The sequence below is a fragment of the Melopsittacus undulatus genome, chromosome 1 (assembly GCF_012275295.1).
Source record: "Melopsittacus undulatus isolate bMelUnd1 chromosome 1, bMelUnd1.mat.Z, whole genome shotgun sequence".
In the NCBI taxonomy this organism is placed as follows: Eukaryota; Metazoa; Chordata; class Aves; order Psittaciformes; family Psittaculidae; genus Melopsittacus; species Melopsittacus undulatus.
This window is the reverse complement of record NC_047527.1, coordinates 87,704,670-87,776,758: the sequence shown is the minus strand read 5'-3', so window position 1 is coordinate 87,776,758 and position 72,089 is coordinate 87,704,670. Positions and strand designations below refer to the sequence as shown.

At 42.9% G+C, this 72,089-nt stretch overlaps 2 protein-coding genes across 2 annotated transcripts; one reads left to right on the top strand and one right to left on the bottom strand.

Moving 5' to 3' along the window:
* Positions 1-33,625: 33,625 nt before the first annotated feature.
* Positions 33,626-49,965, bottom strand: RIOK1 (RIO kinase 1). Its single transcript, XM_005149908.3, has 17 exons — positions 49,838-49,965; positions 48,517-48,712; positions 47,697-47,787; positions 46,910-46,979; positions 46,161-46,203; positions 44,879-44,971; positions 43,775-43,887; positions 43,560-43,640; positions 42,934-43,020; positions 42,266-42,403; positions 41,522-41,625; positions 39,621-39,727; positions 38,449-38,514; positions 36,684-36,803; positions 36,429-36,482; positions 35,304-35,444; positions 33,626-33,809 (listed from the first exon to the last, which is right to left on the bottom strand). The coding sequence occupies exons 1-17, from the start codon at positions 49,906-49,908 to the stop codon at positions 33,699-33,701; spliced, it is 1,686 nt and encodes a 561-aa protein (XP_005149965.1). The 5' UTR covers positions 49,909-49,965; the 3' UTR covers positions 33,626-33,698.
* A 3,293-nt stretch (positions 49,966-53,258) lies between these two features.
* Positions 53,259-62,772, top strand: SSR1 (signal sequence receptor subunit 1). Its single transcript, XM_005149910.4, has 8 exons — positions 53,259-53,491; positions 55,645-55,763; positions 56,617-56,704; positions 56,881-57,143; positions 57,777-57,853; positions 58,724-58,802; positions 59,799-59,892; positions 62,501-62,772. Exons 1-8 carry the CDS (start codon positions 53,407-53,409, stop codon positions 62,566-62,568), a joined length of 873 nt encoding a protein of 290 aa, XP_005149967.1. The 5' UTR covers positions 53,259-53,406; the 3' UTR covers positions 62,569-62,772.
* Positions 62,773-72,089: the final 9,317 nt, after the last annotated feature.

The following is a 72,089-nucleotide window of genomic DNA, read 5'->3' as shown; positions in this document are numbered from 1 at the left end:
CAAACAGAGATCAAATCATCCAGGTAAAACAAGCATGTGACTTCTGCGTGCCTTACTCCTACAGTTTTGGGCAGTAGGAACAAATTTGCACATGCAATCCACTAATCTGGCTACGTGTCTTTGTAAAGTGATGCACCACGACTTCTGTGCAAGGGCTGCCTGGGAAGCAACAGCTTAGGCATAGTGGCAGCATTCACATAGTCCGAGTTTATTCCAACATGAAGGTCAGTCCTAGGAATTTCCACTTCCTACTTTACTCAGTCTGAACTCTGCTCAGAAAATTTCAGTTAGCACCCCTGAGTCCACAGTCTGAGCTCTTCTCTGTATGGGAAGAGAGGCTTACCAGCTGGTACCAGTAGCAACACCTCCATAGCGACTGCAGAGATGGTCTGAAATGTCATTAATAACAAACCAAGAGGGCTCAGACAACTTATTCAAATATATCCCTGTCATGAGGAAGATATATCTTAAATATACTCAGTTGGTGCCCGATTATGGGCAGATTTACAGTGCCCTGCAGCACAATCCATTTTAAAAGGTAATTATGCCCCAGCAAGTGTTTGGACGGGTTGAGGAGGGCAGGGAATGACTGGCACAAGGTGCTCAGTGCAAGCCTATGACTAGCCAAACCCAGGACTGCCTGCCAAGAGCTGTCATTCCCAGGTCTCTGAACAGCCACTGTGCTCCTTTTAAACAGTCCCTGGGATATTATGCTACCAGTTTCTGGTAGGGTTAAGGAGAAAAATGTCTTTGAATTTAGTGGGAGGGAATGCCTCTTAGGACTGCACAATTTCTTCTGTACCATGCAAAAGCAGAGGGTGTGGTAAGGGATGTGTCAGCCTTGTCAAACCCGACTGACGACTCAGACAAAAAGTTTCAGGATGCCTTGCTGTTTTGCTTCAGGTGGAGGAAGCCAACACGTGACATCCTTTTCCCACCATGGCTCCACCATGACTGACAGCGTGCACCCAACATTCCTGTACAGCTCTTCATTCCATGAGATGCACGCAGAAGACCCCAGCATTGACAGTACAAGGTCAATTACTTAATTTTATGCTATTTCTGCTCCTTTAGAAGCTCTCTTCACAATTCTGTGTCAGCAACACCTGGTGACATTTGCTGGCGCTTGAGTAGTTAATATATAGGAATATACTTCATAGTGCTGAGAGCAATACAAGGCTATTTCTGACTAGCTGTTGTTTAGCAGTGGGACAAAAGTCTTTTCAGCTACATTACATGCATGCAAAATGTATTAATTTGTGAGGATGAATTATATTAATAAATCACGAACTTTTGGCAAGGTGCATCCCCCCCTCATTATTCAGACAGTTTCATAATCAGTGCTAGATACTACAGTGCAGCTTGGGCACATGCAATACATGATGAGAAGAGTAACAGTGGAAACTCTCAAAGGACCTTTACACTTGCTTCACACTGGGGCTACTCTAATTTACACCCAGGTAGTTGCAAGGCCAAAGGGATAAGGAGCACGGTGATTTTATTGACACCCATCTCTTTCGTATGCTTCTGCCTTCATTCTTGGAAATGGGAGTGAAGGGTCAAATGGAAACTGCTACAGAAGACACCTAGGTTTCCCACTCATTAGCATGACTTCCATTAGCAAGGTTGAACACTGTAACAGATGCCTGTCATCCCAATGTGTCAAATAACTGGGTTATGGCATTAGCCCTAGGGAACTGATAGCCTTATTAAAATGTTACCACCATAATTAAAAATACCTTGTATCTTGTAAGAGGGAACATCATATCAGAGCAGTTAGAAAGGTCCCAAGTATCTTTACTAATTTAATGGAGAGGAGTAAGACTATTAAAACAGATTTTCATGCACATCTCCCCTGTGCTGAACTTCTGTGGAATTCAGTGGCTGCAGGCTGTGGAGGACAATGGAGAACTGGATCTAATATGTACAAAAGAATGCCAATTAACTCACTTTGCATTAGTTTTTGCAAGTAGACCTGTTGTTTCATGTTCAATTTGTGGGTCATACCACAACTATTTTGATAACAACCAGGGAAAATAAAGATTCCATTCTTTACAGTGCCAGAAGCTCTGCTTCTCACAGCTGAGGAGTGAAGTGTCATCCTTATCCCAAGTTCTCCAAAAGCCCAAGGCTATGGAGGGCAATTTATCTCGTGGTAGAACTGGAACCTCCTTACCAAGATACCTCTCTACAAACTCCAAGTGTTATCAGAGTGTTGTATGTTCCAGCTGTGCTTGCTTGCACACCCAGCCAGCAAGAGCTCCTCACACCAAAGGGACCTCAGCCTAAATGGTAAAGGCAATGTTAAGAATTGCTCTGTGCCGAAAAGCCTTTTCAAATGTGCAAAACTTGATTTAATAAAGTTTCCTATGAGTCTTCTTTATTCCAGTCACTTGACAGGGAATTTTGGTAACATAAAGTTTACAATACAAATGAGAAAAGGAAGGGGAAAAAAGCGTCAGCCTCCTCTCTCACACACATAATTCTCTGAAGTAAAAAGTTGAAGTTAGTCTTTCTCCTTCCTCCAGCTGAGACATGTTGAACAAAAAATGGGAGCTCTTTTATTACAACTGTATTCTCCTCCATTACAAAAGCACAAGCATCACTATATCTCATTTAAAGCTTGAGTGGTTGTCATCAGTGGGGCCAGAATACTAGGAGGCAGCCACTGGGAATCATGAAACATCTGTGATTACCACAGCTTTCAAGATGTGACAATGTAAATGTGGAAGTGTTCTCCTGTCTAGACCAAATTCCAGTGCTGCCTAGGTTTTATTAGACTTGCAATGGAATATTCTCCTCCTCAGCCCTCAATTATTACTATAATGTTGCTGCTCAGCATTCAAGGGCTGGTATGCTTTGCTTCCTTCCCCCAAACACCTACATGAACCTTGTAGTTCAAGTAGCAGAATCAATTGCATTTGGTTTTCTACCTTCTCATTCTCTGTTCCATGTAATTATAAAAGTCTGATAAAGAGACCAGAGGATTAGAGCCCTAATATGATATGAGATGCTAAAGAGGCTACTTTGCATTAATGCTTTCTTCCCAGCTCCCCATCTGATTTGGATGTGTCTGTGGGTATCTACAATATCTTCTCTAGGTAAGTAGGTCTGAGTCAGACATGTAGGGAAAAAAAATCACTTTATTTCCTCTTTTTCTGTTCAGATCCTCTTTTCTCTTAGGAGGATTTAACTTCCTCTAGGACACAGTCAACTGTTTCCATTAAAATACTAATCTTTTCAGCATTAAGAACCAGCAAGGCTAACATCAATAAAAGACTTTGTTGGGAAACAGGGAAGAAACAGGATTGCTTCATTTTAAGCTTGTTGGCACACCTCTGAGCTCTTGTGCCAGTGCTGAGGGATTGACAAGCTCTCCTTAGCTATATTTTCTGTGCGGGTTCCTAGAAACCACCTCCAAATGGCATTGTAGGAAAAGATATCAACTTCCTGTAAAAACGCCTCCTTGTGCCATGTCTCAGTGAACCAAGTGTGCTCAAGTTGTCTGTAAGCACCTGTGAATAGTTACTGGAAGACCACTCTATGTGGAACACTACGCAATACATTGTATATGTGGTTTCCTTCAGCGCAAGCAGAAATCTCACTTGTCCATTCTTCTCTGTTAGACGTAGTATGACTTTAAATTAAAGATAATTTCAGTCCTGTTAGCTGCATGACAGGTACGGTCTCATCTCCAGGACAGACTCTAGCCACATCCTTGAAAAAATGATGGTTTTGTCTGCAATAAAGCAATAAAATGATAATTATGAACTGGGCTACTGTTTACAGCACTGTGCTTTCTTGTGCTCTGTTGACACAGACAAGAACGAGAGGAACCACAACCTGGCTCTTCTTCCCAGGAGAGGCAGAAGCACTCAAGGCTCACTCCATCTGCCTCTGAGATGGGAAAAGGGTGTATGGGAACCAGCGTGGGCCACTGTGCCCAAGGACAGCTCCTATGCAACAGTGCTGGGCAGGAGGAAGAAGGGACTCTCATGTATGTTGGATATGTTTTGCTATAAAGTTTTACCCAACGCATCTCATCAGGCCATAAGTTTTTCTGGACTTTTGTTGGTGAGCTTTGACTAGTACTGGAAAGTTCCTGGTATCACTAGGACAACACCAGGGCTTCTGGGTACTGAATGACTTAAATGATAAAGTCTCTCTTCCCGGTTTTAACAAGAAATCACAGAATGGTTTGGGTTGGAAGGGATGTCAGGAGGCCTGTAGTTTTAACTTCTGACTCAAAGTCCTTTAGCCATGAGAACAAAGTTACCTGGGGCTTCATCCAGCAATGTCTTGAAAGCTTCCACTGATGGTGCATGCACAACACCTCACTGTTCCACCACTTGTCCTCATGGGGAAAAGTTAATCTTCATTCGCACTTGGACCTTCTCATTTTTCAATTTATGCCTACTGTCTGCTGCCCTCTCACCAGGCACCACTGTGAAGAGCTTTGGTGGCTCATAGCTACTGACAGACTGCCTTTAGGTTCCCCTGAAGATGTCTCATCCCTGGGCTGGACAAGGCGTGGGCCCTCAGCCTCTCCTCACAGGGCTGGTCTCCAAACCCCAGCCACCTTGGTGGCTTAGTAACAATCACCCAGTGTGGAAATCTGGATGCAGTACTCTAGATGGATCTAATGACTCCTGCATATAGGAGGATAATCATTCCCCTCCACCCAGGGGCTGTGCTCCTGTTGATACAGCTCAGGCTGCATCAGGCTCTTGGCCCTCCCTGCTGCCAGAGCACACTGCTGGCTGATGTTTAGCCTGCTGCTCAGCAGCACCCTCATGTCCTTTCCTGTAGAACTCACCAGTGGCTTGTACTGTTGCACGGAGCTAGTTCATCCCAGGACTTTGCACTTGTCCTTGTCCAGTGTTGAAAGGTTCCTCTGGTCCCTTCCTCTAGCTGCACAGGTCCCTCTGAGCAGCAGCCCTGCCCTGGAGTGTGTCATTTGCTCTCCCCAGTTTGGTATCAGCTGCAAACGTGGTAAGGGTGCATACTGTCTCCAGTTTCACATCACTGACAAAGATGCTAAATTGCCAGAGTAGATCCCTGAACAACTTTGCCTGTAAAGACCTCTAGGTAGAATATGAACCCTTTAAACTCAAGCCAGTTTTTCACCCATCTACTAATCTGTCCGTGCAGACCACAATGTTCCAGCTTAGATACAAATGTGCTGTGGGAGATCATGTCTAACATTAAGTTAAAGTCAAGGTAGATAACAACCACTGCTCTTCCGTTGTCATACAGGGCAATCAGGTTGGTCAAGCGGTGAAATTCCCACTCAGTATTAGGGAAAATAGATTTACCATGAGGGTAAACACTGGAGCAGGTGTCCAGAGGGGCTGTGGAGTCTCTGCCCCGGAGATACTCAACATCCATCTGGCAAGGCCCTGAGCAACCTGCCCTACCTGGACCTGCTTTGGGCAGGGGTGGGATGAGAGAGCTGTAGAGGTCCCACAAAGCCTACGTGATCTGATAATCTGACCATAGCAGATCCATGCCGGCTGTTCCCAATCACCTTCTTATTCATGTAACAAAGCTTTCACATTCACCACTGTCCTTCAAAAACAATTGATAGTGACATGAATACACTGTATCTTCCCTGGAATGTCCTTATTCCAAAATAAATCACTTCCTTTGTCATTCAGTAACATTCACACAAGTCCTAGCAGACTCAGCAGAGACCCTGATGCTTCTATCATCTGGGTGGATGAAGACAATACTTTCCCTAGGGGATATTTCTTTTAATTTCTATTTAGTTCCTCTTGCTGGATGATAGCTTTTAAGGGAAGGTAGAGCTGTCAGCACTGGTTTTTATAATGAAAGAATAAGGGATACAGATGTGTCCAAGTGTTAAGTGGTATCCATTCAAGCTTGTTAAAACACTAGAGCTGGGCATAATTTCCCCAGTAACAATACTAACAAAATACTTTCCAGAAACCTCCCTTGTACTTTGGCATCTCTGAGAGATGCCAAATAAGCCACCAGAATGAAAAGAGACAACATAATGGCTATGCTAATATTAGAAATGTAACAAGCAGAAAACAATGCAAAATTCTTATGAATAAATGGAAAACAAACTGATTTGCAGCTTAAGATTAATTTTCATTGCTTACAACAATATGTTGTAAAACTATCAAGAATCATCCTTAGGACACATCTACACTATCATTGTGGTTTGCTCCCTGTTTCACTCCTGGGCCCCTGATTGTCCACAACCACTTACATGCTGGTTTGTCCCCAGGCTCTCACATTGAGAAAATCAACTCTCTCCCTCCCAGAGGGCACAAAATTCCCAAGTCCCAGCTCCAAGGACACAAGACACTCCACAGCTTGATAGGTCAGACTTTTCTTCCTGGGGCGGTCAGGGTTTCCTTCCTAGCCAGACCACGGGTTGTGTAGGCTCACTTGTAGCCTCTTGCCATACTAAGATATTCATTTGGCTGTGTTGCTTCATCTGGAGCAGATGAGCAGTTTTCTCCAGGGCTGCTGGAAGGCAGTGGAGAAGCCGCAGGAACAGCTGGAGGAGGTGCAGCACTGAACGGCTGAAATCAAAGATTCCTCAGAATGGGGGGAAGCATTACTACAAGGAGCTGATTAGAGAAGCCTGCTGTTGTACCATGACTGTGCAGTATTTTTCAGGGAGAACATATAGAATCATAAAATCATAGGATAGTTAGGGTTGGAAAGGACCTTAACATCATCTAGTTCCAACTCCCTGCCATGGGCAGGGACACCTCACACTAAAGCGTGCCACACAAGGCTTTGTCCAATCTGGCCTTGAAGATTGCCAGGGATGGAGTATTCACAACCTCCCTGGGCAACCCATTCCAGTGCCTCATCACTCGAACAGGAAAGAATTTCTTCCTTATATCCAGTCTAAACCTCTGCTGTTTAAGTTTCAACCCATTACCCCTTGTCCTGTCACTACAGTCCATAATGAATAGTCCCTCCCCAGCATCCCTATAGCCCCCCTTCAAATACTGGAAGGCTGCTATGAGCTCTCCTTGCAACCTTCTCTTCTCCAGGCTGAACAGCCCCAGCTTTCTCAGCCTGTCTTCATATGGGAGGTGCTCCAGTCCCCTGATCATCCTCATGGCCCTCCTCTGGACTTGTTCTAACACTTCCATGACCTTTTCGTGTTGAGGACACCAGAACTGCACACAATACTCCAAGTGAGGTCTCAAAAGAGCAGAATAGAGGGGAGGGTCACCTCCTTTGACCTGCTGGTCATGCTCCTCTTGGTGCATCCCAGGATACAGTTGGCTTTCTGGGCTGCAAGCGCACACTGAAGCCAGCTCATGTTCATTTTCTCATTGACCAACACCCCCAAGTCCTTCTCTGCAGGGCTGCTCTGAATTTCTTCCCTACCCAACCTGTAGCTGTGCCTGGGATTGCTCTGACCCAGGTGTAGGACCTTGCACTTGGCATGGTTAAACTTCATGAGGTTGGCATCAGCCCACCTCACAAGTGTGTCAAGGTCCCTCTGAATGGCATTCCTTCCCTTCAGCGTATCAACAGAACCACACAGCTTGGTGTCATCAGCAAACTTGCTGAGGGCACACTCAATCTCACTGTTCATGTCACTGACAAAGATGTTGAACAAGACCAGTCCCAACACTGATCCCTGAGGGACACCACTCATTACTGGTCTCCAGCTGGACATTGAACCGTTGACCACAGCTCTTTGTGTGCAGCTATCCAGCCAGTTCTTTACCCACCGAGTGGTCCACCTATGAAATTGATGTTTCTCCAAATCAGAGACAAGGATGTCGTGTGTGACAGTGTTGAATGCTTTGCACAAGTCCAGGTGGGTGACATCTATTGCTCCACGCCTGTCCATCAGTTCCTGTCTCCTGGCTAGATGAGTGCTGCAAGCAGGGCCTGTGTGTGGTTGTGCTGTACCAGAAGCAGCCTGCAACCCACCACCAGGGCTGACTAGCCAGTTATGGGGTTGCCCATGACTGCAACACAGTAATAAGCCTAGGGGTTAGCTTCAACCAGATGCCAGCAGTGGTGAAGCTCTGGCAGCAAGGACATAGCACGGCTGATGACCAGAATATGGGCAGCTACATGCTGATATTACTATTGTTATTCTGCCATTACCACCTGAGCTGGCACCCCTAGATGAAGCCCATGGAGTCCACCCAGGCTGCAATTGCACCTTCAGCTGCAGTGTGGACATGCTACTCATGGCATATGGTAATCAGCGTAACAATGCATGACATCATCTGTCCCTCCTGCTGTCACCTCCTCACCCTCCATACAGATCTTGAATTCCCTCTCTGGATACAGCCCTTAAGTGAAACAGTTCACTGTTGTTTTAGTAACAGCTTATGCCCAGGAATACTGGTAAGGATTTTGTGTAGGCTGGCTGGCTCTGTTGTAACCACTGCTTCAACTAACCTTGCTCCGAGCCAATGTTGTGGTAAAAAAAAACCCAGTTTCCTCTAGAATCCTCACACCATTGGTCAAGATAGGGATCATATCTATAGTAGCAACAGGAGATTTCCCTACAACCCTTAGCCATAAAACCTGATGCATAAAACCTGATAAAACTGGATGCCACATCTTAAGAGGCTGCCTGTCATATACACTAAGGCTTCAGTACTGCATGTAGAACTACCTCTAAATGAAGACACAAAAAAAATCAGATCTAGGTGTCCCCAGCATTTTCTCTCCTGCGTGGCTATAATCTCCTTTCTAGCTTTACACGTCCTTAAGAAGATCAGGTTTTACCTGTCAAATTGGCTGATGGATGTATTCTATATACCCTACTACATATTTCATGCATAACAAGAATAAAAGCATCCTGCTTCAGAAGGGCAACTGAATTCATTCATTCATTCATCAATCTGCATTTCCTTCCTCTTTATCCCTTCTTTCTGCAGACTTTGACAAGACTCCACAGCTAAGAAAACCCGTGTCCAATTTATATCAACAGACTGAAAAATCCACTGCTGTGTGCCCTTGTTTCTAATGGGAATAGCCCATCAGGGGGCTTGTTCTAACACGCGTGGTAGGATTTTTGCACCAGCAAACAAGTTTTTATCTAGCACACAGAACATATTCAAAAGGTATTACTGCTGCTGGGACTAGAGGCAGGAATGAGTCACATCTGTTTAATACTCATGAAGTGCCCTGCCCCAAGGAGTGCCTCTGTTTTCCTCCCCTCCCTGTCTCGCGCTCTCTCTCAAGCGTTAATTGTCTTGAGTTATAACGCTTTTGAGAAATCACTCTGAAAATTATGACTCCTGTTAAAGTTAATTAGACACGAACCCCAGCCAGGAGAGCAGGGGTAGTTTTGTAATTGTTATTCTAGCTGAAAACAGAAGGATTCCCTGACCACAGGAAGTTCAAAGGACCAGCAGCAAAAGGAGGAGATAACCTCCCTTCCCAGGGAACACCGGCTTCACTTGGGATGCCAGCAGATTTATGACGTGAGCTTCGCTCTAATTACTGTTTGGGGTGGGGCCTCTCACACTGATAAACAGTAGGGTCCCTACAGGGCTGAAGTCTGCAACACCACTGCATATTTAGGCTCAGGCGTTACAGCAACGCACATTCAGCGTATTCCGAAGTCTGCGGCCCTGAAGCTGAATATGGCCCTAAAAAGAAGAGCTCTTGCCTCACATGACCCATTTGGGAAAAAAATTGCACTTCAGCGAGGTCACATTATTTTTAAAACCAAAACATAGTGATATTTACAAATTTACAAACCCAGAAGTCATTAGAACCTGCAACGTTTAAGAAAGCAAGGGCACTCTATATAGACAAGATCTGATCTATATAAATGACAAAGCAAACTAATAACCAAAAACTACGACAGGACAACAAAAATCCTATCGATAGATCCAGTTCTCACCCCACTGATTTTTCTTAGGCTGCTTCCTCATCTGGAAGTAATTTCAAAGTACTTTCAAAGATGAATAATGTTCTTATTTATTGAGCATCAACAGTGTGTTTAGTGATGTATAAGCATGCACAGCAGAGCCTTTCCCTGAAGGTCACCACAGTCTAGTCAAAATACAGCTAGAACAGATTCAGAACCTAATATAAACATTGATCATATAAGCAGACATACAAATATGGAGACTGGTGAGGAAACGTTTCAGGTGCTACTGTTTAAAGGGTTCATGCATATACAGAAGGTTTTGGAAAAAAAAGAGAGGAAAGTGGCATGACTCACTGTCAGGATGAAAGCCAGTTTTGTTAGGAGGCCCAAAGTTGGGATCTGTAAGCACATATGGTCTATGGTCAGGAGGGAATCTGGAGCAGCATAAGAGTGAGATAAGGAAGGAATGTGTGAGCAGATACAGAGAGAAAGGGGGTCACAAAGGGCATAGCTTGTGAAAGCAAGAGGCTTCAAACTCAGCGCAGACAAACAGGAAAACCTGGAGAAAGGGAGTGTGAGGAGGATAGTATGGCAGGAAGAGAGGCTGACTTCAGTGATAGCTGCACTTAGGATTAATCCACGATGAGAAGCAAGGACTTACAAAGATACCATTCTGATTTTTCCTACAAGTTTTAAATACAGATGATTTCTGTAGGAAGAATGTATTCTACAAGACAATAAATGTTGTCCTTTAAAGGATTCCAGAAAAAAAATCTCTGAATGATTTACAGAACTTCCTTCCCCTGACCTACTGACTTTATCTCTCTCTTTAATACCTGCAAGAGGAGGGCTGATCACTGCTTGCAGAAAGGAGCAACACATTTCTGCGTGCAATGTTCATGCTTTTCTATTAATGCAATACTCATTTAGCAGAGGGCAGTTTGACCCTGTATTAAGGAATTAGATTTCAGCAGAGCTGAGATATAACGTGAGCCTTAGCAGCAAAAAACAGTGTCTTGGAAGGTGACTCAGAAATTCAGGAGCAATGCAGGGCTGAAAGCAGATTTGATTGCTGCATGAAACACAACAGGTTTACCAAGAGGCAGAAACCCATGGTGAGCTGCCACAGCCTGCAAACATGCAGTTCGTGTTCCCAGCACAAGGGACAAGGGAGACCCATCGATCTGGGGACTGCCAGCCTCACAACTGCAGGAACCCCAGTTTGCAACACACAAAGGATGTTCTTCCACACCTCGCTCCCATCCATGAAAAGCAAACCACTGCCTTGCAGAAAAACAGCAAGCACAATGAACAGCTGCATGTGCCAGCATGAGATGACTGTCAGAGATGTAAACAAAGACCATTTTCTAAGTCATGCCCTATGCTGCACACAGCCATAGCTGACAAAACAGCTGGCTACTTTTCACAGAGTTGAACATTTTAAAGCCAGGAGGAATGGTTTTGATAATGTAATTGGTCCCTGGCGCAGGACAGGCTATGTAATCTCACCTTGTAAATCTAATCTTGAATCAAATCTTTATTTTGTGGCTCGGTTAAAGCACAACTTTTGGAAAGATAGGCAATCCCAATTTTACTTCAGACGCCTGTATGACAGGGGTGGTTAAGAGCTTCAAAATCAACTCCAAAAGATCATTTTGGATCACGGGTCTGTGGAGCTGACAGTTTAACCTCCCCTATCCCTGGACTAGCAAGCAGTGTGGGAGCACCTCAGTCCTGCCCAGCTGTGAGAGAAGTGATACCTTGTACAGGACCAGCTGGGAAAGCTTAGATGGGGGGCAAATAAAGAACTATGATAAAGGAATACTGAGGTGGAAAGCTTATCTGTCTTTCCAGCCATATTACTTGACCTGACAAAAGGTTTTTAGTCTAACCTTTTTTCTCTTCCATCCTTAAATCATCACAGGGACCACGGCTCTACCCCTGCATCTTGCACCTCACCTTGGGAAACAGTATACACACAAAAAATGTCATTCAACAAAAGAGAAAGCCACAGCAAAATACCAAAGTGTATTACACCCCCACTGCGTGGCTTGCAGCCAGGTAGGATGGTCTCAAGGTCTGTTATTAAGCATGCCATAAGTACCAAGCATTTAATCTTACAGATGTAAAATACTGCATTCAAACAGGCAGTGCATTCATATGTCCATCTCAACTCGCACGTGCAATGCTGGAATGTATTTCTTTCATAAAATATAGCTTTTATCTTGCTGCAGCTAATAACAGATCTGCGGTTAAGAACTTTCCAGGCATGCTCCATTCAAGTAATGCTGCCTCAACAGGGAGCTGCTGTGCCTTTCCCCTCCCCTCACTACTATGGCCAAACAGAATATGCTGAGAGAAGCCTGGTACAGCAGAACACCAGCTCTTACCAAACTTACCTCTGAAAAGAAGAGGAATAAGATGGGGCATGGTGACAAAGCAGGGCTCCTCATGGTGCTCCGTCCTCTGCCTCCAGGGTAAAAGAGCTCTGATGGAAACAAGCAGAATTTTCTTTTGCATTTGTCAATCCATCAGTGAAGGCAAACGTGGGTCTTTCATGCACTCCAAAATAAACTGGAAATACAATTGGTCATTGTTAGTGCACAATCAGCCTCTTGTGGATCAAGGGTGGTGTGGAGAACTGTTTGATCTGGTCTCCTCAGATTAATACAAGAAAAGGAAACTGATTTAATCTTTTGCAGCCTGTGAAGTATCACACCATGCTTATGGTACACTTATCGAGGATTAGGTACTGTCTGGCACCAATTAGGTATTCCTGTATCTAAATCTCAATTTAGACTAACGCATGTAAATGTTCATCCACATTGCAGGCACAATTTTCAGTTCTTCCACTTCTGTGCAATTGCATGAAGTGAGATGCAAAGAGATCTCACCGAGAGGCACAAGGACTGGAAATCAATTTCAGTGACCAGTACATCTGCTCAGTTTGTCCAAACATGTAACCTGGAGAAATATTAGATTTACAGCAAAATGATTTATTGATTTCATAGCAGAATTTGGCACAGAAATCTCCTTTTGGGGTATAAGATTGCTATGTTTTTAAGCTGCAGTCTGATCAAGACAACTTACCTTCTTTTTACAGAACAATGCATTTGTGGTCACTTGCACTGTATCTGCCATCTTCACACATCCTGAAGAAGTGGGAAACACAGACAGGCTTCCACCCCCCCCCCCCCCCCCAACATATGAAATGAAAATGACCCTAGACCTTAATAAGCTCCTTTGAGTTGTGTCTAATTAAAAGGCGTGGGAAGGGGGTAAGGATCTGGCCCTTTGCCCTCTCTCACATCACCTGGGAGAGCTGAGGCTCCTGCAGCCTGCTTGGGAGGTCCAAGAAGGATGGTGTCTGCCTGCAACCTGTCATCCTGGATGCTAAAAGCCACAAGAGCAGATGAGATAAATATTCAACTCCACCTGCCGAGCCAAACACATCTTGTATTCAAACCCGTGGCTGTGTATGAGGGATGGATTCGTTGCATTGCAGCTACCCACTGGATATAAGAGATTGCTGTTTGCAAATATTGCGTGATTTTATCTGCTTTCTATGCCCTGGCTATGCTGGCCTCAGCACACCTCCCCAGTTTGTGTTATTCCTGGAACAACTGTATTTAACATCAACCCCGTTTGAAACAGGGAGGCTAGGAAGGTATGTGTGTGGAAAGCAGAAAGCTGAGGTGAGCAAATTAAGTGTGGAAAGGAGCACAGAAGCTCCAAATTTGGCCCAGACTTGCTGTTCATCTAGCCTCAACACTCTCCCTCCAGTGCAGTGGTCTTCAGAAAGAAACATTTCTCATGGAAAAAGAAATGTTTGGATAATTCCCTGATGAATATATTTTAACAGTGCTAAGAATTGTTTGTATTTCAAGAGGAGAAAAGGAAAATTTACCTATATATATAATGTTATCAATAATAATAATATCCATATTTATTAACTGTAATAATAAGTGATCTGAAATAAACACAATGGCCCTGATATCCATCTTTTGGTGGGAATCTTCCAGAGCCTCTGCTAGGTGACATTTGAGGACTCACAGGGTAAACTTGCAAAGATGAAACAAAAAGCAGCTGGCATGTACAAGTTTCCATGTATTCCAAGCCTTCAGCTGGAAGCAGAGACTGTCTACCGGTATTTCTTTCACACATTTAGGTGTGAAGGACTTTCAAGCTGACCAGCCAGCAGGTTTTGGTCTGAGAGTATAGCCACCTTCACAAGAAACCACATCGACACCAGAGCCAAACACCTCCAGGGCAAGCTATTTCCTATTTACTCTTTTCAAAGCTGCATGGATCTAAGCTTTACGAAGAGCATGCCCTTGTCCTGGGCTAGGAGGGGAGAGCTTTCCTCTTTCACCCTCGAGACAGCTCCCCATAAGGCTGTCCCAGCACAGAGCAATGGGTGTGGAAGGCAGGCGGCTTCCACCTCCCATCCCCTCGCTATCAATAAAAGGCAAACCATTCCTGCTCCGTCACAGGTAGGAACATGCTGTCTGGATGGCTGCCTGTGTTTGTTCTGCCACCGATGGCTGAAAGTAGCTAGCAGTTAGCCCTGAAGAGAGCATGAGGCACTATTTTTATGGGTATAGCAAGCTGCAATTATAGAGGGACCACAATAAAGGCCAAAAATAACCCACACAGCCAACCACCAGTGGAGAGGGAGTGCTCTGCATATGGATCCAGCCAGCTTTCCACTTTTTGAGCTCAAGGAAATGCCCGTTTCCTGCTGCAGCTACAGGTCCATCCTGCTGCAGTGTTGCACCAGAGAGCCAAAAGCCCTTGCCACTCTATCTGCACACACTCCAGCTCCTCACTGCCATTCACTTACCTTCCAGACTGAAAATGACTGCCAAGCTTGGCAATCACATTGCCAACAGCAAAAAGTGGAGTGGAGTGCAATAAAAAAGAAGGGTGGTATAAAACAGAAGCTTGCAGCAATGGGGCTGGGTTGGAGCAGTGCCTGCACTGCCAGCCACTGTGATGCTGGTGGGATTGCACACAGTCATCTATGGGACTTGAGGAGATGCAACTTTTAAAGGGGACATTTAAAAAAGCACCTCATTTGGCAATCAGATAAATAGAAACCCTGAACCCTGTGTGCTGTGCACACTGCAGACATTGCCCTGGCTCCAGCAAACACAGGGCAGGTGAAAGAGGAAAGCCAAGGCTAGGTGGGAACCATCAGCAGTGCCAGGGAGGAGAGGGTAAGCTCCGGTCAAAGAGGCAGCGGAGGGCTGGACTGGGTTGCCGCTGGCACTGGCTGCTGCAGCCTGCCGCCTGTGTGGGCATCGACAGGAGACCCAGCAGGGAGCAAGGAAAAGCAGCTCTGATTTAGGAGGCAGTGAACATGCCCCTGCCCACAGCAGAGGCTGAGCATGCCCAAAGAGTCAGAAATGGGGACAGTGCAGCGCTGGGGATTTAACATGGTCAAGGTCCCTCTGAGGAGAGGACTAAAATAAATAATGGGGGGGGTGGGGGTGGCCTTTTACCCCACTTTCCCCCCTTCTTGTACTATTCGTATTGAGATGAATGAATAATCTGTCACTTTAGATCCCCCAGCTTGTCATCAGTTTAAGAGGAGACTTCAAAGATGCTTTAGTGAGTCCCATTTGTTTTCACTGAGATTTATAGGTACTGAGACAGTTCCTTTACCTCTGCTTGCCACTGAAGGATATGGATCCACCTAAAAGACGTAAGGCCAGAAAGCTTCAGTGACAGGCACCTGCCAAAGCCCAGTGGGTAAGGTGCTGAACTTCCTTCTGCTGGGATAAACTGTTCACTGAAGAAATCTTACCTCTCCTTATTTAAAGGACACCCGGGGTAGGAAAAACACCCCTTATTTATATGACCCTGACACACACGACTGAGCATAGACAGTCAAAGGCTTCTGGAAGTCTGACTGATGATTTCACCTCAGCCATACTAAACTGATTACTTCTCATTAAATCCCACGTGCAATGAGATAAGGTATTATCAGACCTTATTTCCTTTACAGAAACCACGCTTAGCCAGTTGCCCAGGGATGCTTCTATTACATCACTACTATACAAAATAAATTCACTTTATTTGAAATTGCATAAAGAGAGATTGTTCCTGCTAAGGTTTGGCTGTGTTTAATGCACGATAATTAAGAATCTTTCCACATCTTGCATGCCTATTAAAGCACTGTAATTGTACCTGCTAGGAGAGTGCCCTTCCAGAGAACTCATTCAGTATCAGCAAAGTTGTGAGACGCTGGGGCCCTTTTCTGGCCATCAGTGGGAGTAGCTGCAGTCCCAGTGATTAATGCTGCTATTAAGTTACAAGGAAAACTCTTCATCTGACAGTCCTCTGACTCAGCCATAAACAAACTTGCTTTATCTCTCATTCTCCATCCTGGGCCCCCTCCCTTGCTCCTTTTCCACATCAACAGAGGAAAATGTGGGACAAGATGAAAGAGCCAGGTTAGGGCATTCATTATCATACCATGCCAAGGAAGAAGAGGTAAGAAACTCATGGAAGGACTCACTGCCCAATTCATACCCCCTAACTGATGCCAAGGTGTGCAATGTGAAACAACATGATTGGTGTGTAACATTTCATAACATTAAGTGTTGATGCCTTCTGCCAATACCTTGTGTCATCCTTGTGCACTGCTCTTAGACACGCTCTAGGTTTAATCCTGCCTTACTTGTGACCACATTCTCAGCCTCAAGAGGTATGTGATCAGTGCAGGAAAAGAGTGAAACTCCCTGCTGCCTAGTTCAGCACCACCAGTACAAACAAACCCTATTTTTTGCTGTAAGGCCCTTTCCTGGTGTTCTCCAGTGCCGTGTCGTGCCGCAGCAGCCCAAGCTGGCAGACACTGCTCTCACCAGTGGTTCAGCCCCAAAGGGGCTGAGTGATGCTGCAGCCCCAGAGCCAAGCAACCTGCTTTGTAGCTCTGTAGGGAGCCCCAGGGACCTCTGGGGAAGGAAACCTGAAAGGCATCATGGTGTTCTTGCTGTGTTATGCAGTGCAGAGCTCATAAACCCATCCTGTGGAATATCTCTGTTGAAAGCTTTGTATTTCAAGCCACTTTATCAAATAGCCTGTCAGTTCATCTTAACTTTATTAATCTCTCTTACTAAACCTACTTAAACATAGCTTTTACTACGCCACGTAATAAGGCAGTATTTTATCAGGAGGTTTCAGTGCATACAGAATAATTTATAGCACCTGAGGAGCAAGCCAAAATACATTTATAGCTTCACTATCTTGTGCTTTTTATTACTATATGCATTTTAATGTGCGGTGTATTCAACCTGAAAAGACAATGCAATCCAAGCAAACAATACTCACAATGAGCACTGAATAACCACTTTGATATTGCAGAAAGATCAAAACCAAGCTAGACATTGTCACTTGCCAGTAGAGGTTACAAGTGACAAAGCAGGTCAAAGGGGGAAGGAGCTAAGACCCATCAATGCATTGCCCAGTGAGATTTTGCTTGTTAAGCTGCCCAGCTAAGTTTCTGTGCCAAGACTTTTTTCACTAGTATGTTAACTTTTTCTGTGGATGAACATATCCTTTTACAGCTAGTCCCAACGTGGTACACTCTTGGCTGGCCCCAGTAAAAGCAGCACTCTCTTCCACCTCGGGAATGGACAGGGAAGGATGGCATCTCATGTCAGGAGAATCCAACCCTTTCTGCTATGAGGCCCAAGACTGTGATCCACCCCCATGGCAGTGTGTAAAACCAATCCTTCAGGATACAGCTTCCACAAGCCCGGTCCTATTCTTGCCTCTTGCCTCCTTCTTTGCACTGTAGAAAAAGGTGAGCAGCAGTTCCCAGCAGATGTTTGTGCCTGCTGGATTTCATTGTTTATATCATCCATTTTCTTATTTGAAAGCCTTCTTATCTGGCTGGGGAAAGTGCTGAGCAACTCCTTCGTAAGGCACTCTGTGTGCCCCAGTTCCCACCTGGCCCCAGATGAACCACAATGTGACTCTGCATAGCAGCATGGGGTAGTGATAATGTTTCTTCCTTTCCCCTATCTTTTGCTTATCACACAGCTACTAAGCATCCATGCTTTTCTAGGAAAAGGCTACCTACAGCCAAAAGATACACCAAACTTGCTTAAATCTCACTACAATGCAAGAAATAGTACTATAAAATGTAGGAAAGGAGGAGCAAGTCCTGCAATGTCTTGCATTTCCCTCCCATCTACTATGCTCATGGCAGGGGGTTGGAACCAGATGATCTTAAGGTCCTTTCCAACCCAAACCATTCCATAAGTCTATGCTCTTACCTTCAATACAGAGCAAAACAGGCTGCTGTGGTTACACAGAGCCTCATGAAAGAGCACAGGCAGGAGTGAACTACAGGAACCTGCTCCCCTCTCTCCTTACCATCACATGTGTCAGCAGTAGCCTCCAGCAGCCATCTACCTGTGTGCTGCCTGGAGCCAGCACAGGAACCTCTCCAGCTGCATGCTCCCCATCACACTGATGGCAATCTTCAGAGAAAGAAGCATATTAATAACTGAGAAGTTGTAGGTACTTTTTAAACAACTCTTCTTTTCAAATCATGTTCTCCACACTGTCTGCTTCTGCCACAGACTGGTGTGAGAGCGTCAAATGGATGTTCTATGAGGGCAGTAGCACATGACTTTCCAATGCTTTGCACCCTCTGAACATGAGAAATGATCCCATTGAGCTCTACCTAAGCAAGTCCTCTGCCATGTAAGTAGAAACTGGTGTATGTCCATGCCTGCAGCCAAGTTAAATTACAGAGTTCGCAATTAAAGCCACATGAATTGGTCAAGAATCACTGCAGGGAATGCTCAAATTGCCTGTGCAAGGCAGAAGGAATAGTGCACCACCCGAGCAACTGCAATGCACCAAGAGTGCTATCAAAATGCTCAACCTTGCATCAGAAATGACAGAAAACCATTATTCCTCATTCACCTCCTCCTCTCTTTCCATAATCTTGTAGGCTGCTGTCTGGGCCCTCTTTTCCCTGCTGATACACCCTAAGCCATTGAAGGAACTCTCACAGAGCAGCTATTCTGTGCTTCTCATCACCCCAGACACATTTCTCTATATTTTCTCCAGTTGTACAAATTTGGTTTTGAGATAGAGACACCAGAGCCATGGATGTGCCGTGACATGCTGATGCCTTCCCTTCCACTCACCCTCTCTTTCCTAAAAATTACTGGACTTGGTTTTTTGGTTTTGGCTTGTTTGTTGTGTTTTTAATGAGGATCAGCAGATTTTCACAGCTCAGTTATAACTCCAGACTTCATTCTTGTGTTGCAACCACCAGCCTGGTACCCATCACAGTATATACAACAGTGGAATTGTTTCCCCCCTCATCATCAGGTGAATCATAGAATCATTAGGATTGGAAAGGACCTCAAGATCATCTAGTTCCAACCCCCCTGCCATGGGCATCACCTAGCACTTACCTATACTGTATTTTGCCTGGTATAGCAGCCAGTATCACAAAGTCCTTCTCAGCCGTTCACAACCAACCCTCATCCTCCTCACCCTGATAGCTCAGAATCGCACAGATTTTCTCACACCACAGCTCACCCACTCCCTCGTTACTGACACATACGTTGAACAGCCCAGTCTCTAGCAAGACATGGCTGATGACTTCCCTCCATGGCCATGCTTCTGCATTCACTTTTCCTTCCCTGGGGGTGACGTCTCTCACAGCAGCTGGTGAAGGCTTCTTGTTTTTCAATAATTCTTTAATTACCATAGCACTAATCTTCTCTTTAACTGACTTTGCTCTCTCGGTAATTACACTGTGCGGGTATTTATGGGTGTAGTGGATACATGGGACAGGAGACACACAGAGTACCCATAAAAGCTAAGATTTATACTCCACCCAAATGCTGACTTCAACAACAGACAGCAAACCTGTGCATGTTATCTCCCACTTGAGTGAGGCTTTCACAGAAGCCCACATGCTGCTCCTGGAGCACCACCAGAGCAGTGGTCTGAATATCCAACACGTTTGCTGGTGAGCATTTGCCACTAGTGAGCATTGCTTTCCTGTGCCTGAAACAAAGCTTAGTCCAATCAGTCACTGTCATTGTTAAAGGATTTTTGTAATCATGGCATCAGATCCCATCCCTTCCCCAGAGCACAACCAACCAACCAACCCACCAGGCAGAGGGGTACAGGGAATGCTGCAGCAGGGCCTCAACCAGGAAAGGCCTGGCCTTTCTCAGTCCTGAAGGCATTTAACCTTCCGGCCAGCCTGTTGTTCAACCCTAAACAGCAGTCACAAAGGGGTACCAGACACAGAACTGTGGATGAAATCTGCTTCCACACTTGCTTAAGGAATGCCCTTCTTCCCAGAGGCTGCACAGTGCCTGTGTGTGGAAGACAGGCTCTTCTGGCATGGAAAGTTCATCAGATTTGGGAAAGGTCAGATACACATTCACCTCCAAGAAACATACAAGAAACATGCTGACTCCATGCCCCTCTGCAACCCAGCGTCTGCAAACACACATCTCAGCAGTAAGTGCATGCCCACACACAGTCATTATCAGGACAGAAATATTATTGAGACAGCTCTTCATGCACTAACTTAGAATGAAAATAACTAAGAAATATATCGATTCCTTTCAAAAATGCTCACACCATCATGCTAAGTACTACACATTTGTATGTGTTTTTCTCTTTTAGGATACATCCATATTTGTGCCAAGAGGGTAAACATGTTAGCATTGTGTGTACTATCTTCACTTGTCAGCAGAGAAAACAGAAAAATGGCTTTTCTTCTTTTCAATTGCTGGATATGCTCTACATACTGGCCTCATAAGGTTTACATTAATAAATTGTGGCTCGAGGGAGAAGGACATTTATGGCACATTTTTACATAGAATGATTTGAACTGGAAGAGACAAAAAATAGTTGTGTTTTTTTATCTTTACAGTGACTCCAGAGTTGGAGAAACACCATCTGTTTCCATTAAAATTAAGCAAGGTATTTTCTGACCTCGTTCTGTGCTGACTTTTTTTCTGATGACCCTCTTTGATAATAACTGTTTTTATACTTCATCACAAACCAGCACAGACAAGGTCAGTGCATCTCTATGGAAAGAAAATGCATATTAACCCTTGCAGTAATACCTACACTCATACACGACAGTCCATACTTTTCTGTGTATCTAGTCATAGAATATACCAAGTAAGCATTGCTGTCCAAGTAGTGGTTAGGTAACACTTTTAGGAATCTTGGCAATATTTATGCCAAATGTTGTTTCCACATGCATCTACACAACACAAACTCCACTGCCAACAAACATGACAGCACATTAAACCTTTTTGATAGGAATGCAATGTCTTTCAGATAACTATGAGAAAGTACAAGGAAAAGAAGATGGGATCCCTGCTGCAACATCACTGTTTCTCAGCTTGTAACTGTGCGGTTTCACTCATATGCAAAACCTTGAAGGACGGCTGCCTTCAACTCGCCAAGATCAAATGCATGCTGATGAATTTCCCCTGTTAATCCAGGCCTGAGTGCTCACAAGAATGGGATTTTTTGTATTCATATTTTGAAATCCCTTGTGCAGGCTTCAGAAGACACAGCTCTCTGCAAGTCTTCACATCATCTCCCAAGAACTCACAACCAAAATGACACCACCAGGAAGAACTGGAGCTCTGATGTTTCAGAGAGTTAAGAGTTTCCCATTTTTTATAAAAGAATTAATGGAAAAAACTACCAAGAAGGGTCATTAAAAAAGTAATCCCTTTTTGATTTAACTGGCTTTAATCTCTCCCTCACTTTCAGTGAGGACGGCTCCCAGTGGTGGTCCGAGATCAGATACTGTAGATGAAGCAGCTGCATTTCAGAGCACAGTAAATCACTTGCAGAGATCCAAATTGACCACAGATGCAGAGCCAGCTCATCCAACAACGTACAGGACAGTAATGCTCAGGAAGCAACTTTAGTTTCATCAACTAAGGTAGCTTGGGTGACGCCTTTGCCTGCAGCACTGAGCTGGCTTCTTCAGGAGCCAAAGAAAAGCTGCTGAGTGTGGACAATTCACGGAACAGATTAAAAAGTAGCTGAGCTGACACATGTGCTTAGAATATCATCTTCTTTCAGTGTACTGTTCAATCCGAACTCCTCAGGCATCAAATGGTGAACTGGGGATGTGGGGTTTTTTTTCCAACATGATTAAAAAAAAAAACACCAATTTTTTTTAAAAAGATCAGCTTAAAGTGATTTGTACACACCTAAAAATACAGAAAGCACCACACTCCAAACTGCATAAACATTCAATCATAGAATGGTTAGGGTTGTAAGAGACCATAAAGATCACCAAGTTCCAACACTCTGCAATGGGCAGGGACACGTTCCACTTGATCAGGTTGCTCAAAGCCCTGTCCAACCTGGCCTTGAACACTGCCAGGGATGGGGCAGCCACAGCTTCTCTGGGCAACCTGTGCCAGTGCCTCAGCACCCTCATAGTGAAGAATTTTTTCCTTATATCCAATCTAAATCTCCCCTCTTCCAGTTTAAAGCCATTCCCCTTTGTCCTGTCACTATGTGCCCTTGTGAAAAATCCCTCTCCAGATTTCTTGCAGGCCTCCTCTAGGTACTGGAAAGTTGCTCTAAGGTCTCCCTGGAGCATTCTCTTCTCCCTGTTGAGTTGTTGCCTCCAGAGCTGGATGCAGGACAGCATGTGGGATCTCACAAGAGCAAAGGAGAGTCACCTCCCTTGGCCTGCTGGTCACACTCCTTTTGATGCAGCCCAGCATACAGTTGGCTTTCTGTGCTGCAAGCCCACACTGCTGGGTCATGTTGAGCTTCTCATCAACCAAGCACCCCCACGTCTTTCTCCACAGGGCTGCTCTCAACCCATGCTCTGCCCAGCCTGTGTTCATGCTTGGGATTACCCCAACCCATGTACAGGAACTTGCACTTGGCCTTGCTGACCTTCATAAAGTTGGCATCAGCCCACCTCACAAGCGTGTCAAGGTCCCTCTGGATGGCATTCCTTCCCTCCAGCGTATCAACCGAACCACACAGCTTGGTGTCATCGGCAAACTCCCTGAGGACACGCTCAATCCCACTGTCCATGTCACCGACAAAGTTGTTAAACAGTCCCAGTCCCAATACCAATCCCTGAGGGATGCCACTTGTCAATGGTCTCCACTCAGACAGCAAGCTGTTGACCACAACTCTTTCAGTCAACCAACCAATTCTTTATCCGCCGAGTGGTTCATCTGTCAAATCCATGACTCTCCAATTTATTCAAGATAGTGATATTTTTAATGAAATGTGCTTTTTGGTATTGCCTCACAAATCACATATGTAGACGATGGCTTCATGCTAGCTTACAATAACCAAAGTTTTTCCAATACTCCTGCACAGAGCCCATGGGAAAGGTGCTTGGCTGACTCCAAAATCAAAGTATCCTGTGCACCACTACTCTTCTATTTCTCAAAACCTGATAACAGCACATGTGCAGGATTTCAAAGGTTTAAAGGTTTCTTTACTGTCAAAACGCAGGGAATCTTACATGTTTCAGGAGTGTCTGCTCTGGTTGATCACAGCTATGCTATAACCTCCAAACCAGCAAGAAGGCACAGTAATGATTTGCAAGGAGCCCGAGTTCTGTAACTAGTTTTTAAACAAGTTAAACAGGGGGAAGTAGGAGAGGATGATAAAAATCAGGCAGTTGTTTTTACTTATGGGGCTTTGCAAACATGCCAAACACTTCCAAATCACACCATAGTTCAGGAGCAGCGGATCTGCTCGGAATACCAACAGTACCTTTCTGAACGGTCTGTGGCATCTATAGGGCACAGAATGGAGATCTGTGTTAACAGGGGCATTCAATGTGCAACAAGTGTAGGATTCAGTCCAGTGCCTCCCTAGAACCTGTGGCAAACTGTGGAGAAGCCCTTTGACTCTCATGGCTGGTGGGACAATGCTACAGAAAACCAAACCAAAACACCACACAGAGGGGCAAGGAAAAGGTAAAAGCAGATTGCAAAGAGCTGGACTGCTCTCCAAGAGGTTGGAGCACCCAGCTTCTGGGGAACAACCACTGCTGCTACCAAATGACATGACATAGTACGATGCAGAGGTATTTGTGATTCAAAGGGATGAATGTGCCGGAGGCAGGAATGGGAGCCAAGTAAATCCTCCTCTCTCCCGACCTGAGCACGACAGCAGAGGAAGGAGTTGACACCAGGTAGGTTTCGCTTTACTAAAAGGATTTTTTGTTTTGGTTTGGTTTTAAATCAACTTGCCTGCACCTGTCAGGGAGAAACCATCAACTTGATGTAATCACAGAGATCTAGAGGGCAGCTCCTCCAGGATCATCCATCACACCCTGGTCCGGAGGAGTTGAAAAAGTTGTAATAAACACACTGCAAGCAGGCAAAGGCTAGAAGGCAAGATCAAAAGGTTTACCCGGCATGCCTAGCCATGGGAATGGGGAGTGCAGCTGCGTACATGAAAGGGTTACACCCAAAAATGAATACGATTGCCAAGCAGGGTGGAAAGAAATTCTGTTTACAATTGCAAAGCCTCATGCTTCCATCATCAGCTGTTACAGAGCAGGAATCCTTCCCTGCAAAATTTTCCAATTCCCTTCCTTGACTTTTCCTGCATGTCGTTTCCTTTCTTCGGATTTGTTTGAAAAGTTCTTCTCTGGTGTGCCTGTTCCCATGCAAACCAAGAACTGAAAAAACAAAACCCAAACCCCAAAAAACTCTGATGTCATCGGATGAGCTGTATATGCCAGTTCAGACAGGAGCATAATGGAAAAAAACCCAAAACACCCCAACTATTCACTCTGAATCAGGTTCAACTTTTCAGCTTTACCTGTAATAAAAATAGTGATAACTTCTTGTGTCCTTATACAGGGTCCAATTAATGAAGTCATTTGAAATTATACTACACGCTCCACCCCTTCCAAAAAAAGGGATTTAAAAGTAAAGCAAGCTGCCATTGCTCTCCTCTCCCCCGAGCAAATGCAAGCTCTGAATACGCCTTTATGCTTTTAAAGAGGTGGTCAACTAGAAAATGAAACTTCAAAAGGAGGAAAGAAAGAACACGCAAATCTTGGCTGTTGTTTTTCAAAGTACAACTGAAACTGACTGAGCAATTGCTGGTATTTTGAGGTCTCAGAAGCTTAAGATTGAGTCTTCCACAAGAAGGTATTCAGTACTGCAAAGAGGAGTTAAAAACAAGAAAAAGAAATGAATGGACATGAAACCCTTTGAGGCCAGTACATCACCAAAAATGAGACAAGGACTTTGCTAACCCTGGAGGCCATTTTGCTGGGAGAGAATTCAAACTCCTCCTGTTAAGAGATAAGGCTAAGAAAGTCATCAGCGAACAGTTGCATTGAACTACTACTACTAACACAGCATTCTGCTTTCCTGGGATGGTTTGAAAGTTTGCTGTATTTTTATTGGACTTTCCAATGATGTCAGTTTGAGGCAGGGTTTAGGCGATTAATTGCTAAAGGGTGAGTCTAAAAAGGGTATAATTACTGCAGGGAGTGTCTGATGTGGGAAAGTGGCATTCCAGCTAGAGGGAGAGACGTGCCCATCTCTCCTGGGTCCCAATGAACTCACGGATATTGCATATGAGTGTTCCCCATCCTGTGCAGTTAGTTACAACCGTGCAGTGCCACTGACCTCAGTTACTCTTCAGCAATTACTCAGGCAGCAGTGATTTTGTGTCCATCATTACTCTCTGTCACAGTGCTAGGAATGCAAGCACATCTTAAACCTTTAAGATATGTAGCCCTCAAGTTATTGCATCAGGCAATGGTTGCAAAACAGACAATTGCTGACTTCAGTAAGGTTGCATGGGTGTAACTGGGAACAAAATTTGGCCTGTAGCACTTGGAAGGGTTTCACTGAGGATATGGAAGAATCCTCATTTTGAAACAGCAGAGGAAGCCCTACCTCCCCTGCTGCCCATTGCCTACCCACAAAAGCTGCCCATCCTCCTGTTACGAATGAGACGAATTCCAGGTGCCAACTTCATACATACATCCATCCTCCTTTAAACATCTCCTTTAAATTCACCTCTCCCACAAATGCTGATGCGAGGCTACAGCTACCCAGGGAGTAAAACCGCTCTTAATGAGCTACAGTTTTGGCATGCCTGCTGTTTGCTTCCTTCCCACACAGATCTGTGTGTCTTTTGCCTGTACTGCCCCTTGTGTACAAAGCAAACTCCCTGGAGGTATCACCCACTGGAGGCTTTTGCAAGAGCTGCTGTGTTGGTCTGGGAGCTTGTCTGTCTTTGTGGTCCTGGCTAACGTGACTATGAGATAGCAAAAAGCATCAGCTAAGAGCTGGCTCAAGTCCGAAGATGCTCTTATCATACACCAACACCCTAAAGGCATGCATGGCTCAAAGCACGGTACACACTGACAGCTCTATGCAATCTGTGCCTTACATTGAAGGATTTCAGTTGTCATTTTTCTCCTTCACTTGTTCCCTTTCAGTACAGAACTCATAGGTTCTCCTGGATGCACTACCAGTAACTGCTGCCTTCAAGACTTGACTAAAGTGCACTTCATTTTCATTTAAGCCTTACCAGCAAACTAATTTCGTTAGCTCCCATTTCTAACACTTCTAGCATCCCAGTCAGTACAAAGCAAGAGAACATTGCACCACCCAGCCTCACCAAATATCAATAACATGTACTCATTAAGCATTTTTAAAAGCTACGCACAGAGCAATACAAAGAGCACAGATATTGTTAATCCCTTACAAATGGTAATCCTTCAGTTCTGCACTGCATAACCCATAGGCAGCCACAGGGCACTCAGTGTAATTGATGGACTCTCCCTTAAAAGGGCCCAGCTGGTAACAGAAGGCTGAGGTCTGGATTCTATTTAAGTGGAACTCACTTTGCAGTAGCATCTGTGGGCACTGCTACTGCTTACCCCAAGTGAAAGAGACGAAAGAGAGTTCTTGGTTCACCTGTGGTAGGAGGTCCATGTCCATGGAACACGTTTGACAGGGGCTTCCCAATGTCTTGAGAAAGTCTGGTATTTAAGTGCTGGAAAGCCAGCGCTGAAGGCAACTTCAAATTGTTTTGTGACTCCTTTACGCAATAACAAAGTTTGCCCTTTTGTTTTTTATTTTTTAAATAAATGCTACAATTGCAGGCTGGAGCTTGTTCAGCTTTGAGGAGAGATCAAGACTGGTTTTCTCTCCACCATCTATCATCTACATAAGGTCAAAACACATCTTCATGCAGGCACTTTGGATGACTGAGAGAGGTCACTACAAAGAGGATATTTTCTTCTTTTCTCAGTACTTTGCAATGCCATAAGCAGCAATCATTAGAAGTTTAAGAAAATAAATACCACACATAACTGACTCTTCCGAACTTTCCTTTTAAATCCTTCAAAAGCAACTTTGAAGGAACCGCTCACTTTCTCCTGCTGCACTAATACTAATGTACAAGACCACCCAAAACGTGACATGTTCAAGAAATCATGTGCCTGTCTCCCCTACTCAGCTACAACTCTTCAGCCCCATTTTAAGCCAGCCTTAAAGCTCCACTCCCATCGGTTGCACTGGGAGTTGAGCCTTTAGCAGAACTGAGCCCTTGTCTGGTCCCTCCCCAATCCCAACAATGAATCGCACCCCGTACTGCGCTGATGCTCCTGATGTCATGGAGGCAAGTCACTGCAGATCTGCCACCTCAGTCACGTACCCCTGCAGGGAGTGGCTTCTCAAACATGTCAAAACTGCCATGAGAAGATTCTCCAGCCAGCTCTCCCTGCTGTTTCTTTGTTCTACCCCACATGTAGCTGGTGTGTAGTCTATGATGAAGATGAGGAGCCGAGGTCAGGTTGGACCAACAAGGATGGGGAACTGGCAAACACTCAGTAATAGATCAGAGACAGCATCCAGAATGAGCAATGGTGCAGAAGGGGCTGGAGAACCACAGAGTGGCAACTCCTTCTGCTCCTCATCAACTGCTCTTTCCCCTCTAGCTTTGTCTACCAAGACATTGCTCCATCACTTGAGCTATCACCATCTACAAAGAACAACCATTTCTGTATTTGCCACTATTAGAGCAAAGCAAGTTTATAAACTGTGTGTTTCACACACTATGGTTTTACCTCCTTTCTTTCATCAATGGCCCACCTATTTGTCAGACCTGAGATCTACCATGCATAGTGGTAGCTCTCAAGTCCACATAAAGGCCTGTTTGTAGCCCAAAGAGACACAATGCTCTGCAACACATGCACACTTGTACTCTGAAAGCTCATGCCTGGACCACAGAATGAGAAACCTGACAAGGACAGAGGACAAACAATTCCTCAAGTTTCTTTTCTACCCAGAAGTATAAAGCCATGAAAAGTAACACCTTATCTCAAGCACACGAGTTAGAAATTTTCCTTTAAACAGCAACAACCAGCAAACATTCTGCTCTACATTTCTAGTCAGCATCAGCCTTCATCTAGTCCTGCCAACTCACAGCTCGAGGCTCCGTACATCCCAAACTCAAACCCGTGTGCAGACCAAAACTGGTCCTCTTACTGCCTCAGAGCAAACCTTACCCCAAACAACCTTATGCACCCGACCCCACCTCAACACTCAACCCTTACCAGATCCAGTGAGAAGCCTGTTTACCCAGCCCCATCTCTCCAAACCTTGCCTCCAACCTGCTTTGACTCTTTATAGGCTAACAGCAATCTTACCAACATGATGACTTTAACTTTTACACCTTAAGAACATCAATCTGCACAGTGAAGAATCCAGAAAGTAATTACACCTTTTAAGACTTGCTGTCCCAGTCTCTAATCAAAGTGTTGGTAACAGACCAGCAACATCTGCCTGATCAGAATTCAGCATGATTTTTGATGGTACAAACATTCATTCAGACTTTGCAGAGCTGTCCATCCCGAGTCTCACCCTTCTTTCAGGCAAACCACAGTCAGGGCTAAGGATGGAGAAGAATGAACAGATCATTTCATTGCTGGATCCTGTAAGTACCACCAAACTACTCTGCTTCCGAGCAGTACCAGCCTAGCAAGCTGCTGGCTGCATCTGATCATGGGTTTAGATTAGGGCATGAAGGGGCTGAAGAACCAGCTTTGTTTCTTGCTCCTTTAGGTGCCAGAGGACTGGGATGACAGCTGGTGCTGATCATACGTCCCAGGATGATGCCTGGGGAATACAGGACTTTCCTGTTTCAGGGTAAGGATAGAGCTGGAACTCAGGTTAGTGCTGAAGGCTGCAGGCAGTGGAAAGCTAGATATGCCCCTGGACACTGAGGAGTAGTGGGGGGCTGCAGCTGGCTGCAGAGAGAATACCAGCCCTGGCTGAGTCTGGGAAGAGGGTGACAGCCCAGAGTTCATGTAGGACTGATTTCAAGGGTTGGGGCTCAGATTAGGTACAGGGATGCAAAGCAATGCTTAAGGGCAGGAATGCCAAGTAAACACTCTGGATCTAGCAGCCTCCCAGAAGACAGCTATGAACCCAGCTTTCTGTCCTCATATCCCCACCACCAGCATTCATGCCAGCCCAGTGCCAATGCCAGAAGGTCATTGCCTTTCGTCCTGCTCTGCTCCGCAATACAGCTTGCTGTTTTAAAAAATAAACCAGAAAGAAACAGCACACACTCAAAATCCCCACACAATACCTGCCAGCTGCAAGTCCTGCCCAACAGTCCCAGCCTCATGGCTTTGCAAACTCCAAGCAGACATGGGTGTCTGGGCTAGATTAGAGAGTGTCTTAAATCTAATGCTGTAGGCTAGGTCTAGCATTCACGCTGTTGCTTAGGGACCTTACAGTTCTGTGCAGGCTGCAGACGTCAGAGGCAGGCTGCTGCACATCAGGAAAAAGGGCCAAGTTTGTTCTTACGTCAATCTTTTGAAAATAAACCAGCTGGGAAGTGTCAGGGAAGAGCAGCTTCAACTCAAACTGTGTTTAGGGCTAGGTACTGTGGCAAAACAATTGCTAACTACTGCATTACCCAAACGACTGGTGTTTATGCCTGTGAATTTGGACCACTTCCTTCATCATTAGCTTCTCCACTAGGTTTGGACCACAAACTGCAGGACATATTTGTCCTCAGAAAACGTTGGCCTTGCTGCTTTTGTATCTTGGAAGGACTGCAGGTGTGACTCTTGCCTGAGCACACATGCCAAAAGCAAGCATGCAGCCTGCCACAGCTAGTTTTGCATTGTTTAATCAAAATGTTTCAGCACAGAAATTAAAACCCTCTAAGGAGACATATCCTTATGCACAAAGCTGGTTTTACTGGCTTCATCATGGGGAAACCAAATCTGCAGAACTCCACCTTTCAATGTTTCTCTTGCTACATGTAGTAGATAGTGTGGGAGAAACAACAAATTCGTACCTGTCACAGACCTTGGAACCAAGACGAAACTTGATGCCAACTGCTCAGAGTTGCAAACCAGCCGTATGGTACTGTTGGACTTCACGGAGATGGGAGGTGAAAACTCCACCACCTCACTGATGGACTTGTTTGGAGCTGAGCATAACTTAGCTAGGAGGATCTCCCTCCCAGTCTTCCCCCCCATCCCTCTCCTACTGAGTCCTAGTGAATGACTGAGAAGATGGGACTACTTGGGGAAGCCCTGGAAGATAGACTTAATTGGTTTTGTATGTTTTTATCTTTGATAACAGAGTTATAAATACTCTTACTCCACATACTTAAGCTTTCAAATGTCACCAAATCTTTTGGCTCAAATTCCCAGAAGTACATTTTTCCAAGCATCTGACCTGTGCCTGAGAATTTGTTCTTACACAAGGTACTGGCATTCCTGCCCTGCCAAAACTACTCTGTCTGCACAGCTGCCAGCAGCAGGACACACTGTAAACATGCTGGTATGGCAAACAAAATGTGTGGGCCTTGTCAGATCCTAATACCTATGGGGAGGGGAAAAAACCCTATTCCATCATACATTGATATCAATAGAGCATAACTGAGTATCTCTGCTGTTTTGAACTTGGAAGCTTTTTCTTTAGCACAAGATACAAAGCCATGCCATTCCATCCACATCCTCCCCTCTCAGACCAGTGCCTTTTGGTAGTTGTGCCTAATGTTTCTTAATGACCATTCTGCTGCTTCAGCCACCACTAAACAGATGGTTCATCTCAGGGTCTTGGCCCAGAGAGCTCCCAGCCCACCCCATTCTTGAGGACTGCCTTACTTCGATACATCTCAAGCCTGCAATGGCCAGGACACATGAACTGCCCTCACCACCCACTTCAACAAGCACATACCCAGCTGCAACAGTTATCCCCAGGCCATCTGCACTTGGACATGGGCTTTTCTGGCATGCTCCACCTCAGGTGCTCTACTAACACCCTGACTATGTAAACATGCCCTAGAGAAACACCTGAGGCAGCAAATAGGTCCTACTTGCACAGCCTGCACAGACAGTCCTGCTGCACATCACCGCAAGCAAGGATGCAGTCTTAGATGACTGATTTGGGACCACCTTCATGCTACAGAATGGCTAGAGCCAGGCAAACTTGATCAGGCTGTGGTGCGTAGCCTAGGGGCAGACAAGGTTACATGGGTTGGGATGTTTCCTCAAGCACAGATGATAGCAGCCTCCTTCCTCTGAAGTGTCTCCTCAGGTAAAGGAGGTAAGCACCCTACAGTGGGACACACACTTGGGCTCTGGGGGCTTCCAGCCTCTTTGCCAAGAATTAGCATCTTCCTTGTCTTCAGAGCAGCCAGCCCAAATGAAAGGGTTACTGTGTCTTGTGTCTGACAGCCCCTTACTCACACTGATCAGCCATAGACCAGTTTCCTGGTAGAATCACCCACTGCTGGGCTACATGAAGCTTCTTAGAGATTCACTTGTACTTAGCCCACTTCACCAAAAACACTAAGGTCTGCCCAATGGACAACCTGTTGCTGGAGGAAGGCAACAGCTTGGACACAGCCTCCCCCTAACCCTTACATACACTTCCTGGTGCACACATCTGTATGAACAACTGCCATCACAGATGCACACACCATAACCTGTCAGTCAGCAGGAATAATCCTCAATACAATGGGATTTCAAGGACAAAAGCGCACAAAGCTATTATTGTTTCAGTCACCTTCAGCACTGCACCTATGAACACAACCAGTCAGGTTCAGGGCAGCCATTACCAAGGCCACCTCTGCCTATGTCACTACACAAGCTCCCATGTTAGCAAGGAAAAGCAGGAAATAATGCCATACATCTAGCTGCATTTCAGCCCCTGGCATTAAGTAAGACAAATGGCCATCAACAGCACTCCTTTACCTCAGAAGGCAGGTCTTGCAGCTCCTCCTTTCTTCCTACCAAGTCAGAGGCTGCCCCCTTTCTTACACTTCATGTAATGCCATTTTCCAAAACAGGTATTTCATCTCAGTCTCCCAACAAACATCCCCACTTGATGAAGAAATACCAGTCTTGCTTCCCAATATGCTCCAGCAATACTGCCTACACTTAATGAATACTATACACGAGAGTGCTGTAAATCTTTGTATGGATAGGGAGAAAGGGAGCAGAGAAAGAGTGATGACAAGTTTCTCTCTCACCAGGTTTCTAGCCAAAGAGGATGTGAAGGTCACACTAAGGAATAAACCACATGTGCCATTGGACAATATAATCTCTCTTTTGGGTGTGGGAGTTGAGGAACAGAGAGAAGGAAGCTTCAAAATGTCCCTGATCAACCCATCATTGCTGGATATCCACTGATGCATAAAAGCTGTCCTCTGTCAACAGAGAATACATGTCCTGTAAGCATAAACACCTAAAGTAATCAACTCCACCCCTAATGTGGGATAACACAAATATCAAGATATTTACTGGAATCAGAACCTTCCTCTGTGCTGGCACAGGGAGTTCTGAAACTACAGGCAGTGGGAGAAGGCAGCTGATGTGCTACGGCATGGGGAGGACACCTCTCCCAACACTTGTCAACCTCAGTAGCCAAAGTGGCTACCAAGAGAGGTGGCCTGTCTTCAGTATAGCACCTGTGCCTCAGCCCAAGTTGGTCTGCCAAATTCTCCCTACTGAAGAGCTGGGGCACCTCAGCACAACATGGACTAGTAATGCTGAGCCATACCATAGAGAGATCCTGTGACAAGCCTTTAGACAGCCTTGAAATCAAACATACATGACTAATGTATGAAAAAACAAACACCCATCTGACCAGCTCACAAAATAACTGGATCATAATATTTTTAAGAGAAGGAGTACCTTATGTTGTGATCCAAGATAAAAAGAAAAGATCATGAGGCTTTGGTCTGTTTGAGTCCACCTGATGACAGATTCAGAAGGGCACAGGACAATGAGGACAGCAGCCTCCCAAATCACAAAACTCAGCTTTCAGTAAGAAAATGTCAAAAGCGATGCAAGCACAGTGAGGCAGCAAAGGCACAATGGCAGAAGGATTATCTACAGGTGATTGCAGAAGACAGCTAACAAAATTTGCTTCCATATAGCAAAGAAGGCATGTGCCTTTAAATGGACATTCCGCCTCCTCCAGAGATCTGTTTGAACTGAATCTTTGAACAGCACTCTGCTCTGGAACAAACCGAACTAGCTTGTATGCAGTGCAAGGCAGGGGAGTAAGACCCCAGAAACAAATCAATGCGAGTTTAACAACAGGTTAAATCTGCGCAGGCAAAGGATTTTAACACGCACAAGTGTTAAACTCATTCTTTCCTTCGAAAAAAACAATGGCATATTACTCTGTTCAAACAATGGCATCATGTTATTAACAAAACCACTCTCAGAATTAATACTGTATGTATATAAATAAAGGATTTTTAATTTAAAAAAAGATGGTGACTAAATAACCCACAACAAACCATCCCTTTCCCCAAGCCAAAGCTGTCTTTATTTGCCTTTCTTCATTTTTGCAGTCTTTTCTTTCCGCTTCTTCACATGCTTTGGGATTTTGTTTTTTCTCTTCTCTCTTTGGGCTTCTTTAACCATCTTTTTCCTTTCCTACAAAGAGCCAAACAGCAATCATTGAAAGCCAGAAGAGAGATTTTTGAGCAAGTCAATCAACTGTTATATTAACAAGGTAGTTAACACACCACATAAAAGTGAGGTTATCAAGAGGAAGAAATAAAAATGAAAATAAAGTCAATAAGGAATGGTGAGGGGAAAGAAAAAAGGAAGTACAGTTTGGAGGTGGAGCTATAAGCTGCACACTGGTAATGACAAAGCAAAATTCAAACTAGATAAAACGTGAGCTTCCAGCAACCTTTGAAGAAAGGGAACAAAAGATACTCTTAACTCATGCTATTTACACCGGAGATTACAACAGGATGACTGATCTAGGTTTTCTGCTACCCACAGGGCTATTAGAGCATGTGTTTCTTTATGTTATGCAAAAAACACTGACCCAGTAACTACTGGTAACTCAGAACAAGCTGATCATCATCATGATTGTCTAGAAAAGGTGCTGTGCTACTGCAATACACTATAATTTGTGCCAGACAGTAAACAGACTACACTCAACTAGGAAACACCAAGTCAGCCTAATAAGTTGGGATCAGAGTAATTGCTGCTAATCAGTTGTTCAACCTACAGCTGAACACACAGGTTACCAAAAACCTCATCTTATTCACTCAAAAAGAAGTCCAAATTAAAACCTACCTATAAAATGGGAAATGATTGAGACTTGCCTGCTTTGTATGTGAAAGGCAGCAGCTCTAGATTGACAGAAAGTCTCTAGTAGAACACTACATTTTTACCTCACAGATATGGAATGAATTAGCCTACCTTTCCTAGGAAGAAAAGCCTAACAAGCAAACGTTCAAATCTTGAACCCGTTAGACCCAGTAAGTTTCATCCTTCTTTTGCAGAGCACCTAAAAAGCTGCCAAAAAGCTCTCATCCATGGCTGATACTCTGCAGAAAAGCCTCATGAAAACAGAACATACTTGCTCTGCATTTTGGAAAACGAAACCTTTGAAAAAAACCACAAGCCCTTTGCATGACTGTGTTACATCTCCTGCCCACAGCAAAGCTAGCCAGTCTCTACTAACGGTACTGCAAAAGCCACTGTGGTACAAACACTGTCATCAAGTCTCCAGTTCTATAGATCCACTGGGCTCAGCTCCCTGGGCATAAGGAGGTTAATCAGGGACCATAAACCTGAACACCAAAGCTGGGAAGAGTAGCCAGAGGCACTGAAAAACTGCCCAGGCTTCACTTAATTCTGCTTTGTGTAGCCTTAGAATTCCCTGCAGAGATCTCTTTTCTAGCTTTGTCTAGGCTACAGAGAGCTATATGTTCCTCTACATTAAAAAATCACACTAATAAAGCACACACAATGAAATTCACTTTCTCTGCTCTCATTCTCCACAACACAAAACATGCCTATTTTGTTTCAGACAAAAAGTAGCAAGAACCACTCAGAACGATGTTCATATTTTTTTCCTATCACATCAGCAGAAGTGGGGAAAAAGTCAACAATTCCTGGCCAGCTGACCTTTTTATCCATGCCAACTTCAGCAGGCTTATCTTTGGGATGTACAGATTCTTTACAGCCTGAATCAGAGTCCTCTGAGCTGCCATCATCATCAGAGTCTGTTTCTGACGCATCTGCCTTCTTTTCAAGAAGGGCAGGAATCTGTAATATATATCAAAAGAAAATTGTATCAAACCAAAAAAGACTAATGACAATATACAGACACATATATACTATATACATAAAAAAGCCAAACCAGAATCTGCTGCAAACAAATGTTTGAGCAAGCTTGTCTGCTCTCCTTTACTATAGCCATCACCCAAGTCTCAAGAAAAAGAATGAAAAGTAGGTTAATCCAAACTAAGAATGAAGAATCTAGAATGTGGAACACAGATTTTTAGATCAGGGCTCACACTGCTGCTGTCTTGGCACTTCCAAACTAATTTCCATAAGTTAATCAGCGATTTGCTAATATATGTGGAAGCCAATTTTAAATTATGCCTGGATTATACCCGAATCTACCTTGGGGGCACTGTATGTACACTTTATTGTGAGCACAAATATCTACACTGGAAAATTCACTTGATTGACTGTGCCACAGCCTGATCCCATCCATGTTTATACATCGCAACATTTACAGAGGAGAATCCACACAGGGCTTCTGCCTTTAATTTAATTGCTACATACTGATTTGTATCCAACCTCTTACCCAACATACTTTACAGAAGTGTCACTGTCAAGTCATTCAAACACAGTAAGGCGTAATATCTTACACCTTATATTGCAGGGTTGTTCTTTGAACCCAGAACACAGTAATTACAACAAAGCTACCCTGAACATAAAAAAACTTGTAGTCATGCTACAATTTAAATCAATTAAGTTTTCCATAACTGGAAAACATCTGCCCTCCTCTCCACCTTAAGAGATCACAGCCATAGTAAGGATTATCATTTCATTCTCAAGCAACCCATCATCAGCCACAGTGCACGGAAGCAATTCATGAGGCGCACAGACACACTGTCTGGTCACTTTGCAGACAAGAGGCTTCCTTCTTGATGCCAGCTGCAAGACAATGCATTTGCTGTAGTCCCTGAAAGTGGTTTCTGAGAATGGCTAAAATTAAGGATTTCAAAAAGACCCTCTTACCTCCTGAACACCAGACAAATCCTTCTTCAGTCCTGTCACAGTCTGGTAGAGAATCTACAACCAGGGAGAGAGAAAGAAAATTACATCATCATCAGATGAGCCTAAACAGAGGATTTTAAAGTATGGCACTAGATTCAGTACTCAACACTCTGGTAACAAGGCTTCTGGTTTTGTTTGTTGTTATCAGTTTCCAGTAAGAATTCTCCAGATTCCCTCCCTCCCTCTTTTTTACAGTGCCTCAGCATGTCTACTTACATTATCTTGCTGAACGTTCAATGCCATGTCCTCTTCTTTCAATTTCATCATTATATCCACATCTCTCTCATAGTTTTTAACATCAGTCAAAGTTCGAGGTATGTAAGCCTTCTTAAACACCTAGTAGAGGGAAAGGAAACACAGGCTCTCTAATTTACATATAGGTTCATGATGTTCTTTCCTCCTAATTGTGCATCCTTAAGCGAATAATCATGAACGATTTCATGGCTCAGAGAAACTAAAAACACAGTATCTGTTTTTTGCAGGAGAGGACTTATCATGCCAGCTACATATTATTGATAGATGACAACTAAAAGGCTGCTTTCTCAGCATGACTACCACCAGGCACTTATAAACTTCTCCCATCGTTCCAACTTCCTCTTGAGCCATAATATTTTGTATTCTAAGGATTTCCTCTGATGTTTTTATTGTGATGTTTACAATGCCTTCAGGAGGAAACTCAATTAAAATGCACTGTTAGAACTTAATCTCTTTATATAACAATACCTGCTACAACCTACAATCCAACTCAAAAAAGGTTCCTACAGCAGTACAGTATGGTAAAACCTAACTGCAGTTATCAACACCACCACACTTAAAATTTGTCATGCACTCTTTCTGAAACAGTCCTACAGCAAACTTAAGTCACTACCAGATCAGAGGGGAGTATTTTGCTTCTCTTCTTCATGGCATCAGTTCAGTTCCAGTAGAAACTCAGTACGCTTTACAATCACAGCTGCTAGACTAAGTGCTGTGCAAAAAGCAGAGGCTTTCACCTCCACAGAGCTTGCCCTTAATCAGCTCAACTCTTGTGATGGAGTAACACAAGCTAGCCATGGTCATATGAGAAGTTTAAGGGAAACAAACTGAACTTAGACATTACTAAACCAGCTGTCTTCCAGGTCAATACCTTTCTATAAGCAATGTAATAATTGGTTTGCAAAAGATGGGCTTGCAGCAAAACACTAGCATCTGACCCTAGAGTTCAGAAGTTGTATGCTGAGGATATCTTATGAAACAAACCAAAACAATCTTTCCTTGCCAAGCTTGAGCCAGCAGTAGTTAGTAAAACCTGCAGAGGTCCAAAAGAAAGTCTCTGACAAAACAAGCAGCATTGACTCCAAAGATATTCTCCATGTGAACCAATATAAATAAGCTCTCAGTGATACAAATTCTGCTCAACACAGAGTTGGTTGGGGGTTTATTTGTTTCATTTGGGAGAAAGGAATAACTTTTCTGAAAGAGATATGTAAGACAAAGATAGAAATTATTTTGCTTTACATCAAGCCTTTTCAGAATGTTAGCAGGTTTTTTTTGTAACAGACTTGAAAAGGCTTCACTTACTGTAAAAGCAAAAGAGAGAAACAGTACATGGAAGAACTGAATTAGACTGAGACTGGAGCTAGGTAGGCAATTTGGTCAATGCACACATCCAAATATCCTGCTTCTGAATCAGTGGTCTAAAACCACCTGCAAATCGTATCTCCCCACTCCAGTTTTTTGTTAACTGAACATGAATTGGCAAATATATCAAGAGACCTAGCTTCATGCAAACACTGGTTTAGGAAATGGACTATTTGCCTTCTAAAACCTTATCGTCAGGTTTTACACATGGCATCCCTTAATGCTTCACATCTCAGCTAGCTCAAGACAACTCTATCACAGTGATTTGCTTATCAACTGTACGCTTTGCCAAACAGAACATTTTTCAATGTTTAGAAAAGGCAAGGTAAATATTAATTTCATAGCAAAAATCCTCACTTACTTCCTCATCCACTTTATCCTGACTGGATCTTTCCTCCTCTGTTCTTTTCGATGCTATTTCCATTGCCTAAAGGAACATAAAACAATACGAAGTTATCACACTAGAATCGCATCACTTAAACCAGTTAGCCATTCCCATCTGTGTTTCTCCCCGTATTCCATCCACGCTGTCACTCGTAAATACTCCGGCCTTCCCTATAGCAATGCATTGAGCGACACCTAGTGGTAAGTAACGTTTCTACGAAGCACATTTGAAGCTCCAGATCCGCTCCATCAAGAGGGAAAACGTGCTCACTGCTCCTTCCGGACCGATTTATGGCAGGCCCAGCATGACTACAGGTCATACCAGTCCAAGGAGAACACACTGAGCAGCGTTCAGTCCCGGAACTTGGCTCTTCTCACACACACGGAGCAAGCAAGAGGATCACAAGTAAGGGGAACAACACAGCACAGCTCTGTTTTGTTCAACCCCCAACATAATAGAAAGTACAGAGCACCTGGAAAACTCCACACTGTACAGTATTTTGACCACACTCACGTGGTCTTGACCACAACAGACACATCAAATTCCCACTCTGACCATGGCATATGTGTTCTCCATTTCTCTTGTGTTAATTTAAAAAGCTCTGCCTTTTAAAAGTCCCCCCTTTTTAAAGAAACATCTAACTGGGAGCAGATTGACAGCTACAGATGAAATATATGGGTGCTGCTAGCAGGTTTCCACCTCCTGAAATCAGCATGTTTTGCCAGCCTCTAAATTTGGCTAGCATGACCACATACCTAGGAGTAACACTGCCCTGAGTCATTAGCTTCCTCCCTCAGCCCACCCTGCTCAAATTTGTATTCTTAACCCCATTCTCTATATAAGCATGGTCATATTTCTGCAGAGCTTCTTGTTGCCAAAAGAAATAACTAATTTAAAGCTCCTGAAACAGCCATTTGAGTTTTCATGAACAGACATTTAGAGAAAACATAGAATGAAAGTGATGACATCCTATAATGGTATAAACAGAAAAGACCTGTATGCATTTTTGCATACCATCAGCGTAATATGTCATGTACCAGCTTCCTTGAATAGCAGGATGGAGAGTACATGACATGAAGGAGCTTGAACTAGGTCTGATTTTATTGTTCATGTCCTCCTACATAAGCAACAAGACCATGAGGTCTTACCTTAGACAGGTAGTCATCAATGTTCTCGCTTGTGATAGAAGGATCAGTGATAAACTCAAACAGCTCCCTCACAGTCATCACTGCAACATGGTGCTTCTGGAAAAAGTCTACCAGAAAACAAGGGCAGAGACAAACACCATAAGTAATTACATGTAACATATGCAGCTGTGACATTAAAGTGACAGTTACAGCATGCCAGCGGCCCTGATGACTTGGTGAAGTCTCAGCAGCATGTACTGCACCATACTGATTTAGTTATCAGATGGTTCCTGGCCATCTGAAAAAAAAAAAAAAAACCAACAAAAAACAAAACTGTTCATCTTCCAGATGCAACAAACAATGAAAGGAGAATAACTGGGTAAATACAAAAGCCAAATCAATTTCAGCAAGGAGCCAGACTGAATAGAGTAGGGGCTAAGTAGAAAAAATTCATGATGGGTGTAGTATTTGCAGTGACTAAGATTAAAAATGTATTTCAAAGAATCACGAATGGAGACCTCGAACTTTTGCAAAAGTAAACCAGAAGTACCCACTGAAACACAGTACAGACTAATTACTTCCCTAAAAGGGAAGACATTAACATACTACAGTTTTCCTCAGTAATATACTCAGAATTGGTTCAAGTATAACCAAATTCAGAGGCTGTGCTTTTGCACTAAAAAACAGTAATGAAAGACACTGTGTACTGCTTAATAAGCATATCCCATTTAAGTTCTCAGATTTCTCACCATGAGAAATTAATCACAGAAAAGCACAAAGACAGATTTAGTTTGGAGGCAGCTCTCTGTGTCCATGGAACCACAAGTCTTTGCAATGATCACAGGTAGGGCAGCACAAGGTGTTTCTCAGTCTCCTCAGAGGACTACACAGAGAAAGTTGCAGTGACAGAAAACAAACAAAATACAAAAACCACTGCAGCTCACTGAGGCACTAGGATATTTAGCGAGAACAAGCTAAAAGACATGAAGAGCAAGGGTGCAAGTATCTGAGCCAGAAGGGACTTACTAGAAATCCATGAACAGAAAAGGAGTAAGGAAGAGCAAGCACACTGGCTATCAACAAACACACAGCATCAAAATGCACACAGTTCTATTCCCACAGACTTCCAGAAGTCTCTGAAAAATCAGAAAAAAAGTCAATGCAAAAAGAAAGGGGGGCCAAAAACAGCCCACAGGGACAGATTTCTTACTCTCAGGAAGAAACACACCCTGCCAGCTGTGTGTCTGTTACACAACATGCACATTCACACGTGAAGAGCAAATTTTCCAGAGAAAAATACCATGAAAGTACCCTGTTCATCAAAATACTATGACAAGTGAAAACATCTCTAATAAATTACTCCATGGCTTGATCCCCTCATCTGACCTGGACAAGTAAGTGCAGGAACTATAACACATGGTAACTTCTTGCCAGCTGAGGAATTCCAGATGTGGATTCCACCCACAGAAACACATCAGTAAGTGGGCAGAGTCCTCTAAGAAGGGAAGTTAAAACTGGAGTGGGCACTGCTGCAGACTGGGACTGACCTCAGATCTGAGATCATAGAATAGTTAGGATTAGAAATGACCTTAAGATCATTTAGTTCTAACCCCCCTGCCACGGGCAGGGACACCTCACACTAGATTATGTCACCCAAGGCTCTGTCCAACCTGGCCTTGAACACTGCCAGGGACAGACCTCACTTTGGGCAGATGACTTCTGGCAGTATAGGCTGCACTCTTCTGAACTTGACACAGTACACTTCTTCCTGAGGAAGTCATGATAGCCTAGGAGAGGGAGTATTTTAATGGAAGTTTGACAGCTCCTACAGTTAGTTATATCTGAAAGAACACAGGTGAACACAGTTCACCTTCCTAAATAAAACAGCTATCAGAACCAGAGCTGAAGTGCAGCCCACTCACCATTAACATTGGCACAATCCTTACGCAGGAACTCCAGTGCGTGTGGGTGGTCATGTTCCACAGCCTGAGACACATCAATGATGTACACATCCCCACTGTGGTACCTGCAAACAAAAAAACCCCAAAAATCCAACACATGCAGAGCTGCACTAACTCAGCCACTGTTACATGGGGGATTATGAAGGGACATGGAACAAACTGTGCTTCAGACTTAAGAACCAGCAATCTCAACGTATTTCTCTATCATACACCTCACATACTAGAACCAAAGTGGCTTTTTTGTGTCAAACCTTTCCCACCCTCTACATGAGCTTTATTATTAAACTTTAAAGACATCATCTTCCCATGAACACAAAAAGCAGCATTACAAGTAGGGGGAGAAAAAGAAAAAAATAAAGGCACATTATTAACATGTTCTCTAGTTGAGAGCTTTTGTTTCAAAGGGGGTTGTGGTTTGTTGGTTTTAAGCTTTCTTTTTTCCTCTGTTTGGAGTTGGGTTGGGTTTTTTGTTTTGTGGTCAGCTGGGTTTTGGAGGTGTTTTCTTGTGCAGTTTGTTGGCTTTTTTTTTTTTTCAAACAGAGAAAGCTCAGATCTGGGTTAAAAGTTACATCATTAATTAAGTTACAAAACCAAGTCACAAAAGGGGCCCCACCCTCCTCTAGAGGTAGATTAGTATTCTTACTTAGATGTTGCCAATGCATACATTTTAGATGTCACAACTTGGAGCAAAGTTTAGAAACATACAGCATATTAAATTCACTGAGATCTGCGTGAACAAGTCTGGCATCTTGGTACATCCTTCTCATGTATTGGATGATTTGCAGGTACAGCTCCCGAACTTTGGAGTCAGATAACTGAGCATTCTTCAGCAGAGGAGCAGGCCTTCAAATTACAATACAAATAACAGAAAGTGAATACTTTTTCCTTCTTCATACCAGCTGCAAATGCGTTAATTCCTGTACCTGAACCTCATGCTCAGTGTGTCAAGCAAGACAGTACGAACAGCTAAGTACATGGAGCCAGCATGAAGAGCAGCAAAGCATGGCATATACTTGCCAAAGATGCTGGAGCCCTGTTTTGTGAGTTAATTTGGACCATGCCACATAAATGTTTGTACTACAAAATGATGAGCTATCTTCAAGTATGATTAGCAAACCTTTCCAGCCTTAATCTCCAAGTAAGCTAATTTATGAACTCGTTACACACACAACCAAGGCTTCGGAATCATGTAGATTGTCTGCGGTAGTAGCTGGCAAATGTCTGGGTATTCTAAAAGTTACATGCACATAAAAATGCAACATGTTAATTTTATAGGCCTAAAGCAATAGTAGGTAAAGCCAGAGAATTGGCTGGTTTGAATAAACATTTGTGGAAAACTACTAATAAATATTTCATTTTCTAAGGTTACTTACCTATCACCTTTACCAATAAAGCCCATGAGAAGCACATGACTCCTTAGCATTATTGGCTCTGGGCAAGGTATCTGGGCTGTATTCAACCTGTAACACAGGAACAAAGCCACAGAAAAATGAAACTAAACTCTACTGTTTGCATTGCACTTGTGCCTGTAGGAACTCTGGTGCTTTAAACATTATACACAGTAAAAGCTCCTCTACTCAGGCAACTCTCATTTGTTAAGAACAACTAGGAAACGAAAAAAAGCCACAACAATTCCAGCTCCGACCCTTCTCTAAGCACGCTTGTGTCAGACAAAGAATCTTTACACAGTTCAAGTTAATCCTAGATTAACCTATATCATGCACCATGTTGTTCCTCAGCAGCAGTTATTTCTAGCTTTTCCTCACATTTCAGTCAGACTGGAGTTCAGACACTGAAAAGCTTAGAGCAAGTCAAAGGAATATCTTTATTCCTCCCTGTCCTTTCTTTTCTCCCCACAGGGAAGCTTAAGACACTTTATGAATACTCCAGAGACCTTAGAAGGTAGAGGTAGCCACAATCCAGCAATAGGCGAGTACCTCCTATAAACTTAAAAGTTTCAGATACCTTTTGATGCTGAAATAAAAACTGGAATAATCACCTTATTAAATTCCTCATTTCTTTTTCAGCCCATGTCTTCACCATTTTTCTTGGGTTGCCTTTACAATATCCATGACGAAATCTTTAAATAAAGAAGACAACAGAAAAAAAACAACCAACGCAGTATTAGCCAAACAATGCAGTATTAGCACCAGTGACTTTACTGCCTTCAAACAATGCCTTTTTCCTAGTAGAACTAGGCAGGAATCAACTCACCTGAATTCACCACTCACATACTTATCCCGATCTTTAAACATCAGGATAGATGTTTTGTAAATCTTTATTGCTCTGTTCTCCCCACTTGAAGTACTGGCATGATACACATTAGCCTATCAGATTATAAAGGGAAGAAATAACATTAAACAAAACCTCTTTAAACCAGCATAACCTCTCCTTTTCTCTTTCCAACACCTGGGAAAGATCTGATAAAATGATCTGATCTCACACCAGCCTCTACACAGCACTCAGCTGAGTGCACAAGGGCAATCACTCTTTCTACCAGAGGCAGTTTACAGGAAGTATATGAAACTGGGTAGGGGTGTGAAATGCATATGGGACAAAAACAGCAATGCACAAGAAAACTCCACCTTGTTCACATTTCGGAGACTGAAACAAGCTCTTGTGCAAAGGGTTAATTTGAGTCTGTGCAGTACTTTGTCTCTAAAGCATAGCCCAAATACCTCATATCGACACCTCTACACAGGGTGGAGTTATGCCTTTAATCTGCATCCAAGGACTTGGGAGAAAAGCAGATCTGCCCAGGTGACTAAGCACTCTACAACTGATTTATTAATTTACTTGAAAACTTGTTTTCTGTTTTTAATTATCTGCAATATTACTTGATAATAACAGCACACAAACATGCTCATTTTGTAAAAGCAATGAAGATTTAATAGCATTTTAAACAGAATTTTGTTACACCATTTAGATACTTCCATGTCTGCTCACATGTGGAGCTGGTCTGACCTGCATGTAAGAGTCTCGCATGAAGAAAGAACTACCTGGTTTTGTATGTTTTTTCATGCACTGTTTAACAGCATGTGTACACATGCACATAACCATCCAAAAATTTCAATTGCAGCATACAATTAAAAAAAATCCACAAATATAACATTTAAGTATTCTGAGTAATCTTTCATACTTGGGGAAACTTGTTTTCTACAATATAAATTGCATTTTATCTAACATAACTTCCTACCAATCAAGCAACACAAAGAAATAAATAGTGCCAAACCTTAGTATTTCATCTTTCATCATCTGAGCAGCATAAGCTTCTACTTAGCCTACTAGGACTATTACATCATTTGTAACAAAACTTACTTCTTTCCCTGTGCTGATGCAGCCATTGATTTCTGATATGACACCTCTAGATAGCATCTTGAACAGAATCATCCGGGTCCTTGGATCTAATACCTCAAATTTAATATAGAATAGTAAGCACAATGGATGTCTTTGAAGAGGAGAAAACCTAACAATACAATCCAGATTTAGCACCATATTAAAGTACCCATAGCATCAGAATATTCTTAAGGATCAAATGATAAACCAAACAGCAACCACTCTGAATTTTCCCATGATTCTAGAATGATACTTTACTTTCTCTTTCAACATTACTTTTCTCTTTCTTAAACTAAGCGTATGTCCTTGAGCTGCCTCTAGAAGAGATGTAAAAGAACGATTTCCCCAACCACAGTTGCATTAGATGCGTTAAAATAAGTTTTCTCTTGATACACAGATATCATAACTGGGATAGAGCACCTTTCTGCCCTTCAGTCAGTAATATTTCAGTCTTGCTAAAGAAGAAAAAACCCAAACCCAGCATCTATGTATTGCTCTTCGGAGTGTAGTACGAGTTTAAAATGGAATTCTGCCTTGCAAAACACAATGCTAAGCACAAAAATAAGCTAAAAATGCTTATGGAAGCAAGTACAACCTTCATACAAGAAACAAAGAAGAAACAGGTCTATTCAGGATAACTTGTTTCAGCTAGAATAGAGCTAATTTTTTCATAGTAGCTGGTACAGAGCTGTGTTTTGGATTTACTGTGAGAATAATGTTGATAACACACCAAATGTTTTAGTTGTCAATAAGTATCACTTGCTCTAAATAAAGGACTTCTCATTTTCCCACGCTCTGCCAGTGAGGAGGGGCACAAGAAGCACAGGCAGTACACCTGACCTGAACAAGCCAAAGGGATATTTCATACCAGAGATCATCCTGCTCATTATCTAAACTGGGGAATCTGGCTGGCAGCCACCAACCACTGTTGAGGGACAAGCTGTGCAGCAGGTGATAAGCAGTTGTATTGTGCATCACTTGTGCTTCCCAAATCTTATTCCTCTTCCTCTCTTTTTTCCTGTTATTGTTATTATTATAATTAATTTAATTTCAGTTATTAAACTCTTCTTATCTCAACCCACAGGTTTTGTCTTTTCCCATTCTTCTCCCCATCCCATTAAGGGGGTGGAGAAGGAGTGAACAAGCAGCTGTGTCTACTTCATTAACAGCTGGGGTTAAACCTCAACATCATTTTACCGCTGATTCCACAATTCCACATTATTTATTCCAGTCAAAAGATAAATTTGATGAATTAGGGACTTACCTGTTCTACTGTTGCTCTGTCTGACTTGTCTTTGACTCGATACCTAGCAAAAGTGAAAAAAAAAAAAAATTATACAAACCCACATATGGACTCAGTACTTCAGAGTAAAACATCACATTCTCTGTAACTGATGACAGCCTCCAGAAGTAAAGCTTTCAGTTCATACAAAAGCAAAAGTTTCTCCTGCAGGTGAGAGGGAGTAGGAGGAGAAACCCAGAAACATCAGTGCCCTTCACTTTTATAGTATCTTACTGCCTCCTCTGAACTATGCTTATTCAGGAGAAAACAGTATCTGTCTTAACAACTCAGGGCTGTAAGCTGCAGGCTTAAAAATAAATTTTAAGTACCACCTTTCCCTCACCAGATCACAGGAGAAGGAACTGATGAAGGAAAAGGTTTTCAGTACCTTTTTAGCCCAACTGCTTAAGGACCTCTGTTTAGAAACAGGATAGCAGCAATAAAGTAGTCTCTTTCTAGTAGAATGACACTCATCACTTCCATCTTACTACACCAATACAATCAACGTGCTACCAGCAGCAGCAACAGAAGAATCAAAACTTTGGAATGATTCATGTAACTGACTGGGCAAGCAAAAGGTTTAAATAAAAAGGCAAACTGCATGCAGACTGCTTATGGATTTAGCTTTTCTTAACAACTTTATTCAAAACTCAGGTTCACATGAGGAAATAAGAACTACTCTTCTGGGTTCAAATTATTTGATTGAAAATAGAAACATGAATAATACTCACATGTCTGCTTCCTTCTGTCTAGACTTTTCTGTGACTCTGTTTATAACAGAGTCATCAAAATTTAACTTATCTGAAAAACACACAAGATTAAAAAAAAATAAAAAATCCAAATAAGTTTCAGAATTGCCCCTGTAATTCTGTGGCCAGTCAATATGCCACAAGACAATGTTAAAAGACAGGTGGACCTCTCTGTAACAAGCACAGAAGCTTAGCTACATACCAATGTTAACCTAGCTTTCCACTCTGTCTACACAGATGAGACAGTCCCACAGACCTGGAGATGCAATGCCATCCAGAAGTAATTCCCTTTGGATAACACTTCACCACTGAATTTTTCTTCCTTTTTCTTATCACAGTCAAATAAGATTTTTTAAGTAACAGCCTCCAGGATTCTTTCCCCATGATGTATTTTAAATGGTGTTTGATTAATTGTTAAATGTACAAAAGCTGCTGTATTTTGGTATGTATACCAGCACCAGTCTTTTGAACCTTAATTTTAGAACCACTTCATTATAAAGAAAAACACAACCTCTACTTACTACCCTGTCAAAACCCCCCAGTCACATCTAGCCCTAACAGCCTAATAGGCTGACCTGAACTGCCATTTCCATCACACGATAAACACCAAACTACACTGGCTAGGACAGCAACCCCTTCTCTCATCACAGAAAGTCTACCCCATTTTTTCCTCTGTTTGGCAACTGTTAACTCCAGTGAGTTCTGGCATAAAATGAATATCATGGAGCGATATCTGTTTTCATAAATACAACAACGCAATTATACTCACCTAAATTAATTTTATGTTCAAATTTCCTCAAAGCCTTGTCTGTAGGGGTAGACATTTTTGCTGAATAGCAACTAGGGGTCTGTCTATTTGCCTGAAACAAAGGATTTGTAAATGTAAGTTGCCTTCTTAAATAGCCCTTTTAAATACAGACAACATCACTGGAAAAAATCGGCTCAAATGCCTATTCCTAGAGCTAAAGAAAGAAAACCAGAAAAGGGGATGCAATGAATTAACTTCAGATTTTATTTAATTCAGGAAATGCAAATACAGGTGACACACCAGTTAAAATTCAAAAAAGTGCCCAAATTCAGAATTCTTTTTAATCTGGAAATTTAGCTGCAAGTCTTTCACTTTAATACTTTTTCTATGTGTAACAGGAATAGCAGACAGAAACAAGGAGAAAAATGAGAGGAAGAAACAAAAAGCTAATAACAAGCAGGTATGGTCTTAAATTTAAATAGAAAGGATGAGGAATATGCTGAAAACCACAGAGGATAAATATCAAAAGGTAAGCAAAATCAGCAGAGATCAGCCCGGGCAAAGAAAGTTGAAGAAGGTAAGGAGTAGAATGAAAAGTGCAGTGACAAAGAGAATCCAGCGGCAGAGTTCGAGAAAAGGAAATCAAGCAGACCTCTGGCTACATGGTATATATACACATGGCATGGCAGATGAACAAGAATCGAAGGAAGGACATTCTCTTAAGCTAAAATTTTCTGTTTGAATTTATGCTCAACACAATACTAATGAAGAATAATGCCTTCAGCTTAGCCCCCTTTGCTCCCAGGCACTCTTGATGCTCACAAAGTAGCCTTCAACATACCTGAGGATTGCATCCACCAGCAGTACCATGGCGCTTTGTGAGTCTTCCCACTTCATCATCCCAGTCCCAGTCTTCATCTTCCTCTTCATCGTCATCATCACCATCTCCTTCCTCAGTGTTAAGTTCTTCGCATATGCGTGACTGGCAGTTGGTGACCTCACCTTCTTCAGCTATTTCTGCTTCTTGTGTAAATTCACTTTAAACAAATACAGACGTTTGTATAAGTACAAGTTATTGTTAGTCGTCAGAATTTCAATACACTTATCTCAAGAGATGATTTCACAAGGTTAGCTCTCCATGAGATGTTTTTCACTTCACCTGTCTACAAGCAAGCATATATGAGGATGTCAGTGCCTTTAAAGGCTGGACTACATTTAAATTACCTTCTTCACCACAGCAATGCTGCCTTCTAAGTTGTTCTGTAGTTACACATCCTTAGATCCCTCTCATTGCAATCAGACAAACACATTAGATCAGGCCATCTGGCTCCTTCCTCAGAGACCTGCTTGCTGCCACAGCAGATCACCATCTGACAAAGTATCACACAAAAGTCCACCAGAGACAGCCAACCAACCTGCTGGTAAATCAGGACACCAACACAACCTACATAAAAAAAACCCAGTTAGACCTAAATAAGAATCTGTGGGAGAAATTAACCATTTTGACTTACTCGTGCCTTAGCACAGTACATCACTTTTCTTCTGCCAGAACAAGCATATACTAAAGCAAACTCTCTTGGTATGTGACATTTAATTAAGTGAATTGTAAACTGGAAAGAAAACAGCTTGCACCCATAACACAGTCTATTTCTTGTTCAGTCCCTGCTAAATACAGAAAGCTCTAGGCTTTCAGTCCAGCAGAAAATGGGCTTTAATTCCAAACAGAATGAAACTGATCTGCTGTCCTCAGATCTGTTCTCTTATACTATTTCCCATGCTCAGTTACAATCAAATACTACCAAAGTGTGACCGCCTCTACTACCCCGAGCCTGCAGGTGGGTCTGCCCATTTTAGAGGTGAAGCAGAACAAGGAACTGAGAAAGAACACTGAAAGCGCGCACGCAACCTCTCCTCACACATGCTCCCAGCCCTCGAGCAACACCCCCTCCGCCAGGCCTCCTGCCTTGCGGCCCGCCCGCTCCCCTCCCCGCTCGGCGCTTTTAGCCGACCACGCCTGGGAAAAGAGGCAGCCGAACAGCCCCTCACACTGGCGGCTCCAGCAGGGCCTACCGGAACCGCTCGGGACACGCCAGGCAGGCCCGTACGACCTCGGCCCCCCTCCTCACGGGGCCAACACCCAGCCCTCCGCCACATCCTCCTACCCGTCGGAGCATTCCGCATCATCAAACTGGCCCGGCACGGCCTGGCTCATGGCTAGCGCCCGGTAATCCATGGCGATGGCGGCGGCGAACCGCGCGATACTCCTACGGCGCCGGCAGAGGGACCGAAAACATCGAGAGCGAGCCAGGGCTCACACGTGAGGGACGAATCCGCCCCCCCCTCAGGTTCCGGTACGGGGATTGGCTGCTAACGCCTGACGTCAGAGGCCTTAAAAAGCCTTGGAGCCCGCCCCTGGGCTGTAAAAGGGCATTTGCGGCGCAGGGTCATAGGCGGTTACCCCAGGAACGTAAGTGATCATCTACAGCCTTCCAACATCTGAGGGGGGGCCTACAAGGATACCGGAGATTGAGTATTCGTCAGGGATTGCAGTGATTGGGCATGGGACAACGGGTTCAAACTTAAACAGCGAAAGTTCAGGTTAGATACAAGGAAGAAATTCTTTACTGTGAGGGTGGTGAGGCACTGGAACAGGTTGCCCAAAGTAGCAGATACCCCATCCCTGGCAGTGTTCAAGGCCAGGTTGGAAGGGGCTTTGAACAACTTGGTCTAGTGGAACCAAGTACCTGCTGGAGAGTTGGAACTAAATGATTTTTAAGGTCTATTCCAACCCAAACCATTCTATAACTGGATGTTTATGCAATTTGGAGCACAGCAATTTCTGTACTGTACATGCATCACCATGAGAGGGTTTTCAACTGCCACGCACTAAGATGAGTTACAATAACATTTTATCTATCAATACAGATAAAATACATAAGCTGTGAAATAAATACCAAAGAGGCAGTCACATAGATTCTTCAACAAAAGTATTAATGCAGAAATAGCCTCTTCCTTATGTGCATAAACCACTATTTGCCTTTTGCTGACATCTTTGAAGAAGCACACACATCTAGGAGAACCATTTCATAAGTTCAAAGTAGAAACTGGAAACATGAGGTAAACTTTGTAGTCCACTGACTTGAAGAATGCTCCACCTTTTTGTTAAACATGTTATGAAATTGAAGGCATTTCCCCCCAATAATTTTACCTGTAATTTCTAACTGAAAAATTTTAAAACGCAAGGATACAATGCTTGTACATAACTGTGACCACACACAGAATTCCTGTGGCATTGACATATGAGTTGTCAAACCTAAAAGTTGCAGTAACAGCCATCATTTTCCATACTTATTTTGTTAAGTCTGTGAATACATACACAGAGCAGTCTGTGCAAGAAGCAGCTTACTTCAGTTTTTCACAGTGTCTTTCAGATGGTAAATTGTTTAATATGGGCAGAGCACTTAGCACAAAACAACTGCAACCTAGTAGGCTTTAAGGCACAGCTTTAATATTGCAGTCTGGGCTAAGTGTTTTAGTAAAGCTAGACAAGGTATCTCAATTATTTTCACAAGCACTTTTCATTAACATCTGTCTGTGCCCCCACCACACACAAACTCATGTCTGAGCCCCACACCGGTTAATTAGTAACACCAGAATCAGCTAACCCAGATGGAAAAGCAGCACACAAAGTACACAGTCACTGCTTAGAAGACACAGAAAGTTCCAGATTCCACAGTTTTTCTAAATGGCAAAACTTCTATAGCATCCTAGTGTTCTTTCACTTCCCCCAAGAAAAAATATTTGCCTGACTGCCCCCTCCCCCAAAAAAACAAACAAAAAACCCAAACAAACAACAAAAAATCCCCAAACCATCAACTAACCAAAACAACCCTCAAACAAAAATTACATAAAAAAACAGCAAAACAACGAAACAATAACTGGGTTAAGCCAAACATGATTGGCCAAAGATTAAGTTGAACAAATTTGAAGACCTTTGCAGGAAAGGTAGTATTATACCACTGGATGGGTATTATCTGACTAGAAATACTTTTCGCAGTAGCAGTGGGTGTTCTCCAGCTTTCATAATAATGCCTCATTGTCAGTCAATATTTAACAGCATTTCAGCTATTATTTTCAGCACATTAAAAACATGCTTAAGATAAAACTTAGCTAGAAAGGTAGATTTTGTGTGTGTGTGTCATTTTCAGGTTCAAAATCAAATGAATGAAAATAATGTGGAAAATTAAAGACTCGAGACTACATTTACTATTGCCATTACAGCAAGCTGCATATGCAGAAATTATCAGTTGAAATTACTTCAAAATATGGGATGTGACATAACTAGACTCAGGTTTCATTGTACACTGTACACAAATTGCTGAATTAACCATGGGAGAAAAGAGAAAGCTTGGGGCCTACTTTTGTTTGTTTTTTTTTTTTCACTCAATGTCTTGATTGTAGGATTTAGGAAAGCTCTGCATCTCAAAACACCTTGTTTTGTGGAATGGCTTTCGGTTGGAAGGGGCCTTAAGGACCATCTAGTTCCAGCCCCCCTGCCATGGGAAGAGACACCTTGCTCTAGACCAGGTTGCTCAAAGCCCCATCCAATCTGGCCCTGAGCGCTGCCAGGGATGGGACAGCCACAACTTCTTTGGGCAGCCGGTGCTAATGCCTCACCCCCCTCACAGTAACACACTTCTCCCTAATATCTAATCTAAATCTACCCTCTTTCAGTTTCATCTAACAAAAAAATAATTTAAATCTAACAAATGAGCCACTGAGATGGAGATAACATATGACTTAAATATACATTGCCTAATACACTTTTCCAATTAAACCATCAAACATATGACTGAAAACTAGTTATTCTAAAGCAATGCAGAGTGCGAGATGCTAATAGCACCTGTTTCGGTAACATACTTTACCCCTGCTCCTTCCAGAGGAAGGTTTGCATACTGTGAAGAAAAACAACCAATCACCCAACAAATCCCAACCACAAACCCCTCACACCTCGTCCCCGAATTTTTCTTCTCCCCTCGCGGCACACCAGCAAAGACAAACCAAACTGCCATACCCTGCACTAAACGCAACTTAAGCTGAAGACACAGCCTCTTCAGCTGCCAAGTGTCCTCCCTCTCCCACCCATCCACAGGCAGCCCTCCCCACAGGGGCACCCAAGCAGTCCCGCCGCGCTCTGGGCGGGCAGGCTGAGGGGATACCCCTGGCGCCAAGAGGCCACACCGGCCCTCCGGTTGGAACTCCACAGCCCCAGCACGACCACTCGGGCGTTGAGGACTACCACCAGGCCTTCCCTAACAGTGCCTACATCCCAGACCCATACACCCAGCCGCCTTCTCCACAGAACAGACTGTCCCGCAACACCGCTGAGGCAGCGGCGCACTGCGCATGGGCACTCCTTGTAGAGACAGATAGCCCTCTCCCTCCCGCCCCCTTTTAGCCCGCCCTGGAAACGGAAGCTGTTGCACATGCGCGGGGCGGGGCCGGCGGAGGGGAGACGTGTGTTAAGCTCACGTGACCGCCACGCCTCCTTCCCCGGCGGAGCCACGTCCGCTGCGGCGCTAAGGGGCGGGGCGGAGCGGAGGCGCGGTGGGAGCGTGCGCGGATGGAGGCGGCCGACGCCGCCATTTAGATCGCCCGCAGCGGCAGGCGTCTGGCCGGGACCGGGTGTCGGGCAGGTCTTGTTGCTGCCGCCGCTGCCGCCGCAGTCACCATGAGGCGCCTGTCACAGCTGCTGTTGCTCGCCCTGCTCGCCTTCCCCGCCGCCCTGCTGCTCGGGGGCGCGCGCGGCGGCCCAGGTGAGGGGGGACCCGGTGAGAGAAGGCAAGCGGCCGTTGGGCAGTGGGGCTCTCCTGGGCGATGTAGGGGGTGGTGGGGAGAAGGAGCCGGGGCTTCTCCCACCGGGCTTGGGGAGCCCAGTGCCACCTTCGTGATCCGGTCGGAAGGAGGAGGTGGCGGTGGGCGCTGCTCATTCATAGCTGCCGTTCGTGGACGGCAGTGGTGCGTCCCCGCCACCCCGCGCACGTGGGCCGCCGCTGGGGCTGTCCTCGGGCCGGGCCGGGGTTCCCGTGCGGCTTCTGGTACTGTGGAGTCATGGCTGTGTTCCCGCCGGGTGTGCGGGCTTCTCTGGCACCGCAAACCGCGAGTCATGGTGTCAGACTGGGCGCTGCCACTGCCCGGGGCGCCGGGCTCGGGCCCACCCGTGAAATCGGCCTCGGGAAGCAGCGTGGGCGCGGCTCCCCCACTTAAAGCCCACTCGGGGATGTAGCAACTGGTTTGTGTCTGTCTTGGCTCCCCCTCCCAGGCGGGTCTGCTCTCGGCGGTGAACGGGTAGCAGATGCGCGGGCTGCCAGCCTGCCTGCCCACCTCTCCTCCCTTCGCCCCCCGAGTGTCCTTCAAATGGACGAGTACTAATCTCTGTTTACGCTGTCGTGTTATCTGATTCACGGTCTGAAAATCGCTTCCCTGCTACTAAATCTGGAGAGACGGCAGTGCAGCCATCTCTCCCTGCGCTTCCAGTGGGCTGCAGCACACCCACCCTATGCGTTAGTTCCTTCCCACCTCGGGCAGCTCTCCTTTCCCGCTGTTGCCACATCATCAGCCCTTCTGACATCCATTGAAGGACTGTAAGTTAGGGGGCTGAGAGAATGTGCTAGCACAGTTTCTTCTGAAGAATGCCTTTTACTTGCCTGTACGCTGTTCAGATACAAGGGTCTTAATAAAAAAAAATAGTTTGTAAAAGTCTTCATTTGTAGACTATCAAGTTTAAAACGTGGTGAAATAAAATTACAGTAGATAGTCTTAGGTTAAGTATTGCACGTGGTCGAGCAAAAGTCCTTGAGTGTACTTTCTAAAGACACTTGAGAGCAGATTGTATTTGCTTTTTCTAGCTCTCACTGACAATCCTGAAGTCCTTGTATAGATGCGTCCTGCTCAAGGATTTTTATTCCCCTTAAAAGTTATTAAGTATTTATTTTAAACGTGTACTCATAGCAATTAAAGCTTTCAGGCTTGTGTAACTCAAACATCCATTCATTCCTACTCTTTCATTTTTGGAAAACATTAGGTTTATTAAAACAAAAATCTTGTAGACTTTTTGTATGTTTTAAAAGTTCTCAGCCTAGCCTGCATGTGCTCTAAACTGGAGACGGACAGAACTTTGTCTGCCAATATTCATGCTAGTCATAGCCACCCAGTTTTTGAATATGTGAGACTTGGCACCATAAACGCAAAGAGGCATTGAATGGTGAGATTGCACTTGTCTTGGAGCTGTGCTCTGAAACCATGCTCTAGATCAGGTTTCTTTTCGGACTACTGTTACGGTTCTGTTGAACATGTGGATATAGTAGTCAATGATATCAATGGGAACATATTAATAAAAGACTTCTTTATCTTTTAAAGCTTCAATTAAAGTAAGTGCAAAAATAACTCTTAAGAACCTGTGGAAGTGTAGTCTTCTGATACTAACAGGTGGAAAGGGGACATACTAATTATTTGTTAAACTTACTAGGCTTAAAAGAAACAGTACTTATTAACTTTCTGGCAATAGCAATACCTTTTTTCACATTGGTAACGACACAACAAAATCTTTTCATGCATTGGTGTGTTCAAAAATTAAACAGTAGCTTTTAAATCAAGTAATTTGCCTTCTGTGAATTTAAGCATTGCTGTGTGAATGCTGAACTTCTTGTCATCCAGCTGTAAACGTTTTGGTTTTGAACTTAATGGCATATAAATAAGTAGTTCATAAAGTTGTTAGAGAAGGAAAAAGGCTGAAAGATACACACAGGTGATCATTTGAATGTGTGTCTTGCAGCTGAGGCTTCACAATGCTGTATTTGACAGATTTTTAAGAAATTCTTAAATTAAGTTGCAGATGTGTTATGTCAATTTTCTGTTGCTTAACTCAACATTGATAAGGCTTTCTTGTATTTGCATTTTGTTTTGGTAGGTTCCGGTTTATTAGTTGCAGCTCAAGATGCTACAGAAGATGAAGAAGCTGTGGAAGACACTGTAGTTGAAGATGAAGATGATGAAGCTGAAGTTGAAGAAGATGAGCCAACAGACTTGGTAATTGTACATGAACGCTACTTTGTTAGTCTGAATTAGACTAAAAGTGCTTGAAGCTAGATATTTAGGTATATTTAAATGTGAGTTAAATAACATTGTTATTTCCACATAGCTGTTTCCAAGTCTCCAGTCAAACTCATGTTCAGTTTGAAGTTTCAGAAGGATTTATCTTTTCTTCCTGAATTACCACATAAAAAATCACGTGGGGACAGTCCAGTTTCTGACTACCAAAGCTGCAGTTCACACAAAAGAACACCAAGTGAGAGAACCAGCTTCTCCTAGAAGCCCTTTGTACTTGTTTTTCTGCTTAAGCTGTGTCTCAGTAAGCTGAGATGGACATTGGAGTATAGGACTACTTCATTCTGGCCTATTTCATATTGATTGTCAAGGAGCAACAGAATCTTACTACTTAGTTAACCTCAATATTAATTATGAACACCTGGTTTTGCAGCCCATTTTTACTTGCTACTTTCCCAGTCTCCGACACTTGTTGACTGTATGTCTGTTTTACCAGTGGCCATACTGCTGTCACTTAGTTCAGCTTGAGCATTTAGATTCTATTCTTTTCCTTCCACGTCCAAACAGAGATATTACTGTTGCTTTCTGATTTCGATACAGCTAAATGCAGTTCTGATTAGCCACTGTGTCAAATACAAATAGAAGGATAAATGTTGAAAACAATGCTAATTGAACACAGAGGGAGAAAAGACTGTGTGCTAATCCAGTAACAGCAGGAATCAATACTAATGCTTGCCATGGTTGCATGCTTTGATGCATGTGATTCTCGTGAAACAAGGTGGTCTTTGCTTTACTGTTCATTATAGGATTTTTTCAAAAAAGTCTCTTCTCTTAGACAGAAGAAAAAGAGGAAGAAGACTTGTCAGGAGAACCTAAGGCCTCACCTAATGCTGATACAACCATCTTGTTTGTGAAAGGTGAAGGTAAGAGGCCTGTGCTTACGAGTACCATCTTCACTGTTGGTTAGGCTGCATCAATTTGTGCATAAAAATAAAAAACCCATAAAACTGAAAAAAAAGGAAGCATCTGTTTTAGACACTGTTTAGGAGCAGGTCTGGTGTATTAAGTTTCTAACAGTTGAATATCTTTTGTGTTTTAGACTTCCCAGCGAACAACATTGTAAAATTTCTGGTGGGCTTCACCAATAAGGGTACAGAGGATTTCATTGTTGAGTCTCTCGATGCTTCTTTCCGGTATCCTCAAGACTACCAGTTTTATATCCAGAACTTCACAGCTCTCCCTCTGAATACAGTAGTTCCACCACAGAGACAAGCCACGTTTGAGTACTCTTTCATCCCTGCTGAGCCTATGGGTGGTCGTCCTTTTGGATTAGTTATCAATCTCAACTACAGAGATGTAAATGTAAGCTTGATGTTGCAATTAATTTGAATCTTTCTAGTTGATGTGGAAATGTCAGGAAGGAACTGCTTAGTCAAGTTACTAACTGTTCAGAAAGAGACTGCCTTGTGGTTTTTAAGCAAATCAGAAGATACACAAGCACAGTAAGCGACTGTCTACGTATTTCACAACATCCCCCCATGTACGCTTGGTTCTGTATATTACCAACCTGAATCCCGTCTGCAGTCTTGACTTTGAGCAAATGAAAGACCAGTAGTTGCAACCTAGTGGAAGACTATCTGAAAGCATAAATGGGACTTAAAATAGGGGATTCTTTATTACTGCAGGTCAAAGCTTAACAGGCTTCTGTACCTTTGTGTTTTGATTGCTCTAGTAAAACCCCTTCATATGGAGTATCTTATGTTATAGGAAATGACATGTTGAAGGCTTTCTTGCTAATACCAGGACTGTTCTTTGCCTTGCACCAAAAAGTTTGCACTTCTTTGTGTTGAGTCGGACCTGCACTGCTTATAAAGTTAAGTCTTGTGCAGCAGTTACTACTTTCTAGAGTTTTTCCAGGAACATGGAAAAGGACAAACATCTGTGTATGTGCTCAAGAAATTAATTTAAAATGTTATGTGGAATCTTTTTTTACAGGGCAATGTGTTTCAAGATGCTGTCTTCAATCAAACTGTTACAATAATTGAAAAAGAAGATGGGCTGGATGGAGAAACGTAAGGAGGCTGGAGTTTCAAGTTTATTTGGCATACTGATAGAACAGGTTATTGATGGTGCCAGAGAGAATAGTTCTTATCTCCTGATTTTATTGAATGTTAGATCTGCTGTGTTTTGCTGATGGTGTAGCAGGCATTTGACTTGTACAACAGTGGACTGAAAATACAAACTTCTTCCCCAAAATTAAGTATTGTATTAGTAACTAGGGATTGTCATAATTGGTACTAAGTCATTGAGCAGTTTACACATCTGCTTTGGCTCACAGAGCTTAAGCCTGGAATACAGAATTTATGTCCAACTCTTGTATTTCAGGTAAAATTACTGAAAACAAACCAAAATGCATCAACTTAAAAATGATTGCATAGTTAGAATTCTAACTGTGGAACACAGAGACAGATAATCAAGGCCTTTTAAAGCTTTGCTGCCGACAAATTGGTATCCTAGCAGTATCTGATTTGCAGGAGTGTACTAAAAGCAAATAAAAGATTTTTAAGGCTTTTGTAAGGGGTTAAAGCTGTCACAAACGAATACTACCTTTGACCCAACATCTTGAGACATGGTACTGCAAAAGAGGTCCTAGCAATTACCTGATCTCAGTAACTATAAGTTTCCCAGTTTATTCAGCATTTTTCAGGTGTTGTGTTACTCAGAATTAAATTTAGGAATACAGTTCCTGAAATCCAAGTCAGAATAATTACTTGATATTTATTAGCACTTCAGTTTCAGAATTGTTTTCCCCACCTGGCCTATATGAAAGTTCTTGGGAAAGATCAAGGGGCATGGGGGCAAAGCTAGGCTTAGTTTCTCTGCCTCTCTTACTCTCTCACTTAAGATTTTTAGTTAATGGTTTCCTAAACTTTTTTTTAAAGGATCTTCATGTACATGTTCCTCGCTGGACTTGGTCTACTTGTCATTGTTGGCCTGCATCAGTTACTAGAATCTAGGAAGGTGGGTAGTGTATTTTGTCTGTGTAATAGTTGGTACGAGACCTGACTGATACAAAAAGAAATCAGTTCAGTAATTGCTTCTGGCATACAATGGTACAGGTAAAACTTCAGAAGCTTGACCTTATAGATGACTGGGAAAATCAGAGATTTTTGTAAGAAGATGTTCATAACTAGAGACATTTAGATGCTCTTTGGGTCTGCTCTTTGGCATCACACTGAAGTGGTTAAGCCAAAGTTTTGATACTGTCCAGCCACTGTCTTGTGTGCAGCTGTTCATTCAATATTTACTGGCTAGACTTTCCCCATGCTGTCTATTTCTGTCTATTAGTTTAATCTGGGTAAAACTTAGCTGTTTTTTCCAGTCTAGTCCTTTATTTAGTTCTTATTTATGCTTTGCCATAATGTTGATTAGGGCCTTCTGGATTCCATTTATAATGCTATAACAACTAAAGGTTTGTTTATGTAAGTGGACTGGCAAGTAAAAGCCATTGGAAGGTTAAGTCTCAATCTGTGTTCAGTGCATAAGTTATGTCTTTTTGCAGTCTGGTTTATGATACTTTTGAAGTTTCCATTGGGAAGAAATATGGAGTAATTACTGTGCCTTATAATCTTATTTTGCAAGGTGACATGTGAGAATATTGTTCCAATCTGAGAAGGTATAACAGAACTGGTCATCACATTTTGGTTAATCATCAGCCGTTTTTTGTAGCAGGTATAATGAACTTCCCCAGGCATGCATAAAATCTTTATATCTTTGTGCAGAATAAGTATTGTGAGTCCTTAAAAGGGGTAATGTCAAGCTTAGGTGAATAAATTGCTAGTGGTAAAGATAGTTAAAGCTAAGCTACAAAGACAGCTTCATACATTGACTAACCTTAAGTTTGTGTCTTAGTGAAATAACTGTAACTGACTAAATACAGCATTGTGTGTTATTTCTAATACTTGCACTACCAACACTTTGTGGAAAGAAAATCTTACTTCTTTCTTGAATTTTCAGAGGAAAAGACCAGTACAGAAAGTAGAAATGGGAACATCAAATCAGAACGATGTTGATATGAGCTGGATTCCCCAAGAAACTTTAAATCAAATAAGTAAGTAGCCTGCCTTCCATAAACTAGAGCAAAACTTCAATTAGTTGTAATTGAATAAGTAGCTGATACCAGTTTCTCAGAGCAGCATACCTATCTCCTAGGGAACAAAATTGTCTAAAGTGCTGTGCTTAATGATTGTAGACTATAATTATATTAGCAGCCTATTTTTTATAGAACAAACTTCACTGGCTGATACAATAATGATTATCAGTTACTTTAACAATTTGATCTCTAGACTCTTTTTCAACAGTATAAAATCTTTAACCAAAACCTGGATCACAAAGGATGTTTAAATAGGAGAAAATATCTGTCATCCCAAAATTTCTGTAAGTTGCTTGGAAGTTTGCCTCTAGACCAGAGTTTTAAATAAGCATTAGAAGTGTGTATTAACTAAAGCCACATGAAGACTTGGTGTTAATGTCCTTCACAACTCCAAAATGACTAAGTTCTGCTTGATATCTGAAATGCCAACAGTAAACCCAATATCTGATTTCTTTAGCCCATTTGTGTGTTTGTGGGTATTTCTAACTTCTCTTGCTGTTTCTTCTGTTTTGCTTTCCCATGGCTTCAGTGCAGAGTAGAAGAGGTGAGGCAAAGTGGTGACCTAAAGAGTGGAAGTGCTTAATGTGTTGTCGATGTGATAAGAAGGCATGGATAGGAGTACAACAGCTTCCTGCATGCAGTGATTGGTGGTGCAGCATGAACAGATTACAGAATAGACGCATGCAACCGCACAAACACATTTTATATACATATAAATTATGTTTTCTTATATTATAAAAATGTGTATGTATTATTTCTGGTTATATTGTAGTAACATAGTTTCAGTAGAATATTGCTGAAGTACTATTGTCTCCTCTTAACAGTTCCCAGTACCCTTTATCTAAAACACAGATGTGTATCTTGCCTGCCCTGCTACTTTAGTATAGTGTCAGGTTGATGTTACGTGAGGGATGTGGTTGTGATGACCAGTGGTTGAGCACATCTTGTCACAGTGAGAAACAAACCTGAGCCTTTGGTATAATAGTTTAATAGTGAGGCTTATCTTGGTATTCTTTATCCCAGGTAAATTCGTATCACCAGTAGCATTGGCTGGATAGCCTCATTTAGAGCACAACCTAGACAAAGAGAAGTGCTTTGAAAACCCTTTGCAGGAGCTACCATTACTTGAAAAAGACCACCATTTTGATGAAATGAGCATATTTTGGTCATTATTCAATGTAGAATGGCTAGAGACCTTAGCTCTGATATGAAGTTGTGCCAGGAGTTGATGACTTCACTTTATGGTTCCTTCACTCTTCTTAACTGCACTTACAGGTATAATAAGGACTATACCTATAAGTGTTTTACTTCAGAAAATGTAAGCTTTCTTGTACACTGTCTTCTGTGAGACACAAGAATGACAGTATAAAATCTAGACACAGTAATTTGAAAAACCTCCATCTAGCAAGGAAGACTGAAGCTCTAAATGCTGCTTTTTGGTTTGGTTTTTCTTTTTTTTTCTTTCAAAGAGCAAACTGTCTTTAAATGGGCTCAAATCCTGGCAAGTTTTGGTACTCTCTTCATCCCTTTCTTAAGATGAATAGGTATTCAGATCTTAATAACTGAAGTGGTTTGAAACCTGTGAGGGTTTTCTAGCTCTGGGTTAGTTAATTGGAACTCTGCACTACAGTCCTTTGAAATACTTGGCCTTCAAAATCCTCAGAGGTTCTTAACTATTTTACTTTTGAAAGACTCTTCATAGTGTACTGATTGGCTTGTAATAACAAGCTCCTTGTCTTCACACGTACTCAAAACAGCGAAATTACTGGTGATGGTTCTGTTTCAGAAAATGTGCATTTTTAAGTGAACAGATATACTTAGCAATTGTTTTAGCACTTCATACAAAGTCTTGTAGCTTCTCTACAATATTACAAGGACTGAAATTCTACCTACATAAGGACCATCATTGTAAAGGACAACTGTAGGCCTGTCATAGAGTCTTAAATGTTGATGTTTCTGGCATCCAGTAATCATACAGCTAAAGCTGGGTGGCTTTCCCATGAGCGATATCTGATCACAAAGTGACATCTTCATAGTTAAATGTGTGTGCTTCCTGGAAGTTTGTTTTTTTCACAGTCTTGCTGTTAATCTGTAGGAACATGGCAGTACTTCATGAAAAACAAAGATGTCTAAGGGAGGGTCAGTCACATTCTTCAGGCAGACAAACAGAACTAGTATTGATCAAAATAATTAACTTTATAAAAGTGTAATTATTAAACGTGATGCTTTTCTAAACAGCAGAGCATGCGGTTTCATCAGGAAATGGTGGGGGAGTTATTTTGGGTTTTGTTGTGTTGGATTTTTGGTTTTTTGCATTTTAGTAACTGGCAAATTGAACACACCTCTGCCTTGGCGCTGCATGTTACAGAATAGGAACATTATTTTTTGTTACCTTCTATTTAGTATGCTAATGATTTAGTTGTTTGAAGTGGCTTCTCTGTGGTGGTGCATTGCACTAGAAGGGCAGCTTGGCTTCTGTTAGGGAGGGAGAAAAATACATGGTCATATCATATCTAATCTGAAGTAACTGTAGCAGCTGATAGAACTATCTTCTTTTTTTTTCTAGATAAAGCTTCACCAAGGAGGTTGCCCTACAAGAGGGCACAGAAGAGATCAGTGGGCTCTGATGAGTAAATGTTAACTAGTGCAACAGTTGAACCTTTACTAATCCTGCCTGTTTGGGTTTTTTGGATTGGAGTAGTGCAGAGAATCCATACCACCATAAGGAAAATACTGCTAAACTTTTGGACTGAACAGATTTAACTGAACGGTGTTAATATTACTGAAAATGCACTTCTCTGATTTGGGTTTTTTTTTTTGTTGTTTGTTTTTTTTGGGGGGGGGGGTGTTTGGTTTGGTTTTGATTGTTGGGGGGGATGGAAGGGGATGGTAGCCATTAAGATTTATGCTTGTGTGTGTAAGCAGTTGGTCTTAACAGAACTATGTTACCTGAAATGTGCCTTTAGAGTTCTTTGTAATGCTGGCTTGTCATCTGTACGCTGTCTTGGAAGGGTTTTTCCCCTCCCCCTAATCTGAATGTCTAGTGACTTTAATCGGTCTTGATTGTATTATGTCTGTATCAAAATCTGTATGCATTTTTTTCAGCAAGTAACTTATTCTCTCCAGTGTGCACACACTGAAGCTTGTGTGTGTGGTCCTACTTCAGTGTTGAGGCACTGATCATCTAGGTTTCTGCATAGTTTGCATTCTAAAGGCACAATTGGGTGTAACTGCTTGTAGTGGTAGATATTTTGCTGCTGGCTTGATCTGGGCATGCAGTGACCTAAAGATCTGAACTTACCTGCATAGATGTTAGGAATACTCTTACACAGCAGCGGAACTTGTGAAGCATGGAATTCGTGTGCTGAATTGGTATTACTACATAAATCTTTTTTATACCCAACTTGTTAAATGTTATTGAGTTGTGCCAGCATCTTAGGTATTCCTGTTGTAGTGGTAGCTCTGCAATGTTTACTCAAGAAATTACTGAATAAGCCACAACTTTTCAGTAAGTTCTTGGTTCTCTTACAAAAACTAGAATGTTGTATGTATCAAATTGTGGACTTTTCTTGGAGTTTTACATGGGGCAAGGACTTTGCATTTTCTGTGCACACTTGAAACTGAATTTGAAAAACTGTTAGCTTCAAATAATCTTTTTAAATGCAAACTATTTAATTTACCCTTTGCAGTTTTTGAATCTCAAAACTTTTATACATTGGTCACAGTGATTTTATCACCTTTCCTGCTAGTAATATAGATGCATACCCATTGTTGACTACCTGTTGGTTCAGTACTAAAGCAGAAAAGCTGTATGTAGTCAAAATGGAATTTTCTTTTGTGGCAGGCATAGCTGTGATTGCCAGGTGTTGATCCACATCCATTGCATTCAGGAACTTACAGTAAAAAGTAGATAATGCAGAGCTGTCAGTTAGCTGCCATTCAGGCACTTGGACAAGGCTTCAGTTGCAGCATTCTCAGCTGCATCTCTTCCTGGGTGTGATGTTGTCTGGAAGGTTGTTGAGTTCAGGAAGAGGCATTGATCTGAGACTTCTGTTTTCTTCTTTTTCTCCCCTTCCTGATCCCCATATGTGAAAGCACCTTTTTAGATATAAACTTGCTCTGTAGGGACTGAGCTTCTGAGCCAGTGAATGCTGAGCAATACTTCCAAATCATATCATAGCAATTTTGATGCATCTGAGCTCTGAAACTGCGATCTGTACTAGCACTATCTTACTATATACTTTTTCAGAATGAACTGTGAAGATGTTCTTGACTCATCTTGCTATGGAACAGATTAAAAATAGGAAAAGCAACCCCAAAGGTGCTTCAACTTCCTGATAGTGTAACAGGCAGAATATTTTTAATAGTTAAGATTGTTGAATTGTCATACAGATTGTTTAGCAAGCAGTTGCATGCTACCTTCATAAGAGGTATCTCCACTCAGATTGTGTGGAACAGCTTTGTTTGCTGTTAGTGATGTAATCTGACTGATCCTGTGGTAGGTTTATGGATGTATATTTCAGTTTACATTGATTCCACAAACTGTCTCGTACTACATGCATTGTATACTAAAGCCCTATAGCTATTGCAGCACCTGATGTACTGAACTAAGTTCCTGCTCCTGGATTATGTCTCTAACCTAAAATCAAGATTTTTTTAAAATTTTCTTTTAATGGGTAATCTTAAACTGTATACTGTAATTCTTCCCAAGAGAGGAAAAGTACTGTTTAGAGAGGGTGATGATAAAAGTTACTCCAGATACAGTGGTACTCCAGGAAAAAAAGAGGGTCAGGACAGAGGGTATTAATTTGTAATATCGTAGTTTTATTTCTTCAGATGAATAGTTTAAAAGTCCTCACAGATTCAGTTCTGGAGCAAGTTAGGCCTTCAGAAATATTACACTGGCCAGGACTTAAGAGAAGCTGAAGACTGAAGCACTGTACAAGTAAGAAATAAGTATTTGAAGGTTTTGGCTTTCTTCTCTGTACTCAGTTAACATCCAAATGCTTAAGTTCCAAGTGTGAAAGAAGAGAGCATATAGCTTAGGAACTCGCATAGGAACTAGCAATAGGAATGTCCAGTTGTACCAAAACTGTCTTTCTGATCATACTACTTGGCATTCACTGTGGAGGGTTCATAGTAACTTTCTCAGCCAGTACAGTTCATAGGAACAGTGGTCAGCAGTCCATTACTGCTCATGATAAATGAAGTAACAGTTTTGAATTCCGTGTTTCTTGTTGGTTTGCTGTAGCTGAAATTTAGCAATAACATTGTGTACAGTGGTATTCGAACTTTGGCATCTCTTACATTATTTCTAGTAAATAAGACATTCTGTGACGCTTGGATTTCTTCAAATAGGAAAGCACAGTTGTTGCTGTATCCTGTCAGTTAACAACTTTTATTTTGGTACTTGAATTTTCTACTCAATTTTTAAACACATACTGATAGCTTTGGTGTCAGAGATATGTTACTAGGTATCATTCTCAGCTGAGTAGGGTACAGTTTCATTGACTTTAAGATGGAAAAGCAACAGTTCTGCCTGTCTCTACGCCACCCCTTTGCATGTGGCATCACAAGCATTTGTATAATCCAGCATTCTTAGCAGCCTAGTTTTCAGCAAGCTTACTACACTACCACACAACTGCTCATGTTAGCTAATGAGAAGAGGAACAATGACTATGAAAGAAGATGTGGGCTAAGGTTTCTTCTGTGTTAGTAAGAGATGCTGAAATAAGTTTTAGACCACAAATAAACCGTGGCGTTAGTGTGAAGGACCACTGTTCATTCCTTTCACAGCTCCTTAGCCAGTTCAAAAAATTGCAGAGACTTAATGAGCCTATATTTGGGGCAAGAAAAGGCTTTAGAGTTCATGTCTACCATGACATCAAATCATTAATTTAGCTAAACTTGAACCACATTTGATTCTTGCAGGCTTGTATGCTGCCTGCTTTGTGACAGCAGTTCATTTTTTCCCCTGTATCATTTAATCTGAGAAAGAAGAGTGGCTGCTGTCAGACTAAAGGATGAAGTATCATCTTATTCTTCATGTAGAAAATAATTGTAGGCCATGGAGACAAATGGAGCAGACTCGATGGCAGTACTTCTGCTTGTTTCAGACACTTATGCTGAACATCTTCCTTACCTTGGAATTGATATAACTAAAAGCCCCTTTGACTCCTTATTCCTGGAATGTGTGGTGCTCAACCAGTTGTTGCAGTTGAAAGCTCTGAATTCAGGGAAGCAGCAGGAAAGTCAAGTACTAGCATAGGCTGGTTATCCTGTTTTTCAGTGTGCCTCATGTACTGAGCAGCAGTTAAGAGTCTGTTCTCTTTCTTTCTTCAAAGGAAAGACAGTACCTACCTCATATGAGTGACACAAGGGCTGTTCAGGAGTGTTTTGATGTTACTTGAGACTTGCACAATACAGTCCATGGAGAGAGTAAGACATAGTACTAGTGTAGTTTGATGGTAACTATATAGATTCATGTTATACCAGTTTAATCCCCTCACTGAACAGAATTCAGCAGCTTTACACCCGGACTTTTCTTAAACAGAGGAATTGCGGTTCCGGAGGAGAGCAAGGCCAGAAAGATCTCAGTTTCTGCAAGAGTTTATAGGTGGGCTAAATAACATTCTTTTGACATTTTTCCATTAATCTTTAAATTTTCCCAGGGATTTTTTTTTTAATCAAGTGATATTTATATCATTTATGATTGTTTGTGCTGATACAATCAACAGTCAGTTTAAGAATGACTCTTTTGGATGATTAAGTTCAGATGATGTACTGCAACTGAAGTGTTAACGTTTACTTTCTTACCTGCTGACTTGTGTTTATAAGTGAGATCAGATCTCTTGGGGGGTAAAAAAAAAATGACTGCAGGTTTTTTTGTAAAGTAAACTTGATTTTCTTTTTTTTTTTTTTAGCATTGTGTAGCTTTTCTTTTTTTTTTTTTAATAAAGCATGAGAATGGCACCAAAAAGCCTGAGTGGGAGCTGGTGCTCTTGTCCTTGATAACCAACCTGTAAGAGCAAATGTGCAGAGTAAAAACATTCTATTCTTTACAAGCTGCTTTGCTACAAGCTGATTTGGAATGGGAATAATAAGGAAGTATTCTGTGATGTTTCGGACAATGGACTAATAGTAAGATTCTGTAAGAATAAGGGGAGGACCCTGGGAAAATGTTCAGTAAATTCTTGAATCCTGATGCATTCAGACTGAGCCGTACTCCCCTGCATTTCCAGAAAGAATAACCTATTGTTGAACTGTAAGCACCATTTAAGAATCTGGTAAGATTCTTAAAGGCTGCTGAAGTATAAGGTTATAACAAACCTCATTAAGTGCATGCTGTTGCCTGACCAAGAGCGCACTCATATTCCAGGCAGTAATACTGACAGTAGCAGTGCAGGCAGGTGTACTGCATACAAGCGGAAGGTAAGACTTGGGGAGGGGAGGTGGGGAGAGAGAGGAAAAAGGGGGGAAGCTAACAAAAGCAAAAGGAAGAAATGACGTAAAAATAAAAAACGCCTGTATATGTGAACCATTTCTGTGGATAAATAAGGGAAAATTAAAAGCAGATCTGTTAAGATGTTCTTTTAGCTCCCAGAGAACATAAAAAACAGCTTTTAAATTTGAAGTTTGCCTCATCTTTCTTTGAAAAGATGAAGATTTTTGAGACTTCATACTGGCCTCTGTTCTTTCTGAGTCAGTTGCTATAGTCTTTAACTTCAGTAGGCTGGATTTCTGTCCCCTCATGTTCATAATCTTGATGATAAATTTATATTAACCAAGATGCAGTAAGATTTCAGCATTACAACATTCCAGCCTTTTAACTGCTGAAGAAAAACTTGCCACACTGCCTCATCACTTTGGGTCTGTTCAGCTTACATGGAAACCACAGTTTGTCTTGCCTTAACTCAGTTTTCCCTGTACCACTTAAATTGACATAAAGAAACTGTAACATAAGAGCTGGATCTTTCACACAGCAGGAGTTAAATGTACATAGCTACACAAGCAAGAGGAATTTTCAAGATAACTTCATTTAGAGTTCTATTGAAACAGATACAGTCCTTCCCTGCAGGGCCTGGATGGAGTGAGGCAGTACATTTTCATCCAGATGAAGCTCTATGGGGGGACCATGTGTGACTAAAGCATTTACCCTGAAGATAAAATACAACGCTGGGTTCACTGGATGGAATCACTATAGCCAGCAATACCAAAAGCTGCCAGCTGAGGGATCACCTAAGCCAGTGCCAGCTGTTCATTGTAGCAGATGGGCTCAGGAGAGCTTCAGTTCAGGCTCAAAGGGCAGCATTGTAAATAGGCCAGAGCAGCCACGTCTGGCTTTTCCTGATCATTCTTTGCTCTGTCTTGATCACCGAATGAAATCTGAGCCTTTCTGTGCCTTTGAGTAAGTCTGTGACAATGTGCAGCTGAAACTCTGAAAGCTGCCAATACTAGTGTCCTGCATTTGGTTCCAAAAATGAAAATCAGGGCTATAGGTACCTAAAGGGCCCAGCCTAAGGCATTTCAGAAGCGGCAATAATAGGGATGCTGCATACACACTGCCTCTTTGTCATCTGGTGTCCTGGTCCTGGGCTCTTCAGCAAGGTTTCCTGCAAGTAAAGCTAGATTAAAGAGTATTTCTTCCATGGAAGATGAATCAAATGTTCCTGTCCATCCAGAGCCCTGAAACATACATACTTCCTCACACAAGCATGGATCCACAGCACTACAAAGCAAGCAGTGCGCAGGACCATGCTCGATGCCAGCCTCAGCTGGCAGGCCCACCAGTAAGTTTCCAAAAGAGACAGAAAGAAAGAACAAACTGTCTTTTGTAGCAGGAGTCTGCACAGAAAGGAGGAAAGTCTTAAAATACCCTATTGCGGGTTTCCACTGGAAAGGAAGAGCTAGGATTTAAATAGCTTCGGGTGACTATCACATACAGTATGACAAACATTGCCACCAAAATAACAGGTTATAATTAGAAGCAAGTGTAAATACTCTAACGGACTTGATTATGAAATGTGTTACGTTTTCCTTAGAGCAACTATTTAAGACTTAGTTAATGCTTGGTTAGTGGTACTAGTGGTTCATTCATACAGAGTAGAGGTGTTTCTCACAGCTGGAAATGACATTTTGTCCAACTAATCCTAATTGGTTGCTACTATAAGCAAGCTGAAAACTAAGCAGCATGTCTTGCTGTCAGGCACCACAGGAAAGGTAACCTTCCAGAAAGGAAAAGACCTCCAACAAAACCTATGAAATAGGATTTAGCTTGTGCTTTAAAAACCACACTACACAGGGACCATCTCCTTTCCAATGTATTGTTAGTGTGACAGGCTGTGCTACTGCAGCATCCTATTGCCATTCACCCTCCCAGCTGAAAGGCATGATGAGGACCATGTGTGAGGCATTAGTTGCAGTCATAGAGCCAGAACCATCACTGGCTCCACTCAGTGGTGTTACTCCATCCTCATACAGGGCAAGATGTTCCCCCTAGGTCCCGTTGAGACTGAACTCCCTCTGCCCCTATTAACAAATAGTGTTTCACTGGGTGTCCTGCTCCTTCAGTTAGGTGCCGCACCCTGTGTGCTTACTCCTTTTTTCCTTTAGTGAGGATCCCCAAGGGCCATTGCTCCATGGTTGCTGTTTTGCTGGATTTGTAGAACTGCACCAAAACAGATGGCACTGATTCACTGCAGCAGTAACAAATACAGGCCACCAAGGACCCACTGACAAACTGTGAAACATCCCTCAGCTGCAGCTCAATAAGACACTGGCACAGGAACCCCAGGAGGAGCTGCTATCACTTTTAATTAAGTGTTGTTCCAAATAAGTACCTTCATTTATTAGCAGGTGTGTTACAGCTGCTAAAGAGAATATTTTGGTTCAGAACTAGGTTTCAAAACTGTCTATGAGAGGTGCATTCACCATAAAGCAATAACCAAATGCATTAAAAGCAGCTTGTGGCTCTATCTTGTGCCAAAGTGCATTGCCATGAGGTGCACAGGTTCCTCAATACACCGGCTCCCTTCCTCTCCGTTACCTGCAGCTCTGGGAAGCTTTTCTGCCCAGCTCAGTGCTAATGCTGGGTTTCAGGTAGCTGCACTACAACAGTTCCAACTCCAAAAGATACTGGCAGCTAACCACCTAGACAGGAGCTGAAAAACCAGACCCACTGTGTAGTGGTGTAGGCTTTGCAGGTTGTTGGGTACACACAGGCAGCTGCCATGCTTTGATTTTCTCCAGCTGTGGAGTACAATGGACCTGATGTATGTAACCTTGAAGCCTGTGAAGCCTCAGTTGCATAAGCACCTCAAAGGCAGTGGGTGAAATGGTGTTAAGTATCCTGCCACCACAAAGGGATTGGCAAAGTGAGCAAATGCACAAGTATCGCTCAGCACATGTCCTCTCATGTTCTACTTCTTCCCCAGCCACTGCCTGGGAACCCTGTGTATCAAGGAGGGCTGCATTTCACTAGAAACAGAGGAAAGTGGCAATGAGAAAGGTTATGGCTTTTGTTTACAGACAGGTTTTATCCACTTTTCCATTCCCAAGCACAGGTTACATGGAAAAGCTCGAGTTGCAGACACCTGGGAGAAGTACTTGCTGGTCAAAGCAAGCCTATGTCTCACAACTAGCACTGCTGTCACCCTAAAATGAAACACAAATACTTCTTCTGGGTGCAGATTCATTATCAATCAGATGCTGCTTGTTTAGAACAACAAACATAGCTGCAAATCTAAGCCCTTGTCCCTCTCTGTACAATCAGATAACAGGAGATGGGAGGGAAGGTTAACCAAGCCATTGTTTCAGTTACCCAAATGTGACTGAACTCACTCCTGTGCCCACTCCCTGTCTGAGGGCAGGGGCTGCCAGTCCTGTGTGCACACACACTTGTGGAAGATCAGTTTTTCTACATACTTGCTGCAAAGAGGGTGGTGAGGCACTGGAATGGGTTGCCCAAGGAAGTGGTGAATGCGCCATCCCTGGCGGTGTTCAAGGCCAGGTTGGACAGTGCCTTGGGAGACATGTTCTAGGGGGGCTGGAACTAGATGATGTTAAGGTCCTTCCCAGCCCCATCCATTCTATGAGTCTATGATTCTATGTTCTGCTGCTCCTGCCATCCCAGCTGCAGGCATCATGTGCTGCATTAGAGCCACCAGCCCCTGTGGCTGATGTTCTGTCCAAATCCTTGCCCATTTGTATGAGCACCTTGGCCACGCTCCCTGTGTGCTTACAGGTAAAAACTACGGGTGGGAAGTGAGCCCACAGCAGAACCAGCCTTTATTGTATTAACCTCTGCCTCTGGGAGCAGGAAAAGAGATCAGGCCTTCCATGATGAAAAGCCTTTTCCCCAGCAAACTGCTCTTACAGCCTCCTGTTCACTGATGTTTGTAAACTGCCTCACAGCCCTTTGCAGAAGGGCACTAGGGAAGTCCAGACACTGTCACAGCAGTATATTCTAGATGTCCATCGTCCAGTTTCCTCATACACTCCTGGCAGTTTTCCCTGACAGAGGAGATGAATCTGGCACAGGAGAAATAAACAAGCACAGCGAAGGAGAAAGCTATTTTCAGTTCTACTACACCAAGAACTGCTGCAAGGTTTTCTACCACGTTGCACAGTGAGGTTCAGTGAGCCAGAGAACTCTGCCCACTTACTTGTATTTAACATATGAAAAACTCCCACTTCCTGTGAATGGGCTGTTTAGATTGAGGGGAGTTGAGCACTGGAAGCAGGAGGCAGTAGCAGAGTCTCTGGAAAGCCTCGCCAATGCTTCTCAACTCATCTTTACCTCATTTCAGCTCTACAGGGTTATTTCAGAGTCATCCTGAAAGGAAGGCTTGAAGGCTCCTTAACCCCTTACCTAGGAAGACCCTGAGAGTTTTCATTGCCCTAGAGAAATCTATCAGCTTTTTCTACTGTCAGGCACTCCACTAACGCATGCGTGCAGGTAATACGCCACTTACCTGAGGCAGCCAGCAACAGCAAGGTAGATGTTCCTGTATCTTTAAGCATCCTATTCCATGCAGCAATGTGCCAGGAGCCTGCATCTTTGAGCAGACCGATGTTCTTCTCCTCCGTCTTTGTCCTGGGTGTGAATCCACTCAGTTATTTGGGCGAAAGAGAAAAAGATCATTCTGGAAAAAACA

Coding starts and splice junctions, on each gene's coding strand:
- RIOK1 (XM_005149908.3), bottom strand. CDS start 49,908: ATGGATTACCGGGCGCTAGCCATGAGCCAGGCCGTGCCGGGCCAGTTT. Junction 46,980..47,696: donor TGAACATAAAATTAATTTAG/GTGAGTATAATT, acceptor TGTGTTTTTCAG/ATAAGTTAAATTTTGATGAC. Junction 39,728..41,521: donor GGATTGTGCCAATGTTAATG/GTGAGTGGGCTG, acceptor GTTTTCTGGTAG/ACTTTTTCCAGAAGCACCAT.
- SSR1 (XM_005149910.4), top strand. CDS start 53,407: ATGAGGCGCCTGTCACAGCTGCTGTTGCTCGCCCTGCTCGCCTTCCCC. Junction 53,492..55,644: donor GGGCGCGCGCGGCGGCCCAG/GTGAGGGGGGAC, acceptor TTGTTTTGGTAG/GTTCCGGTTTATTAGTTGCA. Junction 58,803..59,798: donor AGTTACTAGAATCTAGGAAG/GTGGGTAGTGTA, acceptor TTGAATTTTCAG/AGGAAAAGACCAGTACAGAA.